The sequence below is a fragment of the Chiloscyllium punctatum genome, chromosome 17 (genome assembly GCF_047496795.1).
Source record: "Chiloscyllium punctatum isolate Juve2018m chromosome 17, sChiPun1.3, whole genome shotgun sequence".
In the NCBI taxonomy this organism is placed as follows: Eukaryota; Metazoa; Chordata; class Chondrichthyes; order Orectolobiformes; family Hemiscylliidae; genus Chiloscyllium; species Chiloscyllium punctatum.
Genome location: NC_092755.1, coordinates 10,928,352 through 11,000,440, shown reverse-complemented (window position 1 = coordinate 11,000,440; position 72,089 = coordinate 10,928,352). Strand labels below are relative to the sequence as shown.

At 44.2% G+C, this 72,089-nt stretch overlaps 1 long non-coding RNA gene across 1 annotated transcript; it reads right to left on the bottom strand.

Annotated features, from left to right (window-relative positions):
- Positions 1–36,672: 36,672 nt before the first annotated feature.
- On the bottom strand, positions 36,673–43,906 carry LOC140487736 (uncharacterized). The gene is made up of 3 exons (XR_011962916.1): positions 43,797–43,906; positions 37,287–39,519; positions 36,673–37,254 (listed from the first exon to the last, which is right to left on the bottom strand). It is a non-coding gene; the product is annotated as an uncharacterized lncRNA (long non-coding RNA).
- Positions 43,907–72,089: the final 28,183 nt, after the last annotated feature.

Sequence of the window (72,089 nt, the reverse complement as noted above, 5' to 3'; positions counted from 1 at the left end):
CAACTACGAGACACTCTTTGTGTAAAGAACCTTTCTGTGAAATTTCTCCTTACCCATCCAACAAGCACCTCAAAATTATTTATGCCCACTGACAATAGCCATTTATGCCATGGTATAAAGAAGTCTCTCACTATTCACTCTATCTATGTCTCACATCATCTTGATCACCTCTACCAAGTCGCCCCTCACCCTTCTTCACTTCAATGACCAAACGCTTACCTCCCTGAACCTTTCTTCATAAGACATGCTCTCCAGTACAGGCAGCATTCTGTAAACCTCCAATTTACCCTCCATAAAGCTTCCACTGCCTTCCTGTAATGAGGGGATCAGAACTGAACACAATATTCCAAGTGGGGTCTAACCATGGCTCTATCGAGCTGCAGCATAACCTCACGGCTTGAAAACCCAATCCCCCAGCAATTGAAAGGCAACACAACATATTCCTTCTCAACAACCCTATCAGCTTGGATGGCAACTTTGAAGGATAGATAGATGTGGAACCCAAGATCTCTCTGTTCCACAACACTACCAAGTATACTGCCTTTAACCCTGTATTCTGCATTCAGGTTTGACTTTCCAAAATGAATCATTTCACACTTTTCCAGATTAAACTCCATCTGTCACTTCTCAGCCCAGCTCCACATTCTGTCAATATCCTGCTGCAACCTACAACAGATCTCCACACTATCCACCACTCCACCAACCTCCATGTCATGGGCAAAATTACGAACCCATTCTTCCACAACCACATTCAAGTAGTTTATAAAAAAGAATCAAAAAGAGCAGAGTTCCTGCAACTGATCCCTGCAGAACACCACTGGTCACCGAGCTCCATGCTGAATGCTTTCCATCTATCATCACCCTCTGTCTTCTGTGAGGCAGGACTTCCATATCCAGACAGACAGGTTTCCTGTATCCCATACCTCTGTATTTTCTGAATGAGCCATAAATGCGTTTTGTCAGATTCTCGAAGGATTCAATAAGATTTGTAAGGCATGACCTGTTCCTTACAAAGCCATGCTGACTATCTCTAATCAAACTATGGTTTTCTACGGAGTCATAAAGCCGCTCTCTCAGAGTACACTCCAATAAGCTGCATACCACAGACATAAGAAAGTGGAGGTCTGTAATTCCCAGGATTAGCCCTATTCCCTTTCTTGAACAAGGGAGCAACATTTGCCGCCCTGCAATCATCTGGTATGACTCTGGTGGACAGTGTGGGTGCAAAGTTGAAAAATGTGTTGATGGAAAAATACAGCAGGCCAGGCAGCATCCAAGGAATTGGAGAATCGACGTTTCTGGCATAAGCTCTTCTTCAAGCCCTTTCTCCTAGTGTGGGTCCAAAGGTCATCGCCAAAGGCAATCCCTTCTCTTGCAGTAACTTTGGGCATATCTGGTCTGGTCCAATAGACTTATCTATCTTTATGTTTTACACAATCCTCAGCATATCCTCTTTCTCAACATCAACCTATTCACATATATCAGTCCTTTATACGCTGTCTTCACAAATGACAAAGTCTCTCTTAGAAGTGAATACTGAAGCAAAGTATTCATTAAGGTCCTTCCCAACCTCCTGTGACTCCAGGCACACGTTCCCTCCACTATGCCTGACTGGCCCTACCCTCACACTGACCATCCTCTTGTTCCTCACATAAGTGGAAAATGCCTTACGGTTTTCCTTAGTCCTTCCCAAAAAAGATTTTTCATGTCCCATTCTAGCTGTCCTAAGTCCATTCTTCAGTTCCTTCCTGGCTACCTTTAGTGTGTCCCCAGGTTGTGGAAACAGATCATTTGGCCCAAAAACTCCATACGGACCCTCTGAAGAACATCCCGACCAAAACCATTCCCCCACCCTATTACTCTCCATTTACTCTAACTAATGTGTCAATCCTGCACATCCCTGAACACTATGGGTAATTTACCATGGCTGATTAACCTAATCTGCACATCTTTGTGTGGAAACTGGAGCACCTGGAGGAACCCTATGCAGACATAGGGAGAACGTGTAAACTCCACACAGACAGTCGCCCAGGACTGGAATCGAAATCGGGTCCCTGGTACTATAAGGCAGCCGTGCTAACCACTGAGCCATTGTGCCGCCCTCATATAACCCTGTAGTGGTCTAACGATCCTAGCGTCCTCAACCTTAAGTAAGCTTCCTTTTTCCTCTTGACGAGATGTTCTACATCCCTTTGAACATTGTTAAATGCTTTGCTGAAGTTCATTTGAAAACGCTGACTGCTCTGCCTTCATCTATCGCTTGGTCAACTCCTCGAAGTGTAAATCCGGTTTGTGAAACACAGTTTCCCACTCACAAAGCCATGGTGACTATCTCTAATCAGCCCTTGACTTTGTAAATATAAGGAGCTCCTTTCTCTCAGAATCGCCTCCAACAACTTCCCCATCACTGGGCTCACGGGGCTGTAATTTCTTGACTTTTCCCTGCAGTCCTTTAGTGATGGAGCAGCATTAGCCGACATCCAGTCTTTCGGCACATCACTGCGTCTGTTGATAATATAAATTAAAATATCTCTGTTAGGGACACTGCAATCTTTTCCCTAGCTTCCCACAATATTCTCAGATCGACCTAATTAGCTACTAAGAATAGATCTACATTTACTTGTTTTAATATTCCAGCACTTTCTCTTCTCTGTTGAGGATTCTTTCCAACACATCGCAATTTATTTCCCAACTTTCCGGAGCTTTCATGTCTTTCTCCAGAGTAAATACTGACAAGACTTTTTTTTTGTTTAATATCTCACCCACCTACTCTGGTTCCACACATAGGTGACCTTATTGATATGTAAGGGGCCCTATTCTCTATCAAGTTACTCTTTAGCCCTTATTGAAACTTGCACAAAGGCTTCTGAAAATTCAAATAAACCATATTCTCCATACCATCACCACCCCCCCCCCCCCCCACCAAGACCCTTATCTATTCTGCCATTTATATTCACACCAACAAATAAATCTAACAGGCTCAAAAACAAATTCTCTTTTATAAAATGCGTTTCTAAGGGTCCAGTTATTTTTTATTGATATGCCGTTTCTTACTCATTTCAGAATGCTCCTGACTTACTGTCAGGCTAACAGTATTTGGTTTTAGACTGGAAACATAAACGGTTGTGGGAGTTCTTGTTTATCAATCTGAAAAGTAGCAGCTTACAGGGTCGTCAAATAATAGAGAAGGCAAATCAAATGCTGCCATTTATTACAAAGGGACTGGAGTCTAAATATAGGGAGGTCTTTCTAAAACGATGCAAGGTACAAGTCAGACTACACCTAGAATATTATGAACAGTGTGTGTGCCCGAAGGAAAGATATTCTCGTATCAGAGGCAGGCCAGAGAAGGTCCACTCGGCTGATGTTGGAAATGGAGGGATTATATAATAAGAGGTGGAATAGATTGAGAATGAACCCATTGATGTTGAGAAAAATTAGAGAGAAACTGAACTGAATGAAATAGGCAAGATTCTGAAGTGCTTTGATCGGTTAAATGATGGGAAGTTAGAAACTAGAACAGTGCAGCAATAGGCCCTTCGGCCCACCTTGATATCATTCTCAACTCATCCCATCTGTATGTACATGGTCCATGTCCCTCTATTCTCTGCCCGTTCATGTTTCTGTCTAAATGTCACTTCAAAACTTTACTCACTTTTCTGTTTCTATGACCCCACTTGGCAACTTCCACTCTCTTCCAACCCCAACCTCACTATCAAATCGGCAGACAAGGAAGGTGCAGTGGTACTTCGGCGCACCGACCATTACACCGCTGAGGCTCAATGCCAGCTCGCAGACACCTCCTCCTACTGCCCCCTTGACCATGACCCCACCTCCCACCACCTCCGCCTAGGAACCCTCCAACCACAAGGGATTAACTCAAATTTCTCCAGTTTCCTCATTTCCCCTCTCTCCACCTTGTCTCAGTCAAATCCCTCAAACTCAGCACCGCCTTCCTAACCTGCAATCTTCTTCCTGACCTCTCCACCCCCGCCCCCACTCCGGCCTATCACCCTCACCTTGACCTCCTTCCACCTATCGCATTTCCAATGCCCCTCCCCCAAGATCCTCCTCCCTACCTTTTATTTTAGCCTGCTGGACACACTTTACTCATTCCTGAAGAAGGGCTCATGCCCGTAATGTCGATTCTCCTGCTCCTTGGATGCTGCCTGACCTGCTGCGCTTTTCCAGTAAACACATTTTCAGCTTTGATCTCCAGCATCTGAAGTCCTCACTTTCTCCTCGAAAACTTCCACTCTCTGTAAAGAAAAAAAACTTGCCTCATTTAAACGCACCTCATTTAAACTTTCTTTCTCACCTTAAACCTCTGCACTCTAGTATTTGAAGCTTACACACTGGAAAAGTGATTCTGACTATCCACATTATCTGTCCCTGTCCTAATGTTATATCCCTGTACCTGGTCGCGTGTCAGCCTCTGATACTCTCACAAAGCAATCCAACTTTGTTTAATTTCCTCTTAACACCTAAAACATCCTTAAAAACCCTAACACAGGTAACATGCTGATAAACCCCTTTTGTACCCTCTCCAAAGCCTCCACATCCTCCCTATTGTGTGGAGATGAGAACTGCACACAGTACTCCAAATGTGGCCAAACAGAAGTTTTGTACAATTACAACATCAGATGTAACCCACTATACCCAACGTTGTGACCGATGAAGGCCAGTGTTCCATTTGCTTTCTTTCCCATCTGAAACATTTCTGTTGCCATTTTCAGGGAGTCACTGACTTGAACCAAGATCCTTATGTATATCAATGTCCCTCAGTATCCTAACTTTCATCTTGAATTTGACATCATCTCACACTTGTCCAGATTGAACTCAATTTGCCATTTCTCTGCACATCGTTCCAACTGATCAGTAACCTCCTGCAACCTTGGATCACCTTATTAAACCCAACTCCACCAATTTTCATTTCACCTGCAATAATTATATTTGTCACTACCTTTCATTTCAATTGTGTGAGAATCTGTAACAAGATGGCAGAAAATCCCAGCAAGGGCTCACCCATTTAAGATGGAGATGAGGAGGAATGTCTTCACTCAGAGGATAGTGACTCTGTGGGAATTCCTGACTGCAGGGGGCTGCCAATGCTGCGTCCTTAAGAATATTTACAGCAGAGATGGTCAGATTTTAATTAAACAGAGAAACAAGATTTTTGTAGAAAAGGCAAGTAAATAGAGTAGAGGATCATCAGATCAACCATGATCTGTCTGAAGGGCAGAGCATATGCAGTGGGCCAAATGGCCTGATTCCGCTCCTACATCTCGTGGTCTGAACTCAAACTCAGTATGTCTTGCATAACATTATGGGTGTCTGCTCACAAAACTCCTTTATAATGGCATTATTGGATATTTATTATTACACAGCATTTAATCTACACAAGACAATTTTGTTGATGGTTCCTTGATATTATGTTATGGAAAACCATCTCGTATACAGTTCAGGAATCTATCCATTCCAGCCCTGATACTCATTAGTTATCCAGTTGGGATGGACACCACTGTCACACACAGTCACTGTACTGTCTTTGCTACAAGTACATTCAGTGTCCTGACTGTAATCACATTGACATTACCATCACTGGTTGGTGCATATAAAAGAATTCTTGCTAATGATTGTTGCTGCTTGCTTATTCTCAGCTCCACTCAACTGGACTCCAACTTTACATCTTCAGATCCACGTAACTGTCTCATTAATGCACTAACCTCATCCTTTCTTCACAACTTGTTGATGTTTTGCCTAGTCTGCCTTTCGGGACTAGATTGGGTGGGGATATCTGGTCGGCATGGATGGGTTGGACTGAAGGATCTGTTTCCATGCTGTACATCTCATTGACTCTATGACTCAACCCCACAACACTTCAATATTCCCTTCCCAGCGATGGTGATTCTGCAGCTACATCTCCGGAATGACAGTTCCATCATATCTGTTCACGGTCATTCCATCTGCCTTGTGGCGAATACAGGGAGTCATTCCTCAGTAGTGGGGGGTTGAACAGATGGGTAGAGGTTCCAGAGATAGGGAGGCTTACAGGGGCTCGAGGCTGTTAGAGTTAAACAGAGTTACATCTGGTCAAGAAGGTCAGTGGGACAAAGGGATTTGGGGATTGGAGAAATTTACAGAGATAGAGGGAGCTGGATTAGATTCTGGAGATAGAGATAGGGATGGATGTAGGGAGAGGCAGGCAGTCTGAAAGGCAGAGACTGTGGGTGTTTCAGGGAGAAGTGTATTGTATATACTATCAGAGATATGGAACGTTGTAGTGATGGGACACATTGACAGCTATAAGATAGCTTCCAGGTTCTGAAGGCTACATAGATAGGAAGGCAATGGAGAATGCCAGGTTACTGGGTTGGAGAGAGTTACACAGACAGGGAAGATTGCACAAACTGAAAGAGGTTCCTGTGGTCAGGAGGGTTGAGGGATGGGGGTGGGGGGGAAGGTTTAAATAGATTAATATAAAAAAATTGGAGAAGGATAAGGAGGTTACAGATGTATGGATTGGGTGAGCTGACATTGAAAGTGAGTCTCATGAGAACTGGAGAGTCACAAAGATTAGGGTTTGTGCTAAGATCGGGAAATTGTCAGGGATTCCAAGGGATTACCCAACAAGTGAAGATTAAAGGGGCTGCATAGATTGGGGTGTTGTCAAGACTGGACGAGGTTACACAGAAAGGGAGGGCTTTAAGTGTTGTAGATGTTTATGGAGATAGTGGCATGGCTGAAGCAGTTTGCAGTGACATGAAATTTTTAGGACAGTTCTAAGATATACAGGCTTTAGTTAGTGCAAGAATAGGAAACTTAATGGGACTGGAGGAGCGACGAAAGGTACAGACCGCAGTGGTGGCTGCAGATGTTAACGGATGATAGAGAGAGTTCCAGGTTAGAGAGAGTGTGGGCTTCAGATTATGATAGACATTGTTCGAAGTGGAGTAGCCTTGGAAAATGGCGAGTTTGCAACTATAAAAGGTGCTGAAGGAACTGGAAGTTGTAAAAAATGTAGTGATAGTTGGGGAAGCAGTTGGTGGTTCGAGATAGGGAGCATTGCAGAGACTGTAGGGGATCATACAGACAAGGGGGATTTCAAAGAGCAGGGGAAAATAACAGAAATAGACGAACTGCAGTGCCTGAAGAGGGTTCAGCAACCAGGAGGTTTCAAGGTGCAGGACAAAGTTACAAAGACTGGGACAGCTCTAGGGATTGGAGGAGCAAAGATAGGGAGGGCTTTCAACCCTGTACGATAGTATGTTACAGACATGGGGAGAGTTTCACAACTAAAGGGAGTTAGAAAGATCAGGAGGATTTGAGGTTATTGCAGCAGCTTTAACTATATAGTTTCTCCAGAGATAGGGAGGGTTGTGGAGACTTGAACAGGTGACATAGAGACGGAGGGTTTTAAGAATAATAAGGACTTTTCAGAGAAACGGAAGGATGTAGGGATGGAACATGGTGAGAGTCACAGTGACAATTACGGCAGCTCATGAAGGTAACAGAAATAACTAGTGTAGTGATAAGGGGAGCACATTAAAGGCATAAAGATTTGTAATGTCTGAAGGAGATTACATGCACAGCAAGGCGAGTAGGGACTACTAGAGTTTAGAGAGACTGAGTCTGATTGAGAGAGGAAGAGTTTATTGGCATCATTATGATTGTAGAGACTAAATCCATGATAGGGACGGTAGAACTGCCATGGAGAATATTAACAGGTGGAGGAGGTTCCTAAGGTCAGGATTCCTTTGGAGATTTCACATATAGTGAGATTCTCAGGTAGGAGCCTGACATAGTTATAAAGACAGGGAGGTATTTCAGGTCTGGAAGGGATTACAGAGTTCTGGACAGCTCAATGGACTGAATAATTTTTCACAGATAAGGAAGGGTTGGAGGAGCTGGCGAAGTTTACCCAGATAGGGACGGATGGAGAGGTTAAAGGCAAATGCATTGACATGGGGGGTGGTATTGGTAGGAGGAGCTTACAGGGATAGACAGGACTGTCAGGGTTTACAGGGATGAGGAATTTAGTATCTACTGGAGGAGTTTAGGGATTAGGGTTTTAGGGGTTAAAGAACCTTACAGAGACAGAGAGCAGTGTATGGACTAGAGGAGATTCCAAACAGAGGAAGGATTATCGGGACTGGAGAATATTACAGAGATCACTAATGCAGCATGGACTAGGATTAATGCCTGGACCCTCCTGTGCTGTCTCAGTGAGGACCGTACAGCAGAGGGGAAAGCAGGACCCTCACAAGATGGTGGGATTGAAGCCTTGAATGTAGCTGTTCCTTGCCCAGCATTGTATCTATGTCCTATATCTGTCAGCCATGTTTCTGTTTCGCTAGAATATCCCAGTCCACAGAGCCAATCCATGCTCTGAGCTCATCTGCCTTACCAGTCAGGTCTCGTGCGTTGCCAGTCAGCCAACCTTACCCCCACCCCCAACCAAGGGATACTGATTTCCCTCTGGTTCAAGTCCAACCCGCACCCCCCGTTGACAGGTCACCTCTACCCCAGAAGAGATCCCAATGATCCAAGGACTGAAAATCCTGACCCCGACATCTGTTCCTCATCCACACATCCATCCGTCCTATCTTTCTATGTCTATCCTCAATGGTACGTGGCACTGGGAGTAATCTGGAGATCACTACACTTGAGGTCCTGCTTTTCAACTTCTTACCTAACACCCAATACTCATTGCACAGTACCCCATCACTTTGTCTACCTCTGTCATGTGGACCGATGTGCACAATGACCTCTGGATGTTCACCCTCCCCTTCAGAATGTTCAGTAACCACTCAGAGACATCCTTGACCCTGGTACCCGGGAGGCAGCACACCACCCTGGGGTCTCTTCTGCAGCCACACAGTCTCCTGTCTGTCCCGCTCACAACTGAGTCTCCGATAATGAAACAGGATGTGGCAAACAGAGACTGGCTTGAACTATTTGCAGTTACGGCTATATGTGGAAAGCGGAATATGTTAAAGTGAAACAGTGAGAATCCATGGCCAGTGTGCTAATAAAATGGGAATGACAAAGGCAGCAAGTCCAGTGAATACTGATCAAGTGATATCGTGAGTTTGATAAAGAACATACAGTGCAATAAAATCAGGTGAAGTCATTCACAAGTATAGAGAGTGCAAGGGGTCCTTAAAAAAATAAGGGGCAAGCAATGGCCATGAAATATCCTTGGTAGACAGTATTAAGGAACAGCTACGGGATATTTTGTGACTATAGACAGAAGATTCCCAGCTAAAGACTGCATCTTGCTGGAAACCAAAGGGACAATCTGTGCATGGAGCCAACGGAAGTAGGTGATGTTCTTCAATGAATACTTCCCATCTGTGTTCACACCGGAGAAAGGCATTGTAGCCGGGGATTTCTGTTGATATGGTGAGGTTCGAGAATATGTTTAAGATCAATAAGGAGGAGGTATTAAATGTTTTCTCAGGTATAAAGGCGGAGAAATCCCCAGAGCCCAATGAAATGTATCCCAGTCTGCTATGGGAGGTAAGGGAGGAGATCGCTGGGGCCCTGGCGGATATATTTAACGCTTTGCTGGCCACAGGTGAAGTGCTGAATGACTGGAGGATCGCTAATGTAGTCCCTTTATTCAAGAAGGGCAGGAGGGATAGGCCAGGTAATTACAGAGCAGATAATCTGACAGCAGGGGGAGGGATATTATTGGAAACAATTGTGAGGGACAGAATGAATCAATAATTGGAAAGGCAGGAAACAATTAGGGATAGTCAGCACGGATTTGGTAAAGGAAGATCCTGTCTGATAAATTCAGCTGAGTTTTCTTTGAAATCACGAATAAAAATATTGATGAGGGCTGTGCAGATGATGTGGATTCCTTGGAGTTCACTATGGCCTTTGACAAGGTCCCACATGGAAGGCTGGTCCAACAGACCAATGGGATCCAAGGCAAGTTGGTAAATTGGATCCACAATTGGTGGAGTGTTGGTTTTATGTCTGAAATTCTTTCATCAGTGGGTATACCACAGGGATCTGTGCAGGAGCCATTGCTGTTTGTATGTACATGAATACCTTGGATGTGAAAACAGAAGGTATCATTATCAGGTTTGCAGATGATATGAAAGGTGAGTGTGTTGCCCACAGTGAAGGGGATGGTTTCAAGCTACAATCTGAAGGTTGAGGCTGGGACAGAATTTCAAAAGAGACATTTAAATAGACAAGGCAGGCAAGAGCACAGCAGGCAATGAGAGAAAACTGATCAATTAAACTACTTTATTTCAACATAACAGGCCTAACAGGAAAGGCAGATGAACTTGGTGCATGAACGAGTACATGGGCCTGAGACACCATAGATATTACAGAAATAAAGCTGAGGGAGGGACAGGACTGACAGGTCTATGTTCCAGGGTACAGATTCTACAGGATGGAAGGAACAGGAGGTGAGAGCAGAGGGGGAGTGCAGTCTTTGATCAGTGAAGCATCTCTGCAGCACTTAGAGAGGATATTCCTGGGGATCACCCAGTGATGCTGTAATGGTGGAAATGAGAAATTAAAAATTGGTCATCACTTTGGTATGACTGCACTACAGGCTCTCAATGGTCAGTGGGAAAATTGAGCAGCAAATATGTCGGGAGATCTCAGATATCTGTAAGAATGATAGGGTTGTAATGGTCGGGGATTTTAACTTTCCAAACTTAGACCGGGACTGCCAGAGTGTTCAGAGCTTGGATGGGAGGGATTTGTTAGGCATGTTCAACCAAACTGTCCCAGTCAGAATGTCAATGGTCGGACTGCAGGAAGGGGTATAACCTGACCTTCGCTTGGGAAACAAGGTAGAGAAAGGGACTGAGGTGTTCGTGGGGAAACACTTTGGCAAGTCACAACAATCATATTAGTTTGAAAATAGCAATGGAAAAGAACATGCCTGGTTCACAAGTTAATGATCTGAACTGGCCTTGCCTGAATCTAGAAGGTACTAGTCAAGAGCATTTAACAATTGATTGTGGAGTCTATTTGCTAGTAAAGGGACGTCAGGCAGATGGGAAGCTTTCAAAATTGAGATAAAATGAGAGAGTTCAGGCCAGCATATTCCTGTTAGTGTGAAGGATAATGCTGATACAAGTGAGAAACACTGAATGACTGGAGATATTGAGGTTCTCATCAAGAGAAAGGGAGCACGTGCCACATATAGCCAGCTGGATTAAGGGAATCCATTGAAGAACATTGCGGTGGAGTAATACACTTAAGTGGGAAATCAGGAGGGCCCAAAGGGAACCACAGAAAGCTCTCGCAGATCAAACTGAGGAAAATATAAGTATATTAACAACAGAAGATTAAATACGGATGGAATATGATTCCTTAATGATCAATGGGGCCAAACCAGAGGAGATGGCTGAGATCCTAAACGAAAATTTCACGTTTCAACTTACTGTGAAGAAAGACTGGCAAAGTCAGGGAAATAAGCAATGATGTCTTCAAAAGAGTCCACATTACAGAACAGGAGGTACTGGAGGTTTTAAAATGCATAAAAGGTAGACAAATCCCTGGGAACTAATCAAGCACATCCCTGGATATTGTAGGAAGCTCAGGAAGAAATTGTGTGGTCCCATAAAGAGATTTTTCTATCACTGACAGCCAGGGGTGATGAGCTGGAAGCCTGGAGGGTGGCTGATGTGCCAATATTTAGAAAGGTCTGCGAGGGAAAGCCAAGGACATAAACACCAATTAGCTTGATGTCAGTGGTGCATAAGTTGTTGGGAGTGATTCTGCTGAACAGGAGATACATGCATTTGCAAAGCAAGGATTAATTGGGGGTAGTCAGCACAGCTTTGGAGTATTACATAGAATTCTGATCATCCTGATTTAGGAAGCATTATCTGAAATTGTAATTGGAGCAAAGATTGACGAAGATGTTACTGATGCTGGAGAGTTTGACAGAATCCGAGAATCTGGATAAGCTGGAAAGCAACATGGGGTAATGAGATAGCTTTGGCAGAAAAGATTAAGGAGAATGCAATGAGTTTTCTATAGCATACAAGGACAAAAAAAAAACAAATGGAGAGACAATAGGGCCACTCAAAGATCAGTGAGGCCACCCATATGTGGAACCACAGGAGATGGCGCGATCCTAAATGAATATTTCATATCAGAACGCACTGTGGACAAAGGCTAAGAAACAAAGGGAAAGAAACAGTGATGTCTTGAAAAGAGACGCCATTACAGAAGAGGGGGTGCTGGCGGTCTTAGAACACAAAGGTAGAAAAAGCCCTAGGTCCTGAACAGGTGTACCCCAGAACATTGTGGCAAAGTCGTGGCAGGGACACGAGCAGAGATATTTCTATCATTGTCCTTTGTATTTCCATTGGGTGTAGGTAGCTGAGGGGTAATCATACAAAGGTTTAGAAAACCATGAGGGATAAAGGTAAGTTGATTAGCCAACACCTTTACCCCAGGCTAGATGGGAGTCCATAACTAGATGGGATTGAAGTGCAGAAGGAGGAGATGTTAGCAATTCTGCAAAGTGTAAAGCTAGCTAAGTCCCCTGGGCTGGGTAGGATTTATCCTCGTATTCTCTGCGAAGCCAGGAAGGAGGTTGCCGAGCATTTGGCTTTGATCTTTATGTTGTCATTGTCTACAGGAATAGTGCCAGAAAGCTGAAGGATAGCAAATGTTGTCCCCTTGTCCATGAAGGGAAGCAGAGAAAACCCTGGTAATTATACGAGCTGTGAGCCTTACTTTGATTCTGGGTGAAGTGTTGGAAAGGCTTATAAGAGATAGGATTTATCACCATCTGGAGATGAATATGTTGATGAGGGATAGTCAACACGGTTTTTTGAAGGATAGGTTGTGCATCGCAAACCGCTGAGTTCTTTGAGAAGGTGAGCAATGAGGTGGATCAGGGTAAAGCAGTTGATGTAGTGTTTTTGGATTACAGTAAGGCTTGTTTGATAAGTTTGTTAAGGCTCCCCATGGTAAGTTATTGCAGACAATACAGAGGCATGGAATTGTTGGTAATTTCGCAGTTGGGATCGAAATTGGCTCGATGAATGTTGACAGAGAGTAGTGGTTGATGGGAAATATACATCCTGGAATTCAGTTACTAGTGGGGAAACACCACGATGTGTTTTGGATCCACTGTTGCTTGTCACTTATATAAATGACCTGAATGAGAGCATTGAAGGATGGATGAGTGAAGTTGCGGATTACACTAAGGTTGGTAGAGTTGTGGATAGTGATACAGGATGTTGTCGGTTACAGAGAGGCATAGATAAACTGCCGAGCTAAACTGAGAGTTCGCAAATGGAGATTAATACGGAAAAGTGTTAGGTGATTCACTTTGGAAGGAGTAACAGGAGCATGGAGTACTGGGCTAACGGTAAGATTCTTGGTCGTGTCGGTGAACAGAGAGATCTCAGTGTCTATGTACATTGATCCCTGAAAATTGTCACTCAGGTTGATAAGTTTGTTCAGAAGGCATTCGGTGGGTTAGCTTTTATTGGTAGAGGGATTGTGTTTCGGAACAATGAGATCATGCTGCAGCTTTACAAAACTAGTGGGTGGCCACACCTGGGGTATTGATTCCAGTTCAGGTCACTACATTACAGCAAGGATGTGAGAGCTTTGGAAAGGGTTCAGAGGAGATTTACTAGGATGTCACTTGGTCTGGAGGGAAGGTCTGACAAGGAAAGGCTGAGGGACTTGAAGCTGTTTTCGTTCGAGAGAAAATGTTTGAGGCGAATTAATTGAGGCATATAAGATAAGCACAGGGTGAGATGGGTTGAGAGGCTTTTCCCTCGGATGGCAATGCCTTGCATGAGGGGAGATAGGTGCAGGACAGATATCAGAGGTAGATTATTAATTCAGAGAGTAGTAGGGGGCGTGGAACGCACTGTCTGCAACAGTAGTAGACTCACCAACTTTAAGGGTATTTAAATGGTCATTGTATAGGCATATGGACGATAATGGAATACTGTTGGTTAGATGGGATTCAGATTGGTTCCAGAAGTTGGCACAATATTGAGGGCCGAAGGGCATGTAGTGCGCTGTCATGTTCTATGGTCTAGAGGGCATAAATATAAGGTGAGAGAGGAAAGGCTTTAAAGGAACTGGAGAACATTTTTCACACAGAGAATGGTGCAGGTGTGGAATGACCTTCCGGGGGAAATGGTAGAGAAAAGCAGAATAGCAACATGTAAACGACATTTGGGCAGGTACATGGAGAGGAGAAGGTTTGAAGGTATATGGGTCAAATGTAGAGAAACACGTCTCATTCAGGGACTCTTGTTAGCATGGAGTGGTTGGATCAAAAGAACTGTTTCCGTGCTGCATGCCTCTGTCTCCAGTTATTGGAGGAGGAGACTACCGAGATAAAGCATGTTGTAGACACTGAAGCAAGTTACAGAGATAGGGATGGTAGGTTGGAATGCAGTGTGTTTCAAATATGTGGAGGGACTATTGGGAAGGAGGAGGTTACAGAGATAGGAAATGGTATACGAATTAAAAATTATTAAAGACACTGGACCACAAGACATGCCACAGATACAGTGTTGCAGACTAGTGAGTCTTAATACAACAGAACTTACAGTAGGGGTGGTGATTGAGCCTGGGGTGTGCGTGTACTATGCTCCCCCTCCAGCACTGTATCAATGTCATGTCTTGTTCACAGATGTTTGGAGCCCACTCATTGTTCTTTGCTCTGTGCACTGTGGGGGATCTTACCTCACTACAGGATTTATTGAAGGCTCCAAATCTCTTTTCCCTTTGTCTGTCTCTGGCTGACTAACTGTGATCAATGTGGTGATGGACGATTCACCCGGCAGTTGGGAAGACTATTGAGTCAGGACCTTCCTGAATACATACAGGAAACAGAGGAATAGACACAATGGGGAATTAGACTGATGTAGTGAGGGTTACACAGGGAGAATGGCATTGAGTCCCACAGAGATCTGGAAAATGGAGCGATATTAAGTAAGAGCACCAGATTGCTGGAAGATGTCAGGATCACGCAATTATGTCAGGAGAATGGGTTTAGCTTCATGATGCCCTGGTATCAGTGCTCAGGGATGAGCACCCAGTGAGCAGGTGAAGTGATGGCCGTGTGGTATTATTGCTACAGAATGTATCCAAAACCTCAGCTAATGTTCAGGGGAGGCAGGTTTAAATCCCACCATCTGAAATTGAGACATTTGAAATCAATAGTTATAAAACTAATAATAATCCATAAATAAGTATGAGCCCATTGCTGATGGACAAAAAAACCCAAACGCTTGTCCTTTCGAGAAGGACATCTTCCCATCCTCACGTGGTCTGCACGACATCCCCAAAGCAAAGTGTTTGCCTCTCAATGACCCTCTGAAATGGCCGAGCAAGTTAGTCAGTACAGGGGCAGCTAGGGCTGGGCAAGAAAGGCTGGTCAGCCAGGGACACCCATATCCCATACCTGATTTACAAAATAATCCATTAGGATGATCCCACTGGAATATGCTGGGAGCAGTGTCCCCGCTAATCATGTCAAAAGGTTTATGGACAGAGGTTTAAACTGACAGAGAGGATGGAGGGACAGGGTACAGGTGAAAGGAGCTTTCCAAATCCAAAGAGAAAAGGTGAAGCATCAGAACAGCACAGGGATGTGGCTGAATACAAGCAGAAAGGAACAGGATAGGACAAAGTTTAACTAAAACTGTACATCAGTGAATAGATTTGTGACAGAAAATTGTAGGAAAGAGTAGGTTATGTTATTTTTTAAATGAATAATGTCGTTGTAATAAGGTAGATGGATTTAAGACTCAGAGATAAAAGAGATTTAGACACCAGAGAGACATGCTTCCAGGGCGATCAAAAGTATTGAATGGTTCACAACCTTGTGCAAACTCAGGCAAAATGGGCAATGCTAACAATAATGGGTAACAAAGGCATTACAGAGAAAGCATTTGACCTCAGATGATGAAGTAGAGTCAGTCTGAATGCAAATTCTGGCTACTACTTGCCAAGGACTCAAGCAGCAGAACAGTTTTAGCCACCGAACAGCATTCCATTTTTCATCACTGCATTACACAGGAGCTCATTGGAATTTTTGATAAAGGCATAATGATAATTCAGTGAAACTTCAAAATTCATATAATCTGGGACAATCACCCTGACAAGAGTGATATTGGAAGAGGAGTTCAGAGAATTTTTTCAGTATTTCTTTGAATAAAACATTGTACAACCGGGTCGGGATGTAACTATCTCAGACCCACCGTTGCGTGATGAAACTGAGTGAATGCTTAATTTCACCTGGAGAGCTCCTCCACCAAATTGTGATAAAGTGCAGTTTTAAGGAATATAACATCTTAAAGTAAATCACAGAAAGGACAAGCTGCATCTGAAAACAAAAACAACCAATTACATGAGTTTGAGAGGATAACTGACCAAGGTAAACAGGCTAAATAGACCGAAATATGTGTCTGTAAATGAATAATGGAAAACATTTGAAGGAATAGTGTAAAACACTCAACAAAAGGAAATTCCATTGAAACAGACAAAACCTCAGCAAGAAATCCCCACTGGCCCCTCATTCAGGACAAAGTGGAACATATTAGATTATGAGGCTGACAATGTCACCAAAAATACTTAAAATCGTGAACTGACAGAGTGTTTTAGGAGTAAGTATTAAAGGGATTACAAAGGGTCTGCTAGCAGGAGGAGGGCAGTGGCAAGGGGAATCATTGTCACAGTTTATTGGCACAATAGGAACAGGGAGAGGTGAAGATGCTGTAGGTGGTGAGAATGTTACAGAGAGTGGTCAGGGCCTGAACACAGCCAGTACGGATCGCTGCAGCTGGAGGGGTTTGCAGAGGTAGGGATGGACATAATCATTTTATTTATTCATTCATGCAATGTGGGTGTCACTGCCTGGACCAGCATACATTGCCCCACTGGTAATTATCCAGAGGGTAGCTCAGAGTCAGACATATTGCTGTGGGTCTGGAGTCACATGTTAGCCAGACCAGGTTGGAAGTTCAGATGTCCTTCCCGAAAGGAGGTAAGTGAACCAGATGAGTACTTCCTACTGATCAACAATGTTTTTATGGTGGCTGTACCAATGTCTTGTACAGCCACAACATAACATCCCAACTCCCACTCTCAATTCTCTACCCAATGAAGGTAACCATCCCAAACGTCTGCTTCACCAGCCTGTCTACCTGTGACACCACTTTCAAAGAACTGTGTACCTGCATCCCTGGGTCTCTACCAGACAACACTACCAGGGTCCGAGCATTAACTGTACAAGTCCCATCCTGGTTTGTTTCAATAAAATAGAACACCTCACCTTTATCTAATTAAACTCCATCTGCTATTCTTCAGCCCACTATCCCAGCAGTACTGTCCATCCTGTTGTTTCATAGATAACCTTCTTCACTATCCACTTTCCCACCAATGTCAGTGTCACCCAAAAAAAGCTTACTTACCTGGAAACAAATACTCCCATCAAAACCATTTATCCAAATGACAAACAACAGGGGACCCACTCCACCGCTGGTCACATGCCTCCAGTCAGAAAAACAACATGTCTCCCATCACCCTCTGTCTCCTACCATCAATCCCAATTTTGTATCCAGTTTCCTAGCTCCTCCTTAATGTCATAACCTTTTACATTGATCTGAGCTTATTACCCAGTTTACCACATGGAAAGTAGAACACAGAACAATACAGCACAAGACCCTTCGGCCACGATGCCACGTCAATCTTTTATCTGACTGTAAGATCAAACTAACCTACATATTCTTCATTTTACTGCCATTCATGTGCCTATCCAGAAGTATATTAAATGTTCCAAATGCATCTAATTTTACTGCCACTGCTGGCAGTGCATTCCACTCACCCACCACGCTGTATGTAACGAACCTACCTCGGAAATCTCCCCTTAACCACTGGCTAATCACCTTAACATTAGACTCCCTTGTAATAGCTAGTTATGTCAAGGTGAAAAATGTCTCAATATTCACTCTCTCTGTGCCTCTCATCACCTTGTTCACCTCTACCAAGTCATCCCTCACCCATCTTCACTCCAATGAGAAAAGCCTTAGCTCCCTCAACCTTTCTTCATAGGACATGCCCTCCAGTACAGGCAGCAACCTGGTAAATCTCCTCTTTACCCTCTCTAAAGCTTCCACATCCTTCCTGTAATGAGGGGACCTGAACTGAATACAATATTCCAAGAGTGGTCTGACCAGAGCTCTATAGAGCTGCAGCATAACCTCACAGCTTTAAAACTCAATCCCCAAACTAATGAAATCCCACACAATATATTCCTTCTTAACAAGGCTCTCAGCTTGGGTGGCAACTTTAAGGGATCTAGGGACTTGGAACCCAAGATCCCTCTGTTCCTCCACACTGCCAAGGATCCTGCCTTTAACCCTGCATTCTGCATTCAAATTCAACCTTCCAAAATGAAGGACTTCACAGTTTTCCAGATTGAACTCCATCTGCCACTTCTCAGCCCGGCTCTACATCCTGTCAATGCCCCGTTGCAACCTACAACAGCCCTCCACAGTATCAACCACTCCACCAACCCTCGTTTGATTGGCAAAATTTCTAACCCACTCTTCCACTCACACATTCAAGTAATTCCTAACCTCACAAAGCGATGAGGTCCTGTAACCTCTCCCTGCAGAAAACCACTAGTCACTGAGCTGCAGGATGAATGCTTTCCATCTATCATCACCCTCTGTCTTCTGTGAGCCAGTAATTCCGTATCCAGACAGACAGGTTCCCCTGTATCCCATGCTTCCGTACTTTCTGAATAAGCCATAAAAGTGTTTGTCATATTCTCAAGAGATTCAATAAGATTTGTGGTGAATCTCCTCCAACAACTTCTCCATCACTGGGCTCACGGGTGATAACTGGTGGATGTTGTCGGCAGCAAAACAACCAGTCTCAGTTGTTTTCGCCAACAAATGCAAAACATGAAATATGGCCAGTATTAGGCAGACCTGGCACAGTCTCGGAGGAGAACCAGAGTTCAGGCTTCAATTCAATCAAAGATTCGTTCGTGTTATTTTCCTGGATCTCTGTGAATACTCGTCACACGACTTCCAGAGGCAATTCGTTCGCTTGCTCACCTCTCATGCATCGACACTGGATGTTATCATATCACCAGCAATATCATAGAGCCATTAATGAAAGCAAATTACTGCGGATGTTGGAATCTGAAACCAAAAGAGAAAATGCTGGAAAATCTCAGCAGGTCTGGCACCATCTGCAAGGAGAGAAAAGAGCTGACGTTTCGAGTCTAACTGATTGAAGATAAAGATAAAAACAAAGGGGGAGTATTATGGAGCTATTTCTACCACGCTGAGAGAAGGTGAGTCAAGGCTCCAGATGCAAAGGTGATAATGACAGTGCATGGAGAGATTAAAGGGAGATTAAGAGGCGTGAATGACCCAGGCTGAAGCCAGCGCTATGTGACAAAATACGTGAGGGATGGGTGAAGCAGAGACAAAATGGAAAACAGGGGAGAAGGGTAGCAAAGCGGGAAGAGGAGAGGAAAAAGGTATTGAGAGAGTGGGGAGCGAGAGAAAGAGAGACAGTCAAGAAATAAGAGGTACAGAACAGTGAAAAAAAAACACAACTAAAAAAGATAAATAAAATAATTGAAATAAAATTACCTGAAGTTGTTTGAATTCAACAACTTCAGACAAGTTTACTTCTTTTTTTTATTTATCTTTTTTATCATTTCACCTGCACTATCATAGAGCCATTAGATGTGGACAGCACTGAAAACACAGTCTTCGGTCGCACTCGTCCATTCCGAACAGATATCCTCAACTCATCCAGCCGCGATTGCATGCACTTGACCCATTTCTCTCTCAACCCTTCCTATTCAAGTACACGTCCAGATTCCTTAACAGTATTGGAATTATACCATCCATCACCAGCTCGTCTGGTAACTTATTCCAGAAACGCACCACCCTCTGCGTGCAGCCGTTGCCCCTCACTGCCTTTCGAATTCTCACCCTCCCACACCAGATTTATACCCTCTAGTTCTGAACTGCCCCACCTGAGCGAAAGGAACTTGTCTATTTACCCGATTCATTCCCCTCATGATTGAAAAACCTCCGTAAGATCAGCTCGCAGCCTCTGACGCGCCAGGCGAAATAGTGAGCGAGTGTTCAGCCTGTAAACGTTTGCACCTTTTCCATTTTCAAATGTAGGGTGTAGCATGCTGTCTGAAGCAATCGTTTTAGCAGCTGACCTGTCGCTGACAAACTCTGCAGGAAGGCCTGATAACTTGCTGTCAAACGAAGATTGCATAAGCAACATGAGTCATTGAGCAAAACGTGCAATTGACTTCTGACACCAAAGCAACTGCGTCGTTCGGGAGCAGAAAGAACCCCACTGATAGATTACAATTCCAATGCATTTGGCATAAGGTTCGTAGCAGTTAATCAGCAGCACATAACCCTGACTCCAAAGGTCTGTGAGTATCCAGAAGAACAGTGAGCGATCATTGAAGGTACGGTTCTCCAGACGATATTTGTCAACGTGAGAAGCTGCAGCTGAGTTGGTGGCGTTGCGATTGAAATTGCATGCGTCCGGACATTGTGCTTAATTTTAGATATCAGAGCAAATGGTTAACTCGAGTATGCGCGTTCGGAAAAGTAAATGTTTTTTTTTGTTGAAAAGCTTTGCAACGAAAGGAAATACTTCAGACTATCGTGCGATCGATTAGAAGCAGGAAATGCACAGCCGCATTTGCTTTCATCGCACCAGCTGCGCTCATCAGTCAGCTCAGCTCTAACCAGCACGCATACGCTGCACATGGTCAGTGTGGGGATTGAACCCACATTATTGGCGTTATTCGAACCACGCTTTAACCAGCTGAGCTAACCGACCAACGTATGCCTCGTGGCGAACGCAAATGCCTATATTGCCAGTGTTCAAAATCACGGTATCAGGGTTTCCTGCCCCGGGGAGCCACCAGGAACTCTTGATAAACTTGAAGGTGGGACCCTGTGGGAAAGGGGTAGTCTTCCTAGTAGATACGGGGGCAGCATGGTCGTCGCTGAATTTTAAACCAAAGATAGTCGGAATGTCAACACGGTCAATTACTGTTTCCAGGCGTTCAAGGGGAAAAATATACTGTTCCAGTATTTGAACCTGTGATGATAGAAGGTCCGAAGGATACAGTTTCAGGGAGCAGTTGTGTATCCCTGATATAGGAAGTAACTTACCAGGGAGAGATTTAATTACCCTCTTAGGACAGAAGATTTGAATTCAGGAAAAAAGAATTAGTTGTACAAATGGCAATGTTGACAGAAGATGTGGAGAGAGAGAGGTAGACCCTATTATATGGGCTAGAAAAGGCAATCGTGGCAAAATACAGATCCGTCCCTTAGAAATAAGTTTAAAAAGGGAAGGGGATGTTGTTTATGATCGACCATATCCCATGTCCACAAAAGGTAAACGAGGACTGCAGCCAGTAATCGAGGAGCTAGAGATGGACTGTTGGAGCTAAGTATGTCTCCTCATAATATCCTCATTCTACCAGTGCGTCAATCCGATCGAAGTTATCGATTGGTGCAGGAGTTGAGAATATTGAATTGTACGTTATTAAGTACGATCCCTCATGACCACAAATGGTTTAGTGTGATAGATTTAAAGGATGCCTTTTGGGAGGAAAGTCGGAATTTTTTGCCTTTGCATGGAAAGATCCCCAAAAAAAGACGGAAACACCAATACCAGTGGACCGTGCTCCCCCAGGGGTTTATGCAATGCCCAAATTTATTTGGACAGATGTTAGAACAAATATTGGAGAAATTTAGCAGCCCCAAGGGAACTACCCTGTTGCAGTATGTAGACGACCTCTTAGCAACAGGAGAGAGAAGAGAAAGAGTAGTTGAAGCCACGAAAAAAAATTGAATTTCCTGGGTCAGCAGGGACCGTGGGTATCTAAAAACAAATTACAATATGTGGACCGAGAAGTGAAATACTTGGGACATTTAGTTCGTGAGGGAAGCGAAAGGGAAGCCTGGAAGGGTTAAATGGAATAGTGGGGAATCTGCTGCCAGGAATCAACGGGAATATCATAATTTTGGGGGTTTAACGGGATATTGCAGATTGTGGATTGATTCTTATGCTCAAAAGACGAATAAATTATATCTCAAACCATTAGAGGAGGAACCAAAGTGTCTGAGTTGGGAAGAAGAGGAAAAAGAACTATTTAAGAATTCAAAAGAGATCTGATCCTTGCCCCCGGGTCAGCCTTACCTTCTCTAGATAAACCTTTCCAGCTCTTTGCTACCGTAGATAAGGGAGCGGCTTTGGGAGTATTAACCCAGAGGTGGGGAGGAATGAAACAGCCAGTAGCATATCTTTCTAAGCTGTTGGATCCAGTATCCCGGGGGTGGCCTGAGTGTGTGCAGGCTGTGGCTGCCACAGCACTGTTGATGGAGGAAAGCAGGAAGCTTACACTTGGGGGAGCCCTAATAGTAAGCACTCCACACCAACTGAGAACGATCCTAAACCAAAAAGCTGGGTGATGGTTGACAGACTCGCAGGTTCTTAAATATGAGGCATTATTAGTAGAAAAGGATGATCTAGTGTTGGTCACGGACAGTTGTTTAAATCCAGCTGCCTTTCTTTGGAAAGGGGAAGGAGAATCTCCTTAGAATCCAGAGCACGACTGCCTTGACATTATAGAATACCAAACTAAGGTCTGCATGGACCTGAGAGATGTTCCGCTTCATGCAGGAGCCTGACTGTTTATAGACAGATCATCCTGGGTGACTGAAGAGAAAAGACATAATCGGTATGCAGTTGTAGACGGGATGGAAGGTGGTGTGGTAGAGGCAGGAAGGCTGCCAAATGGGTGGTCAGCTCAGACCTGCGAACTCTATGCATTGGAAAGTGTCCTTAGGGCGTTAGAAAATAAAGAGGGAGCAGCATACAGTGACTCTAAATATGTATTTGGTGTTGGCACTTTTGGAAAGATATGGCAGGAAAGAGGACTGATCAATAGCCGGGGGAAGGAATTTGCACACGAGGTGTTGATTAAACGGGTCTTGGAATCCCTATTACTCCCCTGAGAAATAGCGGTAGTGCATGTAAATGGTCATCAGAAAGGAAATGAACCAGAAGTTAGGGGGAATAGATGAGGCGATAAAGTGACTAAGGAAGCAGGCATGGACACACAAGGAGTGCTAATTCATTCCCTAATATCTCCTGTTCCTGATCCCCGGAAGCTCTTATATTTACTGAAATAATTGAAAAAAAATTGACAGATTTTGGGGCTGAAAAAAACAGCATATGGGCATTGGATTTTACCTGATGGAAGGGAAATGTTAAACAAAATGATGATGCGAGAAATTATGTCTGTCCTACATCAAGTCAGCCATTGGGCAGTACAAGCAAAGTATCTTTTAGTTCTTAGGGAATATGGATGTACAGGAATATATACAATTGCTAAACACATATGTGAGGGATATATCATATGCAGAAAGGTAAATAATAAGGTCTTGAGAAAACAGACCCCGGGAGGAAGAGACACGGGATTGAGACTCTTCCAGAGTATACAAGAAGATTATACTGAACTACCCAGAGTAGGAAGACTAAAATATATACTGGTCATAGTAGATCATCTATCTGGTTGGGTTGAGGCATACCCCCGAGCTACTGCCACTGCGAGTGTGGTGTGTAAAACAATATTGGAGCACATAATTCCCCGATATGGGCTAGTGAACCATTTAGATTTCGACCAAGGAATTCATTTTACCTCTAAAGTGTTACAGGAGATAATGAAAGGGTTGGGAATTTCCTGGGAGTTCCATACTCCACGGCACACACCATCATCAGGAAGGTTTGAGAGAATGAACCGAACACTCAAACGACAGCTCTCTGAATTGATAATAGAAACTAGACTCCCTTAGACCAAATGTTTACCTTTCGCTCTCTTGCAAGTCCAAAAAGCCCCAAGGAAAAATTTGGGACTATCCCTATGAAATCATATTTGGATTACCTTATCTGGGAATGAACGGAGAATTGACAATTCCCAAAACTAAAGACTTATTCTAAAGAAATATACACTGGGCTTGTCCGCCTCTTTGTCTCTCCTCAGGAAACAGAGTTTATTGGCACAGACTCCACCCCTTGAATTCACCGTTCATCCCATCCGGCCGGGAGATTGGGTCTTAGTAAAATCATGGACAGAGACTAAATTGAAGCCGGACTGGGAAGGGCCATATCAGGCTCTTTTGATTACCGAAACAGCAATAAGGATGGTGGAGAAAGGCTGGACTCACGACACTCGTATCAAAGGGCCAGTAGAATCTCCAGTTGGGGAAGAAGTTTGGACAGCCGAATCAACGGAAGACCCGCTGAAACTCAGGCTGAACAGATTTAGAGTAACTGATTATACAGTGGTGATACGAGTGCGGGATTATTTCTGTAGGATTGTGTATTAAGTTTTATTGTACTTCAGCAGAATTTTTAGAATGCTGGGGATCTTAGAGTTATGATGCTAGCTCTCTTAGTATTGGGATTTTGTCAAATATAATTTCATATGTATTATTAACGGTCCCTGCATTTGATAATCCACATGAAATAGACGCTGATGCATGCAGTTTAGTAAATTGTGGGATGTAGATAATCAGAGACAGTACCGCAGCTCAGAGATACATCTTAAGTCCTTTGGGGATGGTACTTGGTATTATGGTCTTTTAACAATACACAGGGCCACCTTCTGGTTTTCTCCCACAATCCAAAGATATGCAGGTTAGGTAAATTGGCCATGCTAAGCTGCATGTTCTGTTCAGGGATGTGTAGGTTATATGCATTAGTCAGGAGTAAATGTCCAGTAATCTGAGAGCAGAATGGTGCTGAGTGGATTATTCTTTGGAACGTCAGTGTTGACTTGTTGGGCCAAATGGCCTGTTTCCACACAGTAGGGATTGTATAAACTTGGAATTGTGTTTTGCTAAACAAAACTGACAATTTTTTTAAACTGTTGCATTTAAAACTTACCTTTAACTGTCAATTGTCAATATGTAAAATATCTCAATGTTACTGAAATCAATGTTCAAACAAAACACTGCACATAAAGTCGCACAAAGATCCTCATGACCATCTAATTACTGTTCAGAGAATAATCACAGTAAAATTTTATTGTTTCTGAGATCAATCGCACTATCACAGTAAGGATCTGGTTATCATTCCCTTCAATAAATGCAATCGTTGTCCTCTGGTATTTCAGTTCAGTCGTTATACACCATACTGGTTGTTCAAAGCATGGTTATTCTTTATTATGAAGGGCCAAGTGTTCTAACGGCAAGAGATGTTGTTCGATCTGATTTGATGCATGTTCTCAAACAAGTTTTCACTATAAATATTGCAAAAAATGTGTTTATTTGGTATTGTTCAGCTGCTGATGCTAACATTTTCAGTTCATGTTCATTAAGCATATTTGGAGAAAGTGAGGAAAGCTGTGGTGTTGCAAAAGTGCAGGCACATTCAAAGAGCAGGAGTATCGAAAAGATTCCTGATGAAGGGCTTATGCCCAAAACATCGATTCTGCTTCTCCTTGAATGCTGCCTGACCTGCTGTGCTTTACCGGTACAACGCTCTTGCCATTAGAAATATTTGACTAAATATTCAGAGACAATACTAAAAGTTACCTCTGTCAATTTAATTTACTGTGCTTTCTATTCACTGAACGTTTGATGTTAATCGCTCCTCTTTTTCTTCTTAAATCTGATACAAATTTCAAAATACAGAACACATTAAAATTCACATGAATTATAAATTTACATTCTCGACAAGAAAACCAATAGAAGGCGATATAGAATTCTTGAACAGCCTACACATTTGAATGAAAAAGCAATTCCTTCTAAAAAATGTTTCCACGTCTGTATCTTTTTCTCAATTCAATAAACCTGCAAGTTTATAATTGTCAGTTGATTTCTCTGAATGAGTACCTAATCAATGTCAATGCAACAGCTGAAACATTAACAACAGATTGATAACTGGGTGTTAAAGACCTTATTTGAAGCCAACAAATGTTTGATATTTCCTAGAATTCCACCAGAAAACATATTTGAATCGTAATACAAGAAGTAAGATGTGCAAACATTATTTTTAAATGAACAAACTCCAATATTTCCAAAGCATTTCAATCTTACGGTCAAAATGAACAGGTGAATGAAAAAATAAAAACAAATTTCTGACAATTCATAAACTGAACAACAATTACAAATTCACTTTGATCAAAGGACAGAGTAATATATAGATGAATCACAACATTTTGTAACAAAGTAGGTAATCAGCTGACTGACAAGTAATACGTGGTAGCATTTGTTAGTTTACTGAAGAAGATATCAACTTTATTTTCAATTTATACAACGACAGAATAATATTTAATGTGTTTCAATTTTTTTGGACTTGCCCCTTTGCAGCAATAAAAGATCAATCTCATTACTTAGACATCGTAATCTTTAATTCTGCAACATTTTCAAATATTCTCCAGGAATTTATAAGCGACAGAATTAGATACAGGTCTCCCCACTATCCGAAAGTAAAGCGTTATTATGAAACTGACATAAACTGAAAAGGCGTTCGTCGAAGAAGCATTAATTTATATGGGAAACACCTCCCCTTTTCTTCGTAAAAGTGAAAATCCTCTTCAGATTTCATCCAGTCAGAGAAAACAGGGACAGATGTAAGTCTTTTGTAAAAGCAAAGTGGCTAAAGCGAATTTTCCAACACATATTTCTTGGTAACCTGACACAAATAAGCATCAGATTTTGTGATTATTGATAGAATAGATAAAAGCAGATCTAATGTTGGATTGAAAAGCAGTTCAATCTGTGCTTAGGTACTCTCTAATCACCATTCAGAGCAGCTCTTGATATATTTGTGGTGAAGGAGTGATTTGAAACCTTCCCTCGGGTCTAGTAATAGAGACACTGCCACAGCTCCACAGGCTCCTTTCGTATGTTCCCACTCAGGACGGCAGGACTACAATATTATGTTTAATATGGTTACTCAAATGAAAACTAATCAGCTGTTTATTGTCGTAATTTGAATGGGAATTAATTAGGTAGTTTCTGTGTGTAATGGACTGGAAATTAAACAATATTTTACACTAACAATAGAATAAATGAATGATAGTCTTAAATAAAGAGAATCTCATGACAATTCTTTGAAAGACAAATTGACAAAACTGCGTGATCATTGTACTTTAATTTTAAAAATGCATCAGTCATTCAATATGAACATTAAGCCGAAGACAAGTTCCCTTCCTGTCAACAACGTACAACTTCCACAATTTCAAAATGAACAGTCATTGATAAAGGAAGGAACAAACAGATGCAAATTCTATTTTCTTCACATAAACGTGCGATGAATTTTAAGTAAGTTTCATATATGTAAAAAGGAAACTCTTATTGTGGTTCTAAATAAAATAAATGTTAACATGAAGTGAAACATAATCAAATCAATTTAACTGTGTTTTCTCAGTTAAAATACCGTTCAATATTCAAAGTAGTCGAGTGATTGTACACTGCAATATCTTTACATTAATTCAGTGCTGAGACATAATTCCACATTTATACCCCTTTTAGTGAAGCAAACTTGTGCCAGGAGTCTGAGCAGGTAGGGGAGGTCTTTACTGAGTACTTTGCTTCAGTATTCACAAGTGAGTGTGACCTTGTTCCTTGTGAGGACAACGTGAAACAGGTTGATATGGTGGAACAGGTCGATGTTAAGACAGAGAATGTGCTGAAAATATTTAAAAATCATGGGGATAGATAAGTGCCCTGGGCCAGAAAGGAGATAACCTATGTTGTTATGGGAAGGGAGGCAAGTGATTACTGTGTTTTGGCAATGATCTTTGCATCCTCACTGTCCACTGGAGTCATACCAGATGATTGGAGGGTGGCAAAGTTATTCCCTTATTGAAGAAAGGCAATTGAGATGATCCTGGGAAACATCGATGAGTCAGTCTTACATCAGTTGTGGGCAAATTCTGGGAGAGAATTCTGAGAGACAGGATTTATGATTATTTGGAAAAGCATAGATTGATTAGAGATGGTCAACATGGCTTTATGAGCGGCAGGTTATGCCTCACAAGCCTTATTGAATTATTTGGGGTTGTGGCAAACACATGGTTGAGGACAGAATAGTGGATGTGGTGTATAAGGATTTTAGCAAGATGTTTGATAAGGTTCTCCATGGTAGGCTCATTCAGAAAGTAATGAGACATGGGATATAGGGAAACCTGACTGGTTAGATAATAAATTGGTTGACCCATAGAGGACAGGGTGAGATTAAATGAATAGTTTTCAGCTTGGAGCACGGTGACCAATGGTGTTCTGAAGGGATCAGTTGTGGGACCTCTGCTCTTTGTGATTTTTACAAATGACTTGGATGAGGAAGTGGAAGGGTGGGTTAGGAAGTTTGCCAATGACACGAGGGTTGGTGGAGTTGTGGATAGTGTGGAGGGCTTTTGTAGGTTGCTAGAGGACATTGACAGGATGCAGAGCTGGGCTGAGAAGTGGCAGGTGGAGTTCAACCTCGGAAAATGTGAAATTATTCATTTTGGAATTTCAAATTTGAATGCACATTTTTCAGATTAAATACAGGAAACTTGACAATGTGAAGGAACAGAGGGATCATGGGGTGCATGTCCATACATCCCTCATAGCTGACATCTAAGGTGATAGGGCTATTAAGACAGTACATAGCGTGTTGGCTTTCATGAATGGGGAGGTTGAGTTTAAGAGCCACGAGATTATGCTGCAGCTCTATGGATCCCTGATGAGACTATACTTGGAATATTGTGTTCTGTTCTGATCACCACATAAGACATAGGATGTGGAAGCTTTAGAAAAAGTGCAGATGAGATTTATCAAAATGTTGTCTGGACTGGAAGGCATGTCTTATGAATAAAGATTGACAGAGCTGGGGCTTTGGTCATTGCAATGAAAGAGGATGATAGTTTACTTGATAGCTTTGGGTAAGTTGATGAGAGGCATAGATAGAGTGGATAATGAAAGACTTTTCCCAACAAAGTGGCATAATTTTAAGATGAATGGGGGAAGTTGTGCGGAGATGTCAGAGATAGTTTCTTTATAGATAGTGGTGAGTGTGTAGAATGCACTGCCAGTGATGGTAGTAGATTCAGATCCATCAGGGACATCTAAGCGACTCTTGGATAGGCACATGGATGATAGTAAATGAAGGGTATGTTGGTTAGTTTGATCTTAGAGTTGGATAAAATGTCGGAACAACATCGTGGCCAAAGGGCCTGTACTGTGCTGTACTGTTCTATATTCTTTGGATTGAAATTAACAATTATTTTATATTAACAACATATAGATTTTCAAAACTCTATTACCATACTTAAGAATAATGATAAATTTCATCTTGTTATTTGACTTTGCTATCTGCAGAAATGAACGGAATTATTGCAGGGAAAAGTAATTAGGATTTTCTAAATTTATAAAGCTGGAATTACACAGATCATTCAAATGAGCAAAAGTCATATTTTTGACAGTGCGCATTGCATCAGAAATAATGGATTCTTTTGTAGGTGTGTTGATTGGAAATAAAATGAATTTTTATATTACTGTATAGGTACTAGGGAAGATTGGATTAAATTCAAATATAAACTTCACTGTAGTTGTTAGCAAGACTAAACTAAAGTATACTATAATTATTATCATGCAAATGCATTAAAAGTTACTGTTAGAATCCTGAATAAATGATATATTGCATCATTTTTCAAAAAGTCAATAAATTAAATTGTGAACATCCGTACACTTGTTACCCAGGCCAATTATTATGCAATTATTGTAATGGTAATGACTTGATAACTAATGCTAAAACCTAAACAGATAAATTGGTTCAATACTTTATCAGCATGTTCCTCTGAAATTGATTGGATATTTATGAAGATCGGTAAACTGAGGGACAAAATATTGATTGATTGAATTGAAGGAAAAAATGAGACAGTGTCTATTGAGCAGGATTGTTTTTGTTTAAAAATGCAGTTGATGCAAGAATAGTATATTTTCCTCCATTGGTTTTCTTGTAGATACATTTTTTTTAAATTGTCATGATTCAAGGTTGAGACACTTGTGTCAGAGTCTGCAATGGGGAGAGTAAGAGAGTAAGAAATTCTGAAAAAGCAGAAAGGAAAGGAACTGGCGAGCAGAGGAGCTCCAACTGTAGTGTCTCACCCTGCTAACATCTTATTGGGTGATTTGGAACGCAGTCTCGTCAAGCAACAAGCTCACAGTCATACGCACAGAATCATAGCTTACAATGCCCTAGACACCATCGTCACCATCCCTGTCTGTCCTGTCCCACCGGCAGGACATGGATGTAACTAAAATGCTGGAACATGCAGGGTAATGGACTAAGATCTGCAGAATATGATCAATGTGATTTATTTGACATTTCTCCAGAATATTAAACTCCAGTACAAATTGAAAAGTTACTAGCGCCATCAGACTTGAACTACAAATGTCAGAAAAAGAAATATCAGAACGTTACAGCACACTTAGCCAATCCTGGGTATGTGTTGGCTGTAATAGAACTCCCCAGGCTTTACAGCTTTTTGTACTCACCATTGAGAGCAACGATTTCAGACTGAACTCTGCCCTCTATGCTTTTATAATCTGTTTTTAACATGTTACTTTGGCAGCTGGACACCTTGTTTCCTTGTTTCTTTCCCAGCTCTAACTCCATTCCCCGTGGCCTTGAGGGACGACCATTTCTGCTGTTTAATCTCTCCTGCCTTCCCCCATGTGACAGACTGTCTTTATGTCCTTGTCTCACCCCCACCTTGCTCACAACCTGTTACATTTCTGATGGTTCCCAGACCTCTGTAACTTTCACTGCACCCCCTGGGTGAATGGCGCGAGTTTTGAATTCTCTTCCTCCTGAAATAATCAGAAATTTCTCCGGTTGCAGTGTCCCCCAGATTTTATTTTGAAAAGCAGAGTATTTGTGTCAGAGTCAAGTATTTGTGAGCCTTCATCCACAATTCCTAGCATTTGGATGTAATTTGTGACCCTCCCACAGATGTGTAACGTTACTGGATTGGGCATGCTAACATGATCGCAGTGTGCAATTTAGGTGGGTTGGGCTAGCCATGGTTAATGTGTGGTTATTGTGGTAGCGTGGGTGAGCAGGTCATTGCAGACTCGATGGGCCGACTAGAGTCTTTCTGCACCCACGGGATTCTGTGATTCTAACTAGTTGTGATTGTTGTCATGTTTTCCTCATGCCAGGTTCATTCAACTCAGATACACATGCTTCCTTTATGATTCTGTGGGTGCTCACTCACTCATTTCCTTCAGTTTTACATCAATTTCACACTGTATGAGAGGGTGGGAATGGATTTGTAAATATAAATACTCCAATCAAAACCCCTCACAGGTCAGGAACTGTTTCTGCTACTTTCATCACTCACAAGGAAGAGGAAAATGAAGGTTCTGTCACGGATCTTACAGGACCATAGCGGTTATACTCACCAGAAAAGGCTGACCAGCTCAAAACGCTTTTCTCAAGGAAAGAGGAGGTTCAGAGACAAGCTGTTACAAGTAGAAAGCTTTGTGTCTGTGTTTTCAGAGGTTTGTGGTTGAAATCATTGGTTTGGAAGCATGTTTCATTGCCCCAGATCATCAAAGGTGCTGTCTAAATATGCATATTTCTTTCTATCTGTCTGAGTTAACAATCAGATGGACAGGTCAATGTCTGAGTGTCTTACCAAATCCCTGATTGAATCTGTCTCCGCCCACAAACCCAGGTGCCTCACCACTCACTGGGTCACGGAGAAACTCTGCCGTTACAATGAGAACTGTCTTTGCTGTCACCGCTCCTCGTACTTCCGCCTAATCCCCACTTCCCTTCATTATATCCCAGCTGCCTCTCGTCCACCCACATGGACACATTGAGGAGCATGACAGGAGATTGGATTGAAACCGAGAGTTCAATAGCCCGAATGAAATAGGAAGAAGGAAATAAACGGTGATTGTTGATCCCAGGGGATACAGACTCCAGGATTAGTCCTTGTGGGCATTCCTGCAGTAATACGAGACAGCATTCCATGATGAGAGTTAGACCCGGGTGGCAGGAGAGGGAGTCACTGAACATTAGCAAGTTAATTTCAAACACAGGAGGTTTGTTCAGTCAGTAACAATGTGTTCGACATGGAGGTGAAGTGAGCAGTGAGGGGAAATGTTGCCACAAGCTGACAATGGATAACTTTCATTGGAACAGGAGGAGGCCATTCAGCCCCTTGACCTTGCTCTGCCGTTCATGATGATCATAGCTGATGTGTGACCTAACGTACAATTTTCAAAACCCTCTAATTTCATCAATAATCTCCTCTGCAACAGACAAGATGAGTATTGGAAAACTAAACATCTGCAAATGCTGGGAAATCAGAAAAAAAACACAGAAATCGCTGGAAAAATTCAGCAGATCTGGCAGCATCTGTGGAGAGTGAACCTTTCAGGACCAGTGACCGGTCAGGTGACCAGCTGCAGCTGACCATTCTGCCTGTTCTGGAACACACTCTGGAACAGGTTCTGGTGTGAGATTGTCAATAATAACTGAGAGAAACAGGAGGACGGGTTCAATCAGAAGAAGGAATTCACTTAACCCTTCCAGTGGAACACTCACCGACACAGTCACACTGAGGAGAGGCCGTTCACCTGCCCCACGTATGGGAAGTGATTTACTCGATCTTACAATCTGCTGAGGCACCAGAGATAGCACAGTTGGTTTAGACCCTTCACCTGCTCCATCTGTGAGAAAGGATTCATTCAAATCTCTCACCTGCGGAGACATCAGTGCATTCCCATCAGGGAGAGGCCATTCACCTGCTCAGTGTGTGGGAAAGCATTCACTCAGTCCTCTAACCTGCTTAAACACCAGCGAGCTCACTCTGGGGAAAAGGTCATTCACTTGTTCCCAGTGTGGGGGGAGATTCACTCAAATGCAGCACCTGTGGAGTCCCCAGTGAGCCCACACAGGGGAGAGGCCATTCAGATGGTCAGTGTGTGAGAGGGGATTCAGTGATTCATCCCATCCCCTGAGACCCCAGTGAGCTCACACAGGGGGAGAGGCCATTCAGATGGTCAGTGTGTGAGAGGGGATTCAGTGATTCATCCTGCCCCCTGAGACCCCAGTGAGCCCACACAGGGGGGAGAGGCCATTCAGATGCTCAGTGTGGAAGAAGGGATTCAGTGATTCATCCCATCCCCTGAGACCCCAGCAAGTTCACACTGGATAGGAGCTGTTCACCCCTCTGTGAGACAAGGTATTTGCTGCGTCTTCAACACGATTGAGAGACCAGTGAGTGCTCACAGGGAAGTGGTCATCCCCCTGCTCCATGTGGACTGCAGGACTCTGATTCTGATGTTACTGCCCATCAGAGTCAGGAGTGGACCTTGTACATGATGACACTGCTGGAGTATTGATGTTGTTGTTAACCACATTAACTGGGCTGGAGGTGACTGAACTAACGTTGCCACTTTCTAAACCTCAGGATGTCTCTCTGGGCAGTAAGTCTCCACAAACAGCAATGTGACAATGAGCAGGGATCATCTGTTTTGATTTAAATTGTGACTATCACACGGCTGCTTCACAGCATCACGTACAAGGTTGGAGTCCAGCCTTGTCCAACGGCCTGTGTGGAGTTCCCACATTCTCCCCATGATAGTGTGGGTCCCCTCCAGGTGCTCTGGTTTCCTCCCATAGTCCAAAGATGTGCAGGTTAGGTGGATCAGTCGTGCTAAAATGTCCACAGGATCCAGGATTGTGCAGACTAGGTGGATCAGCCATGGGAAATGCAGTGTTACAGTGATAGAGTGCTCTGGGTGTGATGTTCTTCGGATGGTCGGTGGCGTTTGATGGGCCAATGCTCTCCTCCCACACTGTAGGGATTTTATTTACTGACTGAGGATAAATGCTACAGAGCAGGGTGCCTTAGAGAAGGAGCATGTGGTGGGCATCAATGCTGTCTATGCCTTTAGATAGAGGTGGGCACCGTAGGGGATATAGTGCTTTATCTCCACCTCTGCCCTCTCCCCACAACTCTACTTCGATTTAGTCCCTTCTCACTTTGTCACTTGTAATGGTTTGCTTGGCCCGTAATGGGCTTTGTTTGGAGATATTCTATTAGTCACATGAATGGTTTACTGCTGTTGATGATATGTCTAGATTAGAGTGGTGCTGGAAAAGCACAGCAGGTTAAGCAGGATCCGAGGAGCTGGAAAATGAATGATTTGGCAAAAGCCCTTTTCCAGCACCACTCTAATCTAGGCTCTGGTTTCCAGCATCTGCAGTCCTCACTTTTGCACTGCTGGTGATTATATGTTAAGCAAAAGCAAAATGGCATAATGATGATTTTGATTTTGGGAAGTTTGCTGTGATAATATTTCTGGGTCGGAGAAAAGGGGAAAAAGAACACTTCACAGCTCACAGAAAGAAAACTGAAAAGCAGTTAAATCAAACCAAAGGTTCAGACAAGGAGGGAATATTTCCCTGGAGTTTGAGTAGCTGGAAAGTGATGGTGTCTGGGAATAGACAGGATTTTGTTTTTAAAAGGTTGAAAGTTTTAAAACTGTTATATTCAGACAGTTTACGTTATTTTATTTAACTTAATTTGCTGTGCAAAAAACTTTTACAACATTTTAAAACCAAAATTTACAAACCTTATGTTAAAGATAAATGTTAAATAAAATCCATCAAACCAGCCCTCACTGAAAACTGTTGTGAAAGTGCAATCTCCTGGAGAATCCCTGCCCACTTCTTCCTACCCGGGCTCCATGACTATATACATACCTGGGAGATAGCAGCAGGAGGAGACTATTCAGCCTTTCAATCCTGCTCCACCATTCAATGGGAAACAGCTGACCATCCAGCTCAGTCTCCTGTTCCTGCTGTGTTCCAATCCCTTTTCATGACTTTACCTCGAAGAACTGTGTCTAAGCCCTCCTTTGGCTTCACTGTCTTTTGTTCCAGCGACGTTGCTGTGTTACTGTGTGGGTGTAGGCGGGGGTAATGTGTTGGTGCGGCCTCCTGGATGATGCACTCAGCATCCCTCATCATCCTGCAGTAACATCAACTGGGTTTCAGCAATTAGAGATAGAAACCATTCCGAGGATATGGGCATCACTGGCTCAGCCAGCATTTATTCCCCATCTCTAGTTACCCTTGAGAAGATGGTAGGGAGCTGCTGTCTTGTAAAATTCACAGTGCATTTGGTGCAGAGAGATCGACAATGCTGCGAGGAGAGTGTTGCAGGATTTTGGCCCAGTGATTCTCTATTTTTGCTTCTTCAAATGCTGGTTAACTTAATCATGATCTGCACATGATTTTGAGATTTCAGTTTGCAAATCTTCACCATCTAGCAGCCTGTATAAAGGAATATGCACAGGTTAGAAATTCAGAACAGACAATTCTAGTTTCTCTGGAATATTTTCCCCTTTCTTCCCCCAAAGCTGTAACCCTCCAGTCCACTTACTCTCTCCCACCATTCTGACTCTGCTACCCCCTAATGTACACCCGCCACATTCTCATGGAATTGCTGATAAACAGATCCATGCCACCACTTCCCGTCCCTGGTTAGACTCTGCACCCTTTCTGGGTTCACTTCCTTTCCCTTCAGTTGCTGCAAGTCAATAATGTAACAGCAGAATGAAACAAAAGGAAACAGAAAGGGAGGTGGCAGATCCTGGACAGAAGAGGAACCTGCAGTCTGGGAGGATGGGTCAGATCCTTCTTCGTTCCCCATTAGTTGATTCCCACCATTATAATGAATTGGGGATGGAGAGTGGTCCTACATGGGTGTAGTGACACATTGACCCCCTCCCCCAACAGATCAATACTATGAGCAGATACATTCGTCCTCCAGCCAATCATAGTGTGAAAAACTTTCTGCAAAGTATGTTTACCCAAAGCACATGCTCCAATGTCCGCCCACATTGTGTACATTTACAGTGCCAGGTTTCCCCACACATGTGTGATCCCTGCCTCAGGGTTTGTGGGAGTTGTCGTCCCCATGAAGCCACTGCAGCCCTGTCTCTGGAAAGTCAATGAAAATTGTGGACTGGAGGGTGTTGTGTAAGGATCCCCATTCAGACACACAGAACATATGGACTGTCACTGGGTTTGACTGAGACATCTGCTTCCACAATCTGATTTTCTGATGTGAGGAATATAGATTCAGCCAACTGGGGCGTGGGGTGGTTAATAGGAGGAGCAGATTTTAAGTAAAGGTGGCTCAATGGTTAGCGTTGCTGACTCACAGCGTCAGGGACCTGGATTTGATTCAGCCTTAGGTGACTGTGCGGAGTTTACACGTTCTCCCAGTGTCTGTGCGGGTTTCCTCTGGGTGCTCCAGTTTCATCCCACAGTCCAAAGATGTGCAGGTTAAGTGGATTGCTTATGTGAAATTCCCTGTGTCCATGCATGTGCAGGTTAAGCCATTAACCACAGGAAATACAGGGAATGGGTGACTCTGAATGGGATGCTCATTATAGGATTGGTGTGGACTCCATGGACGATTACCCTGTTTCTGCACTGTAGGGATTCTATTCTATTCTCATGAAGAAGAATGTACCTATCTCAATGTGCTATGAATCTGTGGAATTCCCTGTTCAAAATGTGGTGGATGCCAGGACAATGAGCAAATTTACTGAAGAGATATAGATGTTTATTTTGCAATGAGTTGAAGGGTGAGAGACAGCAGGTGGGAAAATCCAGCTGAGACCGAGGTGAGCTCAATCATCACCGTATTAAATGGTGGAGCTGGTTTGAAGAGCTGCATTGCCTCCCCTGTGCCCAGGGCTTATCTTCTTACCGTAATAACTGGAAAACTGAATCCAAAAAGCACCACCTTCACCAAAGGAGATTTTCAGAAAATGTAGGATAGTCAGGTGGATTAGCATTTCAAACTTAGATAGCAAGGAAGCATGTGGGAGATAATGATTTTACAATTTTAAACTGAGGGGAGTTAAAAATAAACAACAACAGGTTATAGTCCAACGGATTTAATTGGATCATGATGAAGGACCGTCGCTCTGAAAGCTAGTGTGCTTCCAATTAAACCTGAGGGACTATAACCTGGTGTTGTGAGATTTTTAAATTTATACATCCCAGTCCAACATCGGCATCTCCAAATCATGTAAACTAAGGGGAGACAGTTATTTATGGTTTCAGACTGTGTAGTACATTCACACTGTCCAGAATACTCTGTTGTGAATATCTATCCTGTACTTTATTACAAAGCCGAGGTCTCTGACAATGAAAACCAAAACACTCAGGTAACATCGCCTCACCTCGTAATCTGATAAAAGACTTGTGATAAGTATGCTTGAATTTAGAATACAGTTGGAAAGCGGGAAGATTAAATCCAATCCCAAGATCCTGTGCTTAAACAAAGGAGACTACAATAGGATGAGGCAGGAGTTGGCTAATGTAGACCGGAAGCAAAGACTTTAAGGTGGGACAGTTGACAGACAGTGGAGGAATATCAATGAATTTTTCAAACTGCTCAGCAAAAGTATATATCAGTGAAAAGGAAGGACTGTAGGAAAAGGAATAATCTGACACGGGTGGCTCAGGAAATAAGGGAGTCTATCAAACTGAAATAGAAAGCATACAAATTGGCAAAGACCAAGGAGAAACTAGGAGATTAGAAAAACTTTAAAAATCAATAGAAAGCTATATGGGATTGGGGGAGAAAAGTGATGAGTAGCTATCCCCAGGGCCAGAATAGCAGTTTACACTGCTAGAGGGGAACCTATTGTGTGGGGAACATATGGCCTCTGTCATTGTTGAAGCACTTAACTGTTACCATAGAGATAATCCTGATCAAGTTAAAAATCACAGGACACGCCAAAAGCTTGTACTTCCAAATAAACCTGTTGGACTATAACCTGGTGATTTGTGGCTTTTAACCTTGCCCACCCCGCTCCAACCCCGGCTCCTCCACATCAGAATCCTGACAGACAGCCCCACTGAAACTGAAGTGCCTGTCAGATACCTGACTGAGCCAGAGGGCTGTGGGGGAGGTGTATGTGATTTAACCACAAAGTGTTGAGCTGAACTCAACTTTTTTAACTGCCATTGCCATGGACATAATATTGAGAGACAGCGTCCATTCAAAACCACAAACCACAAAGGTATAAGAATTGGAGCCATACATCGGACAGGCGGGGAGTTACCTGATGCTACCTGGAGGTGTTCTGTCTGTACACTATCCAGGTAACTGCCATGTCTCATCAATAAAGACTCAAAGAAGACCTCTCAGAGTTCTGTGCCTAGTTATTCCTATCCAGCAGGGTTCAGGAATATGAGTACACCGCAGTCAGTCTTCACAGTGGAGGATACGAAGAACATGCCAGTAATTGATAAGGAGACTGAGGAAGGCGAGGACCAAAGAACAACCATTATCACAAAAGTGTTAGAGCTGGGTAAGCTAATGGAGCTAAAGGTAGACAAGTCTCTTTGCCCTGATGGAATACATCCCAGGGTGCTACCAGAGATAGCGGGAGAAATAGTAAATATATTTGGAGTCAGAGTCCTACAGCAGGGACAGGCCCTTTGGCCGAAACTGGTCCATACCGGCCAATATGTCCATCCACGCTAACCCCATTTCCCTGCACTTGGCCCATCTGCTTCTGACTCTTTGCTATCCATGTATTTGTCCAAATGTCTTTTACATGTGAATGTACCCACCCCAACCACTTCCACTGTCAGCTCAGTCCATATACATACCACCCTCTGTGTAAAACAGTTGCCCCTCAGGTTCCCTTTCATAATTTCTCCTCTAACCTTACACTGATGTCCTCCACTCCTTGATTTCCTGGGAAAATGACTGAGTGCATTCACCTTACCTAAGCCTGTCATGATCTTATACACTTCCAGAAATAGGACTCCCCTCTGTTTCCTCTGCTCTAAACAAAAAAAAATCCTCGCTTGTCCAACCTCTCCCTCTAACTCAGAGCCCTGAGCCCATTTCTTCTGCACCTTATCCAGTTGAATAACTGAAACCTTCACTGCATTCATCACATTTCCAGTGTCGGCCCACGGTGCTGGAACTGACGTGACATCGCCAATGGATTACAAGCCATGATCGATAATTAACCCCTTTACAACAATACGGTTTTCATAGTATTTTCCATGATACAGGTATCCTTGTGTCTTTTTGGTTGCATGATTAATTTAAAACTTGTCCTCATACAAAGCAAATCTGTAGCTTAATTGTTCCTGGGAAATGTGCCATGTTTTCAGACTTTTAAAAACAAATGAAATCTCTCTCCACATTCACCACGCGGACATGGACTTGGCTGTGTCTCAGTACTTTTGCAGTCACACTGAGATTTGAAATATTCGCCCACGGACAGAGTGCACACCTTTCCTTCCAGATTAAAAGGCCAATGATATTCAGATCGGCACGGATCAAGTAACCATCAAAACTGAACAGGAAGTTCAATTTGAATTTCTCATCCACGAATCCGCCCTTTCAGTACTCTACAACAGAGAAAACAAGTCACTACCGTTAATACAGGATGGAAATTCATAAAACAATTATACTATTAAATTGTAGTTTCTTTGTTTCCCCCAAAGCTTTAATTCTCAGTCTCACAATTTCTCCCTTCTGTGTACTTAAATCCAAGCCAATTGCCTCACTACTTTCCTCCACACCCAGTTCTAATACTTTCGCCTCTCATTGAATTCAGCTTCCTAGCTCCTGCCTGCAGACTAAGGACCAAAACAAAGGTGTGGCACGATGGCGCTGCTGCCCCACAACACTAGGGTCCCAGGTTCGGTTCCAGCCTTGGGTGACTGTCTGTGTGGAATTTGCACATTCTCTCCATGTCTGCGTGAGTTTCCTCCGGGTGCACCGGTTTCCTCCCACAATCCAAAGATGTGTAGGTGAGGTGAATTAGCCATGCTAAATTGCCCATAGTATTAGGTGCATTAGTCAGAGGGAAATGAGTCTGTGTGGGCTACACTTCAGAGGGTCGGTGTGGACTGGTTGGGCCGAAGGGCCTGTTTCCACACTGCAGGAAATCTAATCTAATCAAATCAATGAATCTGATTCGGAGCCTCCTGGGTGTTGGCGAAACCTCCCCACACCTTCAAGGGTTTCCTTCCTGGTCAGACCCAAACTGATTTTTTTTCCCTAATCTGGAACCTCTTATTTATTTCCCCACACCAACCCTCTGATGAGAACCATCTTGCACACACTGGACAAATCATATCTGGTTGAACTAAAACGAATCAAATTAGAACTTTAATTGCAGGCCCACCTTTGTTCCTTTCCATAACATTCCTGAATCTTCACCCGAGTTCTGATAACTTTCTGCAAAATGCTCCCCCCACAGATACGCCGACCACTTGTCACGATACCAGGGCAGGGACCATTCCCCTGGGTCCTGTTCTCAGAGGGAGGGAGGGAGGGAGCTGGCAATGACAGATTAATCCCACACAGCCACAGCCTCCCTCGCTGGCACTGACCCATACTGCACATACGTCAACAATTGGCCAGCACTGCGCCCGTGCACTGGTCTCCCCTCCTACAGAGCATGCATCCAGATCACACAGGAACCTGGGTGATTGACAGCAGCTGTGCCCAATAGAGTGGAGGGGGCGGGGCTGGAGGACTGGGACAATGGGAGTGTAAACAACAAAAGAATGTGGAGGACATTGGGGGATGGACAGGTCAGTGAGGGACAGGAGCAGTGCAGCAGCAGGAGGGGATCCTGGACAAACTGAGCAATGGGAGAGTCTGACAGGAGAGAAACTACAGGATGGTTCTGTTTGGAGGCTCAGGCTGGGACAGCTGGGAGACAGTATGGCCTGGAGGCTTGGGCATGTTTTCCAATCAGCCTCTTCAAAGCCACTGTTCCCAAACTCTGAACCCGATTCTCTTGGTCCAGAGGTAAGGACACTACCACCATTTCTTGGTGGGCTAGTGGAAAGAAGGGAAGATTTTCTCAATCTCACTCACATTGAAATTCTATGAGCTCCTCCCACTTACTGTCTACGGTGGGGAAGGAGGAGACAGAGCAGATGGGAGGGGGTTTAGGGATATAAGGACTGCCTTTCAAAAGGAACTCACCTGTGTTGGTGATATCAACAAGACTCAATACACAGTCACTAACACAAAGCTGGTGTTCGTGAACTTTATCCAGAATATTAACTCCTATAACTGGGTGACACAGACCCCAATGTACAGAGTTAAGTCCTGGATATTAATAACGGCTGTGTGTGTGAGAAATCACGTCTCATGAACTTGAGCCAATTTTTTTTGAAGTAACAACAAAGAGGATTGATGAGGGCAAAGCGGTGGAAATGATCCACATGGACTTCAGTAAGGCATTCAACAAGGTTCCACATGGGAGACTGGTTAGCAAGGTTAGATCTCATGGAACACAGAGAACGAGCCATTTGGACACAAAACTTGTTCAAAGGTTGAAGACAGATGGTGGCGAAGGTTGCTTTTCAGATTGGAGAACTGTGACCAGTGTGGTGTCACAAAGGATCGGTGCTGAATCCACTAATTTTCATCATTTATATAAATGATTTGGATGTGAATATAGGAAGTAATGTTAGTAAGATAATACCAAAATTGGAGGTGTAGTGGACAGTGAAGAGGATTACCTCAGATTATAACGGGATCTTGATCAGATGGTTGAATGTGCTAAGGACTGGCAGACCCAGTTCAATTTAGATAAATGTGAGGTGCTGCATTTTGGAAAAGCAAATACTAGCAGGGTGTATACACTTAATGGTAAAGTCCTCGGGGGTGCTGCTGAACAAAGAGACCTTGGAGTGCAGGTTCATAGCTCCTTGAAAGCAGAATCGCAGGTAGATAGGATAGTGAAGGAGGTGTTTAGTATGCTTTCCTTTATTGGTCAGAGCACTGAGTGTAGGAGTTGGGAGGTCATATTGCGGCTGTTCAGGACATTGGGTAGGTCACTCTTGGAATATTGCATGCAATTCTGGTCTCCTTCCTATCAAAACAATATTGTGAAACTAGAAAGGGTTCAGAAAAGAATTACAAGCATGTTGCCCGGGTTGGAGGATTTGAGCTACAGGGAGAGGCTGAATACACTGTTTTCCCTGGAGCTTCAGATGCTGATGGGTGACCTTATAGAGGTTTATAAAATCAGTAGGGGCATGGATAGGGTAAATACACAAGGTCTTTTCCCTGCGGTGGGGGAGAAGGCACGAGGGGTGTGGGAGACCGAGGCGGGGGGAGAAACCGAGAGGCGAGGGAGACAGTTATGTTATTGATCTGCAACACAACCCTGTTCCTGTTTTCTCTCTGTCCCCTTCAATCCCTCTGAAGGGCTCAGAACAAGTGCATAGTCCCTGAAAGTAGAGCTTCAGGTTGGTCAAGTGCTGAAGGTTGCATTTGGGACGCTGACCTTTATTGGTCCGTGCACTTATGAATAAATGGATCTGGGTCCAATTCCACTGTCCTGGATTCATTCTGTGGGCACAGACACGCCTGTCTCTGACCCTGACTACTAAATCCCCTGTCCCTATACCTCTGCCATTCTCCTTCCTCCCGTTCTGTGCAGCGGAGCTATCTGTGGTGTCATGAACCTGGCTGTTGCTGATTTCCCCTGAGAGTCCACCCCACCTGTTCCCCCCCTTACAGAATCCCAAGCGATGCACAATATCTGTTTGAGAAGGGGAATGATTACTGGGGAGGCCTGCACTTCCTTCCTGAGCTTTTTACTTGATCTGATGGTCACCCATTCCCTTTCTGCCTGTGTAACCCTCACCTGCAGGGGGACTAACTCACTAACCATGCTGTCCACAACATTCTCAGTATTGCTCCACAGTGAGTCCACTCTCAGCTCCACGTCTGATAAACAGTTTCTCAGTAGCTACAGATGGGCACACTGCCTGCACAATAGCCATCACGGACACTGGAAGCATCCCTTATTTCCCACATTGTGCAAGAGGAGCACACCACGGGTCTGAGGGCTCCTGTCACAACGTCTCTCTACATTCATCTAGTTACTCCCATTAAGAGAATTTAAATGAGTGAGTAACCTTCCTACACTTCAAACATGGCCATTATAATAAAAAAAATCTTTACTTAAGCTGATATGTCGTACTTTTAAAAACTTAAATACTCCGCAGGTATCACTGACAAATTGGCTATTCCCATTGGGACTGTGAATTTCTGATTAGCCTGAAGTAAAACGGAGTTTCAGCTTCACCTTCTCCCTGTCTCACCTCACTCTGTTTACATCCAAATCCAAACACTCTCATTGAGCCAAGCAGCCCTCACAGTGCAGCCCTGTCATTTTCATTGTCTGCTCATACCTACACTGCCCTCACCCTCCTGGACTGTTCCAATGCATCTCAATGGGAGCTCAGGAACAGCACCTCATCTTTCAATTCAGCCCTTTGTAACCCCAGAGTCAACATGGACCTCAGCAGTTTCTGAATGAACAGACAGTTGTCAGAATCTGGAACATCCCACCTGAACTGGTGCTGGAATTTGAGTCCACAAGGAATTTCAATGAGAAATTTGCAGGGAATTGGAAGTAGGGAGTTTACAGATTAACAAAGTGGATGATTGGGACTAAATCTGACAGTTCCTGCAAAGAGACGAGGTGTAATATGGATAAATCTGCACTCTCTCTCAGGCCAATACCTCCTTCCACAGCTACAGGGCCAAGAATTAAACACATACCCAAAGGGTGATCCAACCATGCACTTGAACATCGTTCTGCTTTTTGCTTGACAAAAATATTGAAAATACTTTCCCACAGACAAACCTTTCTCCTTTCACAGTTAAATGCCAATGATATTCAGATCGTGATGATTCTGTGGACTGTAGAATCTTGCTTTTGAGATCCCAGTCTCAATTATTCTCAATTAAGATCCTACAAAATGAATTCACAAAACAAAGTTCATCGTCAGTGCAAGGTGAATAGTGAAGGCAAACACTTCTTTTGGTATGTGTTGGATGCTCCTCTTCAAATCACCCCGCCCCCACCCAGGAAGAGGACACGTGCATGCTCCTTGCTGTACCTTGGCCCAAGATAAAGATGGCGGCCATAACACAGCACCTCTCACTGCCTGAGGCCGAAGCCATCTTCCACTTTGCTGCAAACGTGGGACCAGGAGTTTCTAATTCAGATTAACGACCTGCACAGAGTGTAATTAAATCCTCCCAGTCTACACGGATACATTTCATTCAGTTTCTGCTGCAACTCTCCCCTTTCCTGTTTCCTCCTCCTGCACACACCAAGGGTCATCATGAGTTCAGTGACCCTTCCTCAGAACCGATGGCAGCTGGGAAAATTAGAATCCCCACAGGAAACAGGCCCTTCGGCCCAACAATTCCACACCCACCCAGACTCCTTCCCCTACCCTATTACTCACCATTTCCCCGGACTAATGCACATCCCTGAACACTACGGGAAATTTAGCTGGGCCAATTCTCCTAACCTGCACATCTTTGGACTACAGGAGATAGGGGTTAAAAGAGTAAATAATAGGTGGGGACCGAGCCCAAAGAGAGACTGGAACATTTGGAAAGACAAGGGTAGATAATGATCCGGCTGGGAGGGCGGAAAGCAGTTAATGGAGGAGACAAAAGCCTGGTAGCATCTCAGTAGCAGTGGTGGAAATGGCGGCTGATGATCTATGTTCTGCTGCAAAAAAAGACCTTGAGCATCCAGTTGCTCGCCACTTTAACACACAAGACTGTTCCCGGGCCAACATCTCTGTCTCATGCTTACTGCAGTGTTCCAGTGAAGCTTGATGCAAGCTGGCAGAACACTTCAGAACATACCAAATGGCCTCCAATTTCAAGAACTGCAATTTCCCCTCCCGTGTATCTCCTCCACTTCCCACACCACTGCCCTTGGCACCCACACCTCCAGCTGCAACAAGGATGGAATCCCCCTAGTCCTCACCTTCGACCCAGATACAATGCATCATCCTCTGCCATTTCAACCACCTACAATCAGACCTCACCAACAGAGATATGTATCTGTATTTATTTTTAAAAACTGATTACTTATAAATGCTGGACCCATGCAATATCAATGAATTAATGACTCTGAATTGGGGTTATAATTTTTTTTTGTTAGTTCCTTTTCGTACTGTGTTATGCAGACAGCACCAAGTGATCACTCTTAATTGTGAGGAACTTTGAAAATAATATATTTTAAAAATGACATCCCAAAATGCTGCCTCATTAGTGTGCAAGGAGGATTTTGCATTCAATAGTTTGCAGATAAAATTGAACAGATTTTTGCTGCAATTTGGCCAGACTGCAGGTTACACCAAAGTGGCAACTCTGTTGTCAAATTCTTACTTGACACTGCCCGAGGCGATACTGATGGGACTTCACTTTGCCATTCTTGTTCACCAGCTTTATTTCCAGGTTTAATCTTATAATCATCTAGAGCTTGTAATTTTAGACAACTTCTCTTTTAGGAACATATGTAAGTATCATACTGAAATGTTGCACTGAATGGTACCAAATCTGAAATTAGTCTCTAATCTGATAGTAACATGCTCTGACCCTTCTACGTATGTATTGGCATAAGTCTATGCCAGTTATTTTTCTGAAGCCTGTGATTCCTGATGAAGGGCTTATGCCCGAAACATCAACTCTCCCGCTTCTCGGATGCTGCCTGACTTGCTGTGCTTTTCCAGCATGACACTTTTCGACTCTGAATTGGTTCCTATTGCACTTTGAGAAGATTAAACCAAGAATAATTTTTGTTGATCAAAGGAGAAAGTGATGACCATAGGAACCAATTCATGAAATTCAGATATCTCACATTTACCTTAACTATGTGAAGGCTAAATTATTGTCAGTAATTGAAACCGTGCTGACAAACTTGTGCAGTATCAGTGCCTCAGTTTTAGAGTGTTCCCAGATATCGGGCAGCTGCAGTATTTCGTTTTCCACTCAGCTATAAGTTGTTCTCACTTGTTTCTTTGTGAAAGATTACAAAATTAACTTGGATGAATGAACTTATGATTTCTTTAACCAATGTCGGGAGAATAAAATGTCAGTATTTCAAGTGCTGATAAAGTAAAATAAACTGATAATCAGTAGAAAGGGTTTAAGATGGATATGGAACAAATGCTCGCAAATGGGACTAGATTAATTTTGGATATCTGCTCAGCATGGCCAAGTTGGACTGAAGGGTCTGATTTTGTGTTGTACAACTATGATTTCATTCTCTCAGTTATTCAAGAAGTTAAATACTTCGAGGAGGAAAAGGAGAATTTATGCAGAGAATGCACCTGAAATGATTGAGGGATATCAAACTCACATTGTTGCATGACCTTTTCCTCTGGGTTCTTCAATGAACAAACTTGTTTTATTATCTGAATAACTATGTATCATGTGATTTGTTTCGCACAAAATATTTCGTTAGGATCTGGTGAACTATTAAGAAGTGTTCATGTTTAAAATTTAGGTCGCGCGATTGTTCAGCAAGAAAAGGTTGGCGTTTTACTCCCACTGAATCATTGCTCTATAAAAGGTAACAAGCTTTTTATCTGTTCTGGGCACAGAATATATGAAAATCAATTCTGAAGGAAAAAATCCTTGTTTGTAACGTTCCCACATATGTGGAGTAATTGCTTCTGGTCACTCTTCAGGTTATAGAGGCTCAGAAAGAAATGAGTTGGCCAAAGTTAGGAACATCATTTGGATGGACTCTGCTCATTGGGGAAACTTGCTGGATCTGTCGAAGAAACACGTGTTTCAGAGTGTATGCAATAAACCTGAACATTGTTATTTTTTTCACAGTGCGTGCGACCCAACTGGAGCAGCAATGAAGCTTGTATTGTTTCTTGATTTCCGAGCTTGCCAAATTATTGTTGGTAAATGCAGGTGACTTTATCAAAGCACATTTCACACTCCCCAGCCAGGAACTTGATCCCAATTCTGTCAGTCCAACCATTCCTATGGTTAACAGGTATTTTAAATGTGTGCACTCCATTTAACTATTTGAATCGAATACTTCAGTGGTTATGTCCTCTTGGATTCTTAATTTCAAATTACTCAATGTGATTTTTTTGTCCCCCCTGAATTTGCCAAGCACTGGGCAGTTCTGGAATATTGTAAAACATTTACAATAGATGCATTCACACTATTGAAGGCAACCTGACAGATTTGAATACCATTCAGGTAGTCAACAACAATACATAAGTAACTTTATGAATTGCTTACTGTACACCAACAACGCAAGCCAAGTATTAGTGAAACCACAGTTGTCTCCTGTGGATTCCCAAATCTAAACAGTGCATTCCAGATATGCTCACTATCACCATCTGGGAGCAGTCTCCCAAAGTGCTCCCAGAATTTAGAAAGTGCATACACTGCCCCCCAAAGCTAAATCTGCTGTCACAGGCATCACTCTTCTTGTATACAATGACATTTATTGTCCAGTTCTTTAACGTGACAAATGAGTTTACAAACAATTTATAAAATACTTTAAATCCAGAAGAAATGTGATGTCAGCCCTTTGTAGAAGTGAATGGAAAGTGTGATGTTTGCTTGACCTTGGGTCTATGTATCAGACTGAACTGAACCTTTAGTAAGATGTGGGATGTTTCTCACACACTTTGTTTAAAAAACAAAGATTATGCTCTGAGATTTAAATGTTCAATCAGGTTTAATAAAAATCAGTCCAAAAATTGAGTTTGACTTCAGTTCCTTTAAAGAGACATGCTCTTGGCCTTCAATTTTGTGACATGTGATTATTCTCTGGTAAAGGTGGCTGTGTGTAACACTGCAGGATGTTGTACTGAAGTGCCTGATTGGGTGGATGAGCTTTATTACTGGTGTAACTTGGCTAATTTTGAGATGGAATATTATTGTGAGTTAAATCTTGTTTTTAAACTGAGACGTGCTTGTGTAACTCAAGTGTGGAAACTATGCTATGTTTGCAATGAACCTTTCACTTTTGGAGATTATTTACAAAACAGATCGGAAAAATACTAAAGTTCACTATAGAAAGCACAGTGCTGGAGAACGGCAGGTCCAGCAGCATCTCTGAGGGGAATAAAACATTGGAAGCTCCAAGTCTCATGACCATTTGTCCGGTCATACGAAGAGTCACTGAAATTGAAATGTAACATTATGTTTCTCTTCACCGATGCCCTCAGAACTGCTGAATTTCTCCAACACTTTGTTTTCGAGGTTCAGATCTCCAGCATCTGCAGTTTATTGTTTTGTTATAGATCCTATGATTTGACTTGGGGAGCGAGAGGCAGCAACTGCGATCAACTAGGATAAAACTCTCCAACCATGGAAAGCAAACACATAGTTCTTTATACTTTGCAAAACATGACTGTAAATTAGAAATGCAATTAAGCTAAGTGCAAGGCGGCATACCACTGGCCTTGACTCAAACTTGCTATTCATCTTTGAGAACTAATCTGTCAGAATTGTGTTTGCTTGCTTCCTTTGAGATCACAGTCCACAAATGTCCCAGTTCCAATTCCTGGGCCGGGCCCGATTACCACATTGCAGTGGGGTGGGGAGCTTTGTGTCAGCCTGAAGTTTTTGTTAATAACAACATTGCAGGTTGAAGTTGACGGTTTTGACGAATATTGCGTCATCAAACTTGGAGGAAATCCTTCCGAATGTATTGATTAACTGGACTGAGCCTGTTTACATGCAGCCCTGTTACTAGTGCTGTAATATTCTCAGTTAATAATCACACAACACCAGGTTATAGTCCAACAGGTTTAAATGGAAGCACACTAGCTTTCGGAGCACCACTCCTTCATCAGGTGATTGTGGAGGGCACAATTCTAAGGCATAGAATTTATAGCAAAAATTTAGTGTGATGTAACTGAAATTATTCATTGAAAAATACCTTGATTGTCTGTTGAGTCTTTCATCTGTTCGAATACCATGATCGTTTCACTTCTTTCATGTGTAAATCACAAAACCTTTTTTTAAAAGTTGCATTCCTGACAGTGGCCCATCAAATCACTCATTGTATTAATCACTGCACAGTCTCAACAAAGGAATGAAACTGGATGGTCCACATTACATCTACCAATGCACTGGAAAATACAACAACACAATCAGCCCTCTTGACCCTGCAACTTCTGCCTCACTGTGGGCCAAAACAGCAGCAGAACTGTACTCCAGCCCAATCTGAAATCTCATGGCCTGGTATATTCCCCACTCATCCATTAACATTAAGCCAGGGGAATCAACCCTAGTTCAGTAGAGAGTTCCGCAGGGCATGCCAGGAGCATACCAGGCATACCTAAAAATGTGGTGCCAACCTGGTGAAGCTACCTAACCTGCATGCCAAACAGCACAAGCAACACCAAATAGAACTATGTGATCCAACAACCAATGGATCAGATCTGAGCTCTGCAGTTCTGCCACACCTAGTCAGGAATGGTGATGGGCAATTAAACAACTCACTGCAGGAAGCATCACAGATATCCCCACCCTTACTGTTGGAGGGATCTCACACATCCATGCAACAGACAACAGCATTTGCAGCAATCTTCAGCCAGCAGTGCCAAGTGGATGAGCCTTCTACATTGGTCCCCGACATCACAAACGTGAATCAACTTGGTTGAAAACTTATTTCAAATCAGATCAAGAAATGGAGTAGTAGTGTAAAGGCTGTCGGCCCTACCAACATTGTGGCAATAATACTGATGGCTGTGCTCCAGAAATTGCTGCCCACCAAGACAAGTCCAGCACTGGCACCTACTGACATTGTGGAACATTTCCTAGGGATGTTCAACACAAAAACACAGGACAGAGCCAGCCCAGCCAATTTCCCTCCATCAGTCGACACTCGTGCAGCAGTGAAGTGATGGAAGGTCTCATCAACAGTGCTGTCACGCAGCTGCTCAGCAATAACCTTCTGTGACACCCAGTTTGGGTTCTGCCAGGACCACTCAGTTCCTGATCTTGTTACAGACTTGATTCACAAACTGACAAACAGCTAAATTCCAGAGGTGAGGTGAGGGTGATAGCCCAGTCCCACTCCAAGACCACTATTTCGACTTCAGTGATAGCACTGGACCTCACCACAGTCTCAGGTCATTTTTTGAAACACTCATTCATTCATTTTGTTAACTCTAGATTTCATTATCTAAACCCACTCCTGGCCAGCATCCCACAATCACCCTCCCTATAATATCCAGAATATTGAAAACTCAACCGCCCAAGTGCAGACTTGATTCACAAACTGACAAACAGCTGAATCCTACAGCTGAGGGTAACAGCCCAGTCCCACTCCAAGACCACTATTTCGACTTCAGTGATATCACCTGACCTCACCACAGTCTCAGCTCATTTACTGAAACTCTCATTCATTCATTTTGTTAACTCTAGATTTCATTATCTAAACCCACTCCTGGCCAGCATCCCACAATCACCCTCCCTATAATATCCAGAATATTGAAAACTCAACCGCCCAAATGCTCACTTGTACCAGAACTTGCTGATCCATCAAAAGGCTCCCATTTATAAGCAACAACAATTTACTTTCACACACTTGATTTAATTCCTGGCTGTAATCATTCCTATCTTCCTGCACCACACACCCTTTCATATTTCAATAACTCATTTTAGTTTAGACTCCCAATGATGTGTTTATTTTTGAGTTCAGCTGTGTAACTGTTTCTATAGATTCCAAGGCAACACGGTCTGGAATTCCCACCCTCTAAGATCTGCTTTCTTCCTTTAAGGCATTCCTGAAAAATTGCTTATTTGGCAATGGTTTTGGTCACTGGACATAATATTCTCCAGCTGTGGCCTTATGTCAAAAGTTCTCAATATTTTTGTGAAATTAAAAACATGTTGATTTGTACAGATATCTTCTACTTTTCACTATCGCTGAGTGAATAATCTGTAATGTCTCTTACCCAACCACGTTGTGGGAGCGGCTTCACCATTCAAACTGCAGCTGTACAAGGAAGTCAAACATCACCCTCTCCACAGGCAACAGGGCTTTGGCAATGATCACTGGTATCTGCGGAAGGAGAAATACACATAATGTTTCAGGGGGTGCAATATGAATTATAGGGAATGAAAATGGTGCAGAATTTGACTGTCAGAAATGGAAGAAAAATCCACTCACTATTGGAAAAAAGAATTCTTGACTGTCAAAGATATTGTGGAAAAAAATAACCTGATAATGGAGCAGCATTCGGTCAGGAGTCGGGCAGCAATAGACAATCCATTTACAAAAAGGTCTGTGAACGTAGTAGTAAAATACTAAACAGAGCAAAAATACTCTCACGTGAGACTGAGGAAGCTAGATAACGAACAAGTGGACATCAAGGAGCCCAGAGGTGAATCAGAGCAGTGTTCACTTTTATGATCCCACAGTCAGAGATGTCTAGCACAAAAACAGTCTCTTCAGTCCAACCTATCTATGCAAACCAGATATTCTAAACTATTCCCATTCGCCAGCACTTGACCGACATCCCTCTGAACCCTTCCTATTCAAATGCCTTTGAAATGTTTCAATTTTGGTTGCCCTTTCGGCTCCTTTTGAATTTTTCGATGTGCACCAAATGTTTGTAAAACCTCTCAGCCCATACCAACACCATTTCCCTCCCACTTCCTGCTGTTTATTTTTCCTTACCAACAGCTCTCCATCCACACGTCCCGCACATCCGCGTCCACCGTGAAGATGATCACGTGGTATAGTCTAGTCCCGTCCCTCATTTACTCTGATTGGTCGGAGGACCAAATGCCCCGCCAGGTCCTCCAGTTGTGCCCCTGTCTTTCCATTGGTCTTCCGCTGACATCAACTACCAAGGGACCATTGTTGCCTGGAGCATGCGTACTGCTTCGTGGCTTTTGTTGCTGTTTATCAGTTACAAGAGTGAGACACAAAGTTAAAAATCACACAACCACCTGATGAAGAAGCTGCAAAGCGAGTGCTTCCAATTAAACCTGATGGACTATAACCTGGTGTTCTGTGAATTTTAGTTTTGTCCATCCTAATCCAACACCAGCACCTGAAAGTCAAGAGTGCGGGAGGAATTCAATATATAACAACAAAAGAACCAGGAACAGGAGAAGGCCGTCCTGCCCTTTGAGCCTGCTCTGCCATTCATTAAGATCATGGCTGATCATTTCATGGACGCAGAACCATTTTCCAACGTTCTCACCATATCCCTGAATTAATTATTTCTTTTTTAAAAAAAGTTTTCTTAGCTTTAAAAACGTTTACTGAACTAGCATCAACTACTTCCCTGGGCAGTGAATTCCATCGAGGTCAAGAGGTTCCTTCCCAATTCAGTCCTAAATTTGCTGCCTGTAATCTTGAGGTGATGCCCTCTTGTCCTGGCTTCATCTGCCAGTGGAAACACTCTTTCTACTTCTATTTTATCCACTCCATTCATTATTTTATATGTTTCCCATTCTTCTGAATTCCAATCAATATAATCCCAATCTACTCAGTCTCTGTTAAGCCAACCCCCTCAACTCTGGAATCAACCTAGTTAACCTCCTCTGCATCCCGTCTAGTGCCGGTATATCCTTGAGAAAGTAAGGAGACAAAAACTGCATGCAGTACTCCAGGTGTGGCCTCACCAGCACCCAATACAGCTGGAACATAACCTCTGCTTGTAAACACAGTCCCTTCAGCAATGAAGGCCAAAATTCCATTTCCTTTCTGAATTGATTGTTGTACCAGGTAACCAACCCTCATTCAGAAGGATACTCAGGTGCCCCTACATAGCAAATGATGCAACTTTTTAAAACTCAAGTAATAATCTTTTTTTTAATGTTACTCCAACCAAACAGTATGACTTTACATTGATGAACATTCTATTCCAAATGCCAGACCATTGCCCACTCACTCAATGTATCTCTGTTCCTCTGCAAAGTTTCACAGTCCTCCGTACACTTTGTTCTGCTACTCATCTTAGTCTCATATGCAAACTTTGACACCCTACACGTGGTCACCAACTCCAAATCATCTGTATCAATTCTAAATAATCGCAGTCCCAACACTGATCCCTGAGGCATACTATTAATCACTGATTGCCAGCCAGAATAGTACTGATTTATCCCACACTTTGCTTCCTGTTAGTCAACCAATCTTCTATCCATGCTAATACGCTACTCCTCAGACCATGCACCTTTATATTATGCAACAGCCTCTTGCACAGCACCTTGTTGAAGGCCTTTTGGAAATCCAGGTACACTGCATCCACTGGGTCCCCGTTGTCTACCTTGCTCGAAATGTCTTCATAGAATTCCAAAAGATGTGTGAAGCATGACCTGCCCTGCATGAACCCATGCTCTGTCAGTCTATGGGACAATTTATATCAAGATTCCCTGCTATTTCTTCCTTGATAATAGGCCTAAGGAAGTTTCCCACTACAGAGAATAAGCTAACTTGTATATAATTCCCCACCTTTTCTCCACCTCCTTTTTATAAAAGTGGCGTCACTTTTGCTGCTTTCCAATCTGCTGGGACTGCCAGAGTCCAGTGAATTCTAGAAAATTACTGCCAGTGCATTTGCTATTTCTCCTGGCATCTCCTTTAGTACCCTGGGATGCATTCCATCAGGATCTGAAGACTTTTCTGTCATTAGCTCAATTACCTCCAACAGTCCAACACTAGCTGTTCCGTAATAATGATCGTTTCCAAATCCTCACCTATCTTTGTCTTTTGCTAATTATTGGCAAGATATTAGTGTCCTCCACTGTGATATCCCATAATTAAATGTTCCTTCTCATTTTCCAAAGGACCAACATTTACTTTAGCCACTCTTTTCTCATTTAATATAAAATTTTGCTGTCTGTCTTTATGGTCTGTGCTAGTTTATTTTTCTCATGTTCTATCTTACTTTTCTTTATAGCTCCTCTCTTGCTTTCTGTTGACCTTTAAAGTTTTCCCAGTTCTAGTTTCAGGCTGTTTTTGGCCATTTTGCACACCTTCTCTTTCAATTTGATCGTTTTCCTTAGATACCCATCGCAGAGTATGCCTTTTCTTAAAGTCCCTCCTTTTCACTGGAATATGCCATTGTTGAGCACTTTGTAAAGTGCCTTTGAAAATATTCCACTGTTCATCAACTGTCCCACCATAAAATCTTTGTTTCCAGTCTACTTTATCCAGGTTCTCCCTCATTCTATTATAGCTTCCTGTGTTGAAGCACAGGACCCAGGTATTAGATTTCATCTTCACACTCTCCATATGTATTCTAAGTTCAACCATACAGTGATCACTTCTTTCAAGAGGATCCCTAACTCTGAGGTCATTAATTATTCCTGTCCCATTGCACAGGGCCAGATGCTGGATAGATTGCTCCCTTGTCAGTTCCATTTCATACTGTTCAAGAAAACTATCATGGATACACTTAATAAACTCAAGGCTACTCTGACTGAGCTGGTTCGATCAATCTACATGTAGATTAAAATCGCCCATGATAATAGCCATACCATTTTTACGGGCAATAGTTATTTCTTTGTTTATTGCCCATCCCAACGTGATGTTATTATTTGGTGGCCTGCACACTACACCTATCAGTGACTTTCTTATTAGAATTTTGAATGCATCATTCCTGTTTCTCCTACTGTACAGCAATAACAACAACTACTTGCATTGTATGGAATCTTTTACAATGGCAAATCTCCTAAGGTGCTTCATGGATGATCAAAATGTTGATTAAAGAGAATGATTTTAAAATACATCTTAAAGGAGGATAGAGAAGGTTAGGGAGGGTATTCCACAGATTTCTGCCCTTGACGGCACCACTCGTGGAGTGATGCAGGTGGGGTGGGTTGGAAAGGGAACATGTAAAGGGGAAATGGAGGAGCACAGGCAGTGCATAAGGTCTTAAGGACAGAGGTGGTTCCAGACTGAGTCTGTCTGTCAGAGAGTATGGCTGCCTCATGGAGTTTGAAGCACTGCAATGGGTCCATGCATGTCATGTTAGTCAAGGAGAGTATAACGGTGGCTGAGAGAACTTTTGATGAGGACTAGTCTCCTGAGGTAGAGTGGGCTGAGGTTGGAAACAGAAGAGGAGAGGTCACACTGCTTGGAGGTTTTTTTATAGGCCTCCGCAGAGTTCCAGGGAGGTGAAAGAGAGGATTAGCAAAATTATTCTGGATAGGAGTGAAAGTAACAGGGTGGTCATTATGGGGGACTTTAACGTCTCCAAAATTGACTGGAAATGCTATAACTCTAATATGTCGGATGGATCAGTTTTATCCAATGTGTACAGGAGGGCTTCCTGATACAGTATGTCGAAGGGCCGACAAGAGGGGAGGCCACATTGGATCTGGTCCTTGGTAATGAACCAGACTAGGTGTTTGATTTAGTAGTAGGTGAGTACTTTGGAGAGAGTGACCATAATTCAGTTAAGTTTAGTTTAGTGATGGAAAGGAATTAGTACATGCCACAGGTCAAGGGCAATTATAATGCTATTAGGCAATGCAGGGGATGCAGACAATGGAATTGTGGAGCTGGTTTAAGGAACAGATATTGCGTGTCCTTGATAGGTATGTCCCTGTTAGGCAGGAGGAAGTGATAAAGTAAGGGAACCTTGGTTTACTGTGGAAACTGCATCTCTTGTTACGAAGAAGAAGGAGGCATAGGTGTTGATGAGGCAAGATGGTTCAGATGAGGCGATGGAGAATTACAGATCAGCTAAGGAGGATTTAAAGAGAGAGTTAAGAAGAGCAAAGAGACGACACAAGCGGTATTTAACAAATAGATTAAAGGAGAACCTTAAAGCTTTCTATAGGTATGTGAGGAATAAAAAGATGATTAGGGTAGGATTAGGGCCAATCACAGACAGAATGGGAAGATGAGTGTTGACCCTGTGGAGATCGAAGAGATGCTAAATGAACATTTCTCATTGGTTTTCACTCAGGAAAAGGAGAATATTGGAGAGGAGGAGAATGAGGTATGAGATATTAGACTAGAAATTATCAAGGTTAGTTATGAACTGCTGGAAGGAGTGAAAATAGACAAGTCCCCTGGACTGGATGGGATTTATCCGAGGATTCTCTGGGATGCTAAGGAGAAGGTAGCATAGCCTTTGGCTTGGATATTTGAGTTGTCATTGTCTGCAGATTTGGTACCAGAGTACTGGAAGATTGCAAATGTTGTGCCCTTGTTCAAGAAGGGCAGTAGAGATGACCCAGGTCATTTTTGACCATTGAACCTTACTTCTGTTGTAGGAAAGTTTTAGGAAAGGATTATAAGAGATAAGATTTATAATCATCTGGCAAATATCAATTTGATTTCAGATAGTCAACTTGGTTTTGTCAAGGGCAGGTCATGTCTCACAAACCTCATTGAGATTTTTGAGAAGGTCACCAAGCTTGTAGATGAGGGTAGGGCATTTGACGTGGTACACATGTAAAAAAGTAAAGCCTTTGACAAGGTTCCACATGGTAGGCTGTTGGAGAAAATGCAGAGGCATAGAATTGAGGGTAATTTAGCAGTTTGGATGAGAAACGTGCTTTCTGAAAGAAGGCAGCGAGTGGTGGTTGATGGAAAATATTCAGCCTGGAGTCCAGTTACTAGTCATGTGCCACCAGGATCTGTTTTGGGACCACTGCAGGTGTTGGTGAATGGATTAGGAAATTTGCAGACGACACTAAAGTCAGTGTAGTAGTGGACAGTGTGGAAGAATGTTACAGGTTGCAATGGGGCTTGGATAAACTGCAGAATTGGGCTGAGAGGTGGCAAATAGAGTTCAATGCAACTAAAAGTGAGGTGATGCACTTTGAGAAGAATAACAGGAAGGCTGAATACTGGGTCAATGGAAAGATTCTTGGTAGTGTTGGTGTGCAGAGGGATCTTTGAGTCCTTGTACATAGATCCCTGAAAGTTGCCACCCAGGATGATAGTGCTGTTAAGAAGGCAAATGGTGCATTAGGTTTCATTCGTGGAGGGATTGAGTTCCGAAGTTGAAATACTATACAAAACACTGGTGCAGCCACACTTGGAATATTGTGTTCAGTTCTGGTGCCCATATTTCTGGTGCCCCCATTCCCCCCACTCCAGTTACAGGCTCCGCCCCCACTCTCAGCTCCACACCCACACCAGATCCCAGCTCCCAGCCCTGCTGAGTTTTCACCATCCCTCCAGACCTTCCCCTCACTGAGGACAAACGATCAGCCCTCAGCAAACGAATCACTTTCATCCCCCTCTGTCCACACATCAATGAATTTCATACACGCCGTGACGTCGAACAATTCTTCCGTTGCCTCCGTCTCTGAGCTTACTTTCACAGTCAGGACTCCTGCCCACCTTCCGAGGATCCCTTCGCCCACGTCCAACACACTGCATTCACCTGGACACCCCGCGCTGGCCTATTACCTGCCCTCGACCTCTTCATTTCCAACTGCCGCCGGGACATTAACCCCCTCAACCTGTCTACCCTCCCTCCCCCACTCCAACCTCTCACCCTCACAATGCGCAGCCTTCCAATCTTTCTGCTCCAATCCCAACCTCACCATTTCACCAGCAGATAAAGGGGGCGCAGTGGTAGTCTGGCGCACTAACCTTTACACCGCTGAAGCCAAACACCAACTCGAGGACACCTATTCTTCCTGCCCCCTCGACCATGACCCCACCCCCCCCCATCACCAAACCATCATCTCCCAGACCATACAGAACCTCATCACCTCAGGAGGTCTCCCACCCACAGCTTCCAATCTCATAGTCCAGGAACCCCGCACTGCCCGGTTCTACCTCCTTCCCAAGGTCCACAAGCCTGACCACCCTGGCCGACCCATTGTCTCAGCATGCTCCTGCCCCACTGAACTTATCTCTACCTACCACGACACTGTCCTATCCCCCTAATCCAGGAACTCCCCACATACGTTCGAGACACCACCCACACCCTCCACCTCCTCCAAGACTTCCGTTTCCCCGGCCCCTAATGCCTCATCTTCACCATGGATATTCAATCCCTCTACACCTCAATCCACCATGACCAGGGCCTCCAAGCCCTCCGTTTTTCCCTCTCCCGACGTCCCCAACAGTACCCTTCCACCGACACTCTCATTCGTTTGACTGAACTGGTCCTCACCCTTAACAATTTCTCCTTCGAATCCTCCCACTTCCTCCAGACCTAAGGGGTAGCCATGGGAACACGTATGGGCCCCAGCTATGCCTGTCTCTTTGTTGGCTACGTAGAACAGTTTATCTTCTGTAATTACACCGGCACCCCTCCCCACCTCTTCCACTGCTACATTGATGACCGCATTGGCGCCACCTCATCAACTTCACCAACACATTCCACCCTGACCTTACATTTACCTGGACTATCTCTGACACCACCCTCCCCTTCCTGGGCCTCTCCATCTCCATTAATGATGATCGACTTGACACTGATATTTTTTACAAACCCACCGACTCCCACAGCTACCTGGATTACACCTCTTCCCACCCTACCTCTTGCAAAAATGCCATCCCGTATTCCCAATTCCTCCTCCTCTGCCGGATCTGCTCCCAGGAGGATCAGTTCCACCACAGAACACACCAGATGGCCTCCTTCTTTAGAGACTGCAATTTCCCTTCCCACGTGGTTAAAGATGCCCTCCAACACATCTCGTCCACAACCCGCACCTCCCCACTCAGACCCCACCCCTCCAAACGTAACAAGGACAGAACACCCCTGGTGCTCACCTTCCACCCCACTAACCTTCGCATGAACCAAATCATCCGCCGACATTTCCGCCACCTCCAAAGACTCTAGCACCAGGGATATATTTCCCTCCCCACCCCTTTCTGACTTCCGCAAAGACCCTTCCCTCCATGACTACGTGGTCAGTTCCACGCCCCCCACAACCCACCCTCCCAACCTGCCACCACAGGAATTGCAAAACCTGCACCCACAGCTCCTCCCTCACCTCTATCCCAGGCCCTAAAGGAGCCTTCCAATTCCATCAAAGTTTTACCTGCACATCCAGTAATATCATTTATTGTATCCGTTGCTCCCGATGCGGTCTCCTCTACATTGGGGAGACTGGACACCTCCGAGCAGAGCGCTTTAGGGAACATCTCCGGGACACCTGCATCAATCAATCCCACTGCCCTGTGGCCCAATATTTCACCACTCCCTCCCACTCTGCCGAGGACATGGAGGTCCTGGCCTCCTTCACCGCCACTCCCTCACCACCAGACGCCTGGAGGAAGAACGCCTCATCTTCCGCCTCGCAACTCTTCAACCCCAGTGCAACCTTCAATAGTTTCCTCATTTCCCCTTCCCCCACCTCATCCCAGTTCCAAACTTCCAGCTCAGCACTGTCCCAGCGACTTGTCCTGACTTGTTCTACCTGCCTATCTTCTTTTCCACCTATCCACTCCATCCTCCGACTGCTCCCGACCTATCACCTTCATCCCCTCTCCCACTCACCTATTGTACTCTATGGTACATTCTCCCCAACCCCACCATCTTCTAGCTTATCTCTCCACGCTTCAGGCTCTCTGTCTTTATTCCTGATGAAGGGCTTGTGCCTGAAACGTTGATTTTACTGCTCCTCGGATGGTGTCTGAACGTCTGTGCTCTTCCAGCACCACTAATCCAGAATCTGTACCCCACCACATCACTTTGCCCCACAATCGTGGTATCTGGCTGTGCACAAAGAGAAGTGGCACAGTCTGTACTGGGATGCACTGGGGCCCTGAAACACATGGTAAAGACTAAAATCACCAGAGCATTGAGAGCCCCACCACATTGTTTGCATGTTCTATTGTTTTTACACTGTTCCTGCCTTCCCTTGTTTTTTCTTAATAAAGTTGTTATTACAAACACCTGCACAAGCTGTGAAATGAACTCAGGCCTCTTGATCCAAGATTCAGGATATTTTCACCACATCACAAGGCATCGACTGTAACTTCCCTTGTGCCTTAGCCTGCTGAGTCGCGCCTGTATCAACTCCGCAATTCGGAGGAAGGGGCGGAACAGGAGGACCGAGCAGCGTTCGGTCGTCTAACCAGAGTGAGTGAGGAGCGGGGCCAAAGCATTCTCGGAGAGTGAATGCTTCATGATTGATCATTCTCACGAGTGGAGCATTAAGCCTCTCCCACGAATCAATGTGAGATTTTTAAGAAATAGTTGATATGTAAATCAGATAACGTACATTAGGGAGATTTAAACAATCCTTAGATAAACACATGGGTGATTTTGCAATAGTGTAGGGGGACGAGCTGAGAATAATTCATAGGTCGGCGTGAATAATTCACAGGTCGGTTTACACAACTCGAGTAAGAAACTTATTTTCAAACTCCCAGGACGATTGGTAATTTACATCCTTGGCTAGTATGGTTAAGTTAGACCAACCAATTTATTTACATATTAATCATCTCAATGACTAACTCGACATAGCAATTGTTAATGACTATTATTTCACCCATGATCCTGTGCAGATATGAATATTCTCTGTAAATTCACTGATAACCTCAGACGCACGCGCAGTTTGGTTTCCATACAGAGCATGCGCAGTGTCACATTGATCAGCTCACGGAGAAAGATAGACATGGAGCTGTTTTTTCTGGCAGCGGCTGCGATCAGCTTCAGAGAGCGGCGCTCAGAGCCGGTGTGTGAGAGTTCGCTGGGAGAAAGGAGCGGAGAGATTTCACAAGTCCTGGATACAGGTTAAAAATAACTTGAAAAAGACCCTCTAGGCCCGGGTAAGGAGGTGGCGGTCTCTGATCAGGGAAGTTGCGCAGGGTCACGGCCGCCATTTGTTTGAGGGAAAGAGGGAGCGCGGGCCAGTCGGCCGCCATCTTGAGAAGGTCAAGGTGCAGGAGGGCGGGGCTATCGGGGTCTGTAGAACAATCAGAGGAAAGGGAAGCCCCATTGTTATTGATTAATTCCAGGAACACAGCTTCACTGGGCGATCCTGCAGGAATATCCTCTCTCAGTCCTGCTGGGATGTTTCACCCAATCAGAACCAGCAGCTCTCCTCCTCTCTCAGCTCCCCTTCTGTCCTTCCTGCAGCATCTGTCCCCTGGAACTTTGTGCTGCCTGTCCTGTCCCTCCCTCACCTGTTGTTTCTGGAAGACCTGTGATATCCCAGTCCCATCTTAGATTACTTCACTAAAGACACGAATGTACCCAATGACTTTTTCTTAACATCAGCAATTGTTTAATACTCATTTACAGGTTTTTAATTACATCGTTTTTGAAGCATTTACTTCACATTCAATCATTTGCAATGGTGGGATTTGAACCTGTGTCCAGAGAACACTTGCTGAGTTTCTGGATAAATTTTCACACAATAATGCCACTAGGCCATCACTTCGCCTGCTCACTGTTTGTATATCCCAGTGCAACATGAATCAAAACCCTTTCTTCCTGCACAATTGTTTGATCCGGCACTCTTATGATGTGACTCTCCCTGTGGTATCCCTCACTGTGTGGGTCTAATTGCTGCCTCTGTCAGCGTCTCTCACTCTTGCAGCAACTCCAGATCATGAGCCAAGAGAATTCTCCATTCCAGAGAGATGAGGCAGCACAGGTCAGGAATTTAGACTGGGATTTTCCAGATCTCTGTGGGCTCAGTGCCATTCTATATGTGTAACCCTCAAAGCATTAGTCTGTTTTCCCATTCTGCCTCTTTCTGTGTCTTCTACAGGTACTCATGGAGTTCCTGACTCAATAGACTTGCCAACTGCTGGTTGGGGCGATGGTTGGTCAGCCAGAAAGACAAAGTCAGGGAGTTCGGGAGTCTTCAATAAATCCTGCTGCCAGGTAAGATCATTCCAGTGCACAGAGCAGAAAGTAATAAGGGGGATCCAAACATCAGCTAACAAGACATGATATAGAGAAAGTGCTAGAGGGGGAGCACAGCACAGACACACCCCAGGCTCAATCACCATGCCTGCTGCAGGTTTTGTTGTAATGAGACAGCATCGGGAGTTCCCAGTTATCAGTCCAGGCCTGTGCTTTCTTAGGGAGCATCAGAACAACTGAGGGGAAAGCAGGCCTCCCACGAGAGGGTGGTAATGCTACCTGGGATCTTTCTGTTCCCTATTCCCTCTCCAACACTGTATCTATGGATTGTATTGAGGAACAGTGTCCTCAATCATTCTAACTCCTATAACAGTTCCTATCTCTGTCATCTCCTCCCCTCTCACCAATTATTTCACATATTTGAAACCTCCAGTCCAGATGACCATCCGTATCGCTGTAACTTGCTTCAGTCTCTACAACATGCCTTGTCTCGATAGTCTCCTCCTCCGATAACTGGAGACATCGGGTCTGTTTCTGTGCTGCATGACTCTTCGGCCGAGGTTTCCGAAATGGAATGAGTCACGTTTGCCTGTGTTTGGCTCATATCCCTTCAAACCTTCTCCTTTCCATGTACCTGTCCAAGTGTCTTTTCCATGTTGTAATTGTACTTGTTTTTACCATTTCCTCTGGCAGTCCATTCCGTCTATGCACCATCCTCTGTGGAAAATGTTGCCCCTCAGCTCCCTCTTTAAATCCTTGCTGTCTCACCTCACGTTTATGCCTCTAGCTTTGGACTCACCTACCCTTGGCAATTCACCTTACTTAGAGCCTACATCGTTTCATAAACCTGTATGAAGGTCACCCCGTGGCCTCCCCTGCCCAGGAAAAATATTGACGACAGTGTTACCAATATCTCCAACTCATGTACTCAATGCTCTGACCAATGAAGACAAGTGTGCCAATTGCCGCTTTCAACACCCTGTCCCCCTGTGATGCCAGTCCAAGGAACAATGTAACTGCACCCCTTGGTCTCTCTCTTTTCTACAACACTGTCCAGGCCCCAACCATTACCCGTGTTAGTCCTCCCTGGTTTGTCTTAACTAAATCCAACACCTGAATTAAACTCCATATTTCATTCCTTGGCCCAGTTGATTAACATCCCCTTCGATAACTATATTCCCTGCCCACTCTTCCACTAATCTTGGTATCCATAAGCATACGAACAGGGACTCCTATATTTTCACTCAAATTATTTATGTAAGTGGCGCACAACAGTGGTCCCAGCACCAATCCTTACAGCACACTGCTGGTCAGAGGCCTCCAGTCTGAACAACAACCCTCTTCCACCACCCTCTGTCTCCCACTGTCATCCCGTTTTGTATCCAGTTGGCTAGCTCTCCCTGATCCCTTGTGATCTACCCTTACTAACCAATGTATCATGCTACACCCTGAACAAGGGTTTGCAGAAGCCAGAAATAACATCTGTTGCTCTGCCTTCGTCTATCCTTTTGGTCACATCTTGATCAAACTCCAGTCAAGTTTGTGGGACATGTTTTCCCATGCACAAAGCCATGCTGGATGTCCGTAAACAGGCCTTATCTTTCCAAATGCATGGACGGCCTACCTCTCAGAATGACCCCCAACAACTGACCCGCCCTGATGTCTGGCTCATCAGTCTGTAGTTCCCTGGATTTCTCTTGCAGTTTTTCTTAATTGATGACACAACATTATAATCATAGTCAGAGAGTCATACTGCACTGTTCAGTTAACGCTAACCATACTCTAAAACGGATCTCATCCCACCTGCCTGTTCCTGGATCATATCCCTTCAAACCTTTCCTATTCCTGTACTAATCCAAATGTCTTTTAAACATTGTAATTGTCCCCATGTTCACCCCTTCCTTGGGAAGTTCATTTCACACACAACCCACCCTCTGTGTAACAATGTGCCTCTCGTGTCTTTTTTTTTAAAAAATGTCTCTCCACTAAACTTAAAAATGTAGTGCCTTGTCTTGAAACTCCTCTGTCCATGGGAAAAGACAACTCCCATTAACTCTATCGATCCCCCTCATGATTTTATAAACTTCTATGAGGTCATCTGTCAACATTCAGGTTTCAGTGAAAAATACCAACCTATTCAGCCTTTCTTGATACTGAAGCCTTTCGTACCCAGCCACATCCCAGTAAATCTCCTCCCAACCCTTTCCAGCTTAATAATCTCCTTCCTATAACTGGGCGACCAGAACTGGACACAGTATTCCAGAAGAGGACTCACCAATGGCCTGTATAATCTCAATGCGACTTCTCAACTTCTATATCCAATGGACTGAGCAATGAAAGCAAGTGAGGCAAGCACCTTTTTAAAAACTATCTTGTCTGTCCATGTTATAAACTTTACAGAATTATGTAGTTGAACCTTGAGATCCCTCTGTTCTACAACACTACTGAAGGTTTTTAGATTAGATGATTTACAGTGTGGAAACAGGCCCTTCGGCCCAACAAGTCCACACCGCACCCGCCGAAGCGCAACCCACCCATACCCCGACATCTACACCTTTCCTAACACTGCGGGCAATTTAGCATGGCCAATTCACCTGACCTGCACATCTTTGGAGTGTGGGAGGAAACCGGAGCACCCGGAGGAAACCCACGCAGACACGGGGAGAATGTGCAAACTCCACACAGAGAGTCGCCTGAGGCGGGAATTGAACCCAGATCTCTGGCGCTGTGAGGCAGCAGTGCTAACCACTGTGCCACCTTGCCGCCCATTCATTGCCATTCATTGTATAAGTCCTGCCCGTGTTTGTTGGACCAATTGCATTCCCTCGCATTTATTCAGATTGAACTCCATGTACAGTTTTTCAGCCAATCACACATTTCATCAGAATCCCTTTGTAATCTCAGAAAACCTTCTTCACTCTCCACAATGCCACCCTCCAGTCTAACAGCCTATCACATGCAGCTCTCTATGGGACAAATATATCTGTTGGAGGCCCTACAATTTCTTCACCAGCTTCCCACAATGTCCTGAGATCCATTTGATCAGGTCCTGGGGATTTATCTACCTTTGCATTTTAAAACCTCCAGCACCTCCTTTTCTATAATGTGGGCTCATTTCAAGACATTCAGTCATAGAGATGTACAGCACAGAAACAGGATCTTGGGACCAACTCCTGCATGACGTTTCTAGTCACATTTGCCACAATTTTGCCAATATCCCTCTCATCCTTTGCTCTTTATACACCCATCCACATGCCTTTTAAATGTATTTCTATCAACCTCCACTATTTGCTCTGGCAGCTTATTCCATCCACTCTGCAGGAGCCAGTTGTCCTTTAGGTCCCTTTGAAAAGTTTCCCTCGCCTGGGGAAATGACCTTGTCTATTGACCCTGTCGATGCCCACCATGATTTTAAACCCCTTTTATCGATTAACTCCTCAGCCTCCCATGTTCAAGTGAAAACAGCCCCAGCCTATTCAGGCTTTTCCCTGAAGCACAAACCCTCCACACCTGGCAACATTTTTGGTCATTTCTTCTGAACCCTTTCATGTTCCACAACATCCACTGCATTGAGACCAGAATTGCACACAGTATTCCAATAGTGGTCAGGACAAACACTGTTTAGTTCCCTGAGCCCCCCAGTCGTTATCCACAGTAAGTTCCAAAGTGAAATATTTGTTTTGGATGTAGTTTCACACATCGTTGCCTTCATTGATCGTTAAGGAGACCGGGTTTGTCCCGAGCTCTTCTTTTGCTCTTAATACACACGTAGAGTCTCTTTGGATTCTCCTTAACTTTCTCTGCCAAAGCTATCTCGTGTCCCCTTTTTAGATTCCTGATTTACATCCTAAGTGTATTTCTACAGCCCCGATGCTCCTGAAGGGATTCCCTTGAGTCAGCCAGTTATGTCTGACATGTGACCCCTTTTTTCTTGACCAGAGCCTCGAGACTCAGCCAGTATTTCCTAATTCAGTCAGCATTGAGCTGCACACTAACAGGAACACGCTGGCGCTGAACGCTCCTTTTATCTCAGTTTTAAAATATTCCTACTTACCAAACTTCCCTTTATCTGCAAATAGCCTCCCCAGATCTCCTATAAAAATTCCTGTCTAATACTATCTTGCTCCATTGAATAACTTTAACTTGTGGACGTGGCCTGTCCTTCTCCATCGCTATTTTCAAACTAATACAATTGTGGTAACTTTCCAAAGTGCTCCCCCACTAACACCTCAGTCTCGTTCCCGACCTTGTTTCCCAAGGGGAGGTCAGGTTTAGCCCAATTCTCCAGTTGGGCCAATTACATAATGACTGGGAGTTTTCGGAACACAAATAACAAATTCCTTCTAACCAAATGCTTAACTTAGTAGCAATCCCAGTCCAGGTTTGGAATGGTTAAGATCCCCTATCATTACAACCCTATTATTCTAAGAGATATCTGAAATCTCCTGACATATTTGCTCCTCCATCTCCCATTGCCTATCGCTGTAGTCCGACCGTAGAAAACTAATGACCAATTTTTATTTCTCAGTTCCACTAATATCGTTTAACTGGGCGATCCGACATGAATCCTCCCTCTAGGTACTGCTGGGATGTTTCCCCCAATCAAACACACCAGCTCTCCTCCTGGTTTGCCTCCTGTTCTATCCTTCCTGTAGTATCTGTCTCCGGAACATTGAGCTGCTGGTCCTGTTGCTCCCTCAGCTGTGTTTCTGTAATATCTATGGGATCCCAATCCCATGTTCCCATCCATGCTCTGGGTTCATCGGCCTTATCTGTCTGGCCCTTTGCATTGAAATAGCTGCAGTTTAATCCACCAGTTTTCCCTCATTGTCTGCTATGTTCTTGCCTGCCTTGTCTACTTATATTTTTCTCTTGAATATTTGTACCAGCCTCAACTTTCTTTCTGGCCTTACGACTCTTTGGGGTCACACAGCCCTGCCAGACGAGTTTAAATCCTCTCAAGCAGCTCCAGCAATGCTCCCCATCAGGATATGGGTCCCCCTCCTGCTCCCAGTTTAGGTGTATTCCCCACCCTGTCTACCTGTGCTGACACCTTCAGACATCCAGGGACTTGCCCACCAAGGTCCCTGTGTTCCTCAGTTCTCCAGGAGGACCTACCATTCATGATGTATATCATTGGTTTATTAGACTTGCCACAGTGCATTACCTCACAGTGATCAGAAGTAAACTCTGTCTGCCATTACTCTGCTCAGTTTATCATCTGATCGATATCAGACTGCAGCCTGAGTCCATCCCCCTCACTGTGGACTACACCCTCACCTTTCAGGTTATCTGCAAACCTACTAATGTTACCTTCTGCTTTCACATCCGAGTGATTAATGTCCATAATGAACAGCAATGGCTCCTGCACAGATCCCTGTGGTACACCCGCTGGGCAAAGGCTTTCAATCACAAAACCAACCCTCCACCAATTGTGGACCCAATTTACCAACTTACCTTGGATCCCAAGGGATCTTCCCTTTTGGACGAGCCTTCCATGTGGGACCTCGTCAAAGACCTTAATGAACTCCATATAAACCACATCATCTGCACTGCCCTCATCAATATCAGAGGACAGTCGTCTAGCAAATCCATACAGACAATCCCTAATGAAATTGTGGGGGTATCTGTTTTTGGTGAATACATTGTATCAGTGTTCTTCTTCCTCTTTTTGCAGTTCTGGTGTACTGCAGTGTGTTGTGGCCCTTTTGAACAGTGTCTTGATGCAACTTCTTTTGTGTGTGTTGGGGTGGTTGCTTTCGTCGTTCAGGACTTGGTCTGTGTGTGTGCCTTTCCTGTAAACCTTTGTGGTGAATTCTCCGTTCGGTGTTCTCTGTACCATCACGTCTAGGAATGGGAGTTGGTTGTCCTTTTCTTCCTCTCTAGTGAATCCGATTCCTGTGAGTGTGGCGTTGATGATCCGGTGTGTGTTCTCTATTTCTGTGGTTTTAATGATTACAAAGGTATCATCCACATATCTGACCCAGAGTTTGGGTTGAATTTGCGGTAAGACTGTTTGTTCTCATCTTTGCATTACCGCTTCTGCTGTGAGTCCAGAGATGGGTGAGCCTATGGGGGTGCTGTTGATTTGTTCATATATTTGGTTGTTGAATGTGAAGTGTTTTGTGAGGCACACGTCCAGTAGTTTGAGTATGCCGTCTTTGTTGATAGGTTCACCGTCCTGTTGTCTGTTCTATATGTCCAGCAGGTTGGCTATTGTTTCCCTGGCTAGGGTTTTGTCGATAGAGGTGAACAGTGCCGTTACATCGAATGAGACCATAGTTTCTTCCTTGTCTATGTGTATATTTCTGATGATGTCCAAGAATTCCTGTGTTGACTGTACAGAGTGTCTGGATCCACTGATCAGGTGTTTCAGTTTCTGCTGTAGTTCTTTCGCCAGTTTGTGTGATGGTGTCCCTGGTAGTGATATTATGGGTCTGAGTGGGATGGCTGGTTTGTGCACTTTCGGTAGTCCACAGAATCTGAGGGTGTTGTTGCTTTCAGTTTTCATTCTCTGTCGGTCAAACCTGGTTATCTGTCCGTTTTTTTTGGAGGTTTCTCAGTGTGATGTTTATCCTCTTGGTGGGCTGTGGGGTGGGGTCAAACTCCACACAATTTCATCCACAGATGCCTCAGGGAAAGACAATGGAATGAGATCATGCCACGACCCAAAGGACTAGCCACACTACCATATATCAAGAACATTTCGGAACTGACAGCCAGACTACTGCGACCACTAGGACTCATAACAGCACACAAATCAACAGCCACTCTCAGACAACAACTCACCAAGATGAAGGACCCAATACCCAACATGAGCAAAACCAATGTAGTGTACAAATTCCCATGCAAGGACTGCACAAAACACTACATAGGACAAACAGGAAGACAGCTAACGATCCGTATAAACGAACACCAACTAGCCACGAAACGACATGACCAGCTATCCTTAGTAAGCCACACATGCAGATGACAAGCAACGTGAGTTCGACTGGGGCAACACTACTATTATAGGACAATCCAAACAGAGAACAGCCAGGGAATTCTGAGAGGCATGGCACTCATCCACGGATTCAATCAATAAGCACATCGACCTGGACCCAATATACCGGCCACTACAGCGGACAGCTGGAACTGACAATCGGAAGTGGCAGATTCAAACCACTATAAATGCCGTTGGAAACATCACAGAAGCGCTTCACAGGAGGCTCCCAAGCACTGAGGGTGTCACCTCGACAGAGGACGAAACATCTACAACACAAATTCCCAGCTCGGCGAACAGAACCACAACAACGAGCACCCGTGCTACAAATCTTCTCCCAAACTGTGAAGCCCTTTAGACTCTACAAAGCTCCGTCATGAACAATCCACCATCTCTCTATTTGCTTTACCTTCTTCAGTGTCTGCAACTCTCGCTGTATCTTCCAGTAACGTTCTTTAGAAACTGCAGGTCTGCCTAGCTCCCCAGATAACCTGTTTCATCCCATACAGCTCCCTCAATCACTGTAACACCCTCTGCTCTGTCTAATCCTCCTCTTTCCCACTGTCTTCCAGGCACAACGGCGATCCTGTAAGAGAGCAGTGTGGAGTGGGATGTTATGAATCTCAGCTGAGGCTTGAGGCCTACCATTACCTGGGGGTCACAAGGGGAGAGAACCTGAGAGAGAGCAGCACAAAATGGGAGACTATAAATCAGCAGCGAGGGTCAAGGCCGACTGGGACTTGGATTTGGATAAAAAGCAGAGCAGGAGGCTCAAAATCAGCACCGAGTCACAGAGGGAGTGACTGTGTGAGGGAGCAACTTGGAGCAGGAGCATGAGGCAGACTCACACCTGGGAGAATATAAATTCGCACTGAGGATCGAGGCCTAGTTGTACCTGGGAGTCACAGAGACGGTGACCCTGTGAGGGAGCAGACTGGAGTGAGAGCTGGACGATTACATGTCCGAGGAGACACATCACTGTGTGTGCACGTGTCCCTCCATTGTTCTGTGTGTGTGTGTGTGTGTGTGTGTGTGTGTGTTTATGTCCGCTTCCCTCGCTGTGTGTGTGTACCTCTCCTCACTGTGTGTGTTTGTACCTCCCTCGCTGTGTGTGAGCATATCCCTCCGTCACTGTATGTACGTGTCCCTCCCTCACTGTGTGTGTGTGTGTGTGTGTTTGTGTGTGCTTATGTCTGCGTGTCACCCTCCCTCAGTTTGTGTGTGTGTGTTACCTCGCTGTGTGTGTGTGTGTGTGTGTGTGTGTCCACTCGCTTTCTGAGCACATGTCCCACCCTCGCTGTGTGTGTGCGTGTCTCCCCCTCGCTGTGTGTGTACGCATGTCCCACCCTCGCTGTGTGTGTGCGTGTCCCCCACTCGTGTGTGAATGGCCCTCCCTCGCTGTGTCTGTGTGTGTCCCTCCCTCGCTCTGTGTGTGTATGTGCCTCTCCCTCACTGTATGTGTGTGTGTGTGTGCACGCGCGCGTGTGCGTGTGCCTCCCTTTCTGTGTATGTGTGTCCCTCCCTTGCTGTGTGTGTGTGTGCGTGTCCCTCGCTGTGTATGTGTCAGTAACCACTGTGTGTGTGTGTGTCTCTTGCTGTGCGTGTGTAAGTGCATGTCCCCCCTTGCTGTGTGTGCGTGTCCCTCCCACGCTGTGTGTGTATGTCCTTCTCTCCCTTGCTCTGTGTGTGTATGCGTGTGTCCCCCTCTTGCTGTGAGTATGTGTATCTCTTGATGTGTATGTGAGTGTCCCTCCCTCCCTGTGTGTCTGCGTATATCCCCTTATCTGTGTGTATGTGTGCGTGTCCCTCTTGCTGTGCCTGTGTGTGCATGTGTCGCCCCCTCGCTATGTGTATGTGTGTGTGTGTCTCTCTCTCCCTCGCTCTGTGTGTGTGTGTGGTCCCACCCTCGCTCTGTGTGTGTGTGTGTGTGTGTGTGTGTGTGTGTGTGTGTGTGTGTGTGTGTGTGTCCCTCCCTTGCCGTGTATTTGTGTGTCCCTCTCTCGCTGTGTGCCTGTGTTTGTGTGCTTGTGCATGCGCGTGTCCCCCTCTTGCTGTGAGTATGTGTGTCCCTCTTGCAGTGTATGTGAGTGTCCCTCCCTCGCTGTGTGGTTTGTGTGTGTGTGTGTGTCACTCCCTCACTGTGGATCTGTGTGTCCCTCTCATGCTGTGTGAGTTTGTGTGTGAGTCCCTGCCTCGCTTTGTGTCTGCATGTATCCTCTTAACTGTATGTATGTGTGTGTGTGTCCGTCCCTTGCTTTGTGCATGTGTGTGACCCTCTTGCTGTGTGTGCACGTCACTCCCTCGCTGTGTGTGTGTGTGTGTGTGTGTGCGTGTGTGTGTGTGTGTGTCCCTCCCTTGCTCTTTGTGTATATCCCCCTCACTGCATGTGCGCATCTCCCCTCACTGTGTGAGTGCATGTCCCCCCTTGCTGTGTGTGTCCCTCCCTTGCCGTGTCTGTGCATGTCCCCTTTCGCTGTGTGTGTGTGTGTGTGTGTGTGGCTCCTCTCAATTTCTGTGCACATGCCCTCCACCTCGCCAGATGTGTGCTTGCCCCTCCTTCCCTGTGTGTGTGTGCCCCTCCCTCGCTGTGTGTGTTTGTGTATGACCCTCCCTTGCTGTGTGTGTGTGCATGTCTTTCCCTTGCTGTGTGTGCGTGTCCCTCCCTCGCTGTGTGTGTGTGTGCATGTCCTTCCCTCCCTCGCTGTGTGTGCGTGTGTGTGTGTCCCCCTCCCTCCCTCGCTGTGTGTGTGTACGTTTCTCTCCCTCGCTGTTTGTGTGTCTCTCGCTCACTGTGTGTGTGTGTCCCATCCTCGCTGTGTGTGTGTCCCTCCCTCGCTACGTGCATGTGTCTCTCTCTGTCGCTGTTTCTGCGTGTCCATCCCTCGCTGTGCGTGTGCGTGTTCTTCCCTCTCTGTGTGTCTCAGCAAGTCCCTCACTCGTGTGTGTGTGTGTGTGTGTGTGTGTGTGTGTGTGTGTGTGTGTCACACCCTCACAGTATGTTTTTGTGTGTGTGTCCCTTCTCTGCATGTCCCTCACTACCTGGTTGCATATGTGTCACTCCCTCGTGTTGTGTGTGTGTCTCTCGCTGTGTGTGCATCTCCCTCCCTCGCTGTGAGTGTGTGTGTGTGTGTGTTTGTCTCCATCCCTCCCTCTGTGTGTGTGTGTGTGTGTGTGTATATATATATATGTCCTTCCCTTGCTGTGTATGTGTGTGTCTCTCCTTTGCTGTGTGCGTGTGTGCATGGCCCTCCCTCGCTGTGTATGTGCATGTCCTTCCCTCGCTGTGTGTGCATGTCCCTCTCTCACTGTGTGTGCACGTGTCACTCCCTTGCTGTGTGTGTGTGTGTCCCTTGCTCTTTGTGTATATCCCCCTCACTGTATGTGCGTTTTTCCCCTTGGTAACACT